Source organism: Hesperophylax consimilis, chromosome 14, assembly GCF_061612785.1.
Source record: "Hesperophylax consimilis isolate HC1 chromosome 14, BYU_Hcon_1.0, whole genome shotgun sequence".
In the NCBI taxonomy this organism is placed as follows: domain Eukaryota; kingdom Metazoa; phylum Arthropoda; class Insecta; order Trichoptera; family Limnephilidae; genus Hesperophylax; species Hesperophylax consimilis.
The window spans coordinates 34,123,502-34,195,590 of record NC_142849.1 but is presented as its reverse complement, the minus strand read 5'-3'; positions in this window follow the sequence as shown (position 1 = coordinate 34,195,590).

The window sequence follows — 72,089 nt, the reverse complement described above, 5'->3', positions numbered from 1 at the left end:
TCCTCTCAGGGTCAGCTGCCAACAGTTTCATCAAAAATATCTTCATTTCATCTAATTCAAAGTTCAAGGCATATATCCCTACTTTCAATGTCACTCGCATGGGCCTGGTCAGAGGTATCTCGACCGATCTGTCCATCGAAGAAATTCTGTCTTCACTTTCAACCCCCCAACACATTGGCAATCCCATAAAAGCCAGGAGGCTAAATTACAAGGACTCCTCTGAGGGTATAATTACCTGGAAGCCCTCCCAATCTGTTGTTATCACCTTTGAAGGTCAATCTCTTCCCTCCCATATATATTTATTCTTCAACTCATTACCAGTTGAAATGTATACATATCCCACCACTCAATGTTTCAATTGCTGCCGTTTTGGTCATACCAAAGCTGCATGCAGATCTCAACCCAGATGTTTTAAATGTGGAGAAAACCACGCAGCTGACCAATGTCCTTCTTCCTCCTCACCTAAATGTTTTAACTGCTCAGGCTCACATACAGCTATCAACACATCTTGCCCAGAACAATCTCGCCAAAAAAATATTAAAATTTCTATGGCCTCTCAGAACTTGTCTTTTCTGCAGGCTTCTAAATTATTCCCGCCTGTCAAAAAATCATTTGCTGAGGCTTTATCCAGCAACTCCTCATCCAACCCTCTTCCCTCCACTGCAACAACTTCTTCTCGTTCAACTAAATTCACATACAAAAACGCTATCTCTAAACCGGCTCCTGGATACGATCAGCAACAACACAACTCACTGCTCTTAAATCCCAATGGTTCACCTCTTTCAAATGCCACAAATGGGTGTGCAAATAATTATAATCCGTCCTCAATGAACTCTCTTAAACTTTCTGAAAAACTCTCCCAAGACAATTCTTCATTTATCCAAACTCTTATTATTCTTCTAATTGACCTTATTTCTTCTCAAACTAATCTACCGTCCAACGCTGCTACTATTATTTCCACATTAAAATCATTTATTCAAAATGGCTCTTCAGGATGTCAGAATACTTCAGTGGAATAGCCGAAGTGCTATTTCTAACAAATCTGATCTCCTTAACCTATTAAATTCCAACTTTATTTCTTTGGCTGCTATCTCGGAGACTTGGTTTACTCCATCCACCCACTTTAATGTGGGAGGGTATTTCTGTCTCCGCGACGATCGCCCGGAAGGTTCGGGCGGCGGTGCTGCCCTTTTTATTAAAAAATCCATATCATTTTCCCCAATAAATAATATCAAACCCCCCAATGCTGACTTCCAAATGGTTGCAGCTAAAATAAAGGACACATCCTTTATTTCAGTCTATCTTCCCCCAACAGCCCACTTCAATAAACAAACTTGGTTGCAAATTGTAAGTCAACTAAGCCCTCCTTTCTTTATATTAGGCGATTTTAATGCCCATTCCCCCGTCTGGGGTTCTGCTTTCTCCGACCGAGATGGTCGAAGTGTGATGGATTTCCTAGATCAATCCAACCTTTTCCTTTTGAATGACGGATCTCCTACTAGGATCTCACGCCCCAGCACAAACCCCAGTGCAGTGGATCTCTCGATATGTTCTACTAGTCTGGCTTCTCTCTCCTCGTGGGTGGTGTCCCCCGACCCTTGCTCCAGTGATCATTTCCCGATCATCATTACTTATCAAACTTCTTTCCAATCGGACAAGTCTCATATTTCGACAAAGATTAAAACGAAACACACCAAATGGGATGAATTTAACTCTCATATGGACAAGTTCCTACTAAATTCACCCGCCACCGATATATTTTCCGTCAAAGATGATTATAATAACTTCAAATCAATGCTCATAACTGCAATAAATAAATCAAATCCTCCCCCTAAAACTAAATCTCTCAAAAAACTCCCTCCAACTCCCTGGTGGGATGAGGAATGTTCCAAAGTAGTAAGAATTCGGAAAGCTAAATCTCTTTCCTATCGTTACAATATGACTATGGAGAACTATCTTATATACAAAAACGCTGAATCCAATGCCAAAAGGGTATTGAGGTCAAAAAAAAGATCCGGGTGGTACAACTTTTGCAGTTCAGTATCTCCGAACACTCCAATTTCGGAAGTTTGGTCTATGATCCGAAGATTTCGATCCTCCTTCAGTTCACCATCTCCTCGAGCGTCCCATTCTAAATGGATAGATGAATTCTTGGACAAAATTGCCCCCCCCTTCTGTTCCTAACTTAGATGAAATAACGCCCATCTATAATACTCCCATGTCTAATCATTGGCTAGACTCTCCATTCACCTTAATTGAGCTAAAAAATGGTTTATCAACAGTCAAGGACTCATCTCCAGGCAGAGATGGTATACCTTACAGCATAATCAAAAATAGTAATGATAATGTTCTAAATCACTTCTTAAGCATCTTAAATAAAATCTTCCAGACTGGTATAATGCCTGATGACTGGAGTTGTCAAATAATCATCCCTATTTTAAAAACAAACAAATCTCCAAATTTTGGATCCAACTACAGGCCAATCGCTCTTTCATCCACCCTCAGTAAACTTTATGAAAAATTAATTAAAAACCGATTAGAATTTTTTGTCGAGAGTAAACAGCTTCTCTCTCCATCTCAATTTGGATTTAGGAAAAAAAAATCCACTCTGAATAACCTTGCCATCATCAGCACTGATATTAATTTATCAATTTCTAAACAGGAAGTTTGTCTTGCCGTCTTTATAGATATAGAAGGCGCCTTTGACAATGTTTCCATCCCAATCCTGAAAAAAAAACTTCTAGGCCTTGGCCTTCCCCCCATGTTTGTCCAATCAATTATTAATCTATTTCTAGATAGAAAAATTTTCATTGAACTTCCAGATATTTCTCCTCAAAGTAGGTCTATTTGGAAGGGTTTAACACAAGGCGATGTATTGTCCCCCTTACTGTATAATATATACACATATGATATGCATGTCACTATTCCCCCACAAATAAAAATTATCGAGTTCGCAGATGACATAGCTTTCTTCTTATCATCCAAAATCATCCCTCTTGCCGTCAAATATCTTAACGAAGCCATGAATGCCCTTTGCACATGGCTCACGTTACATGGTCTTAAACTTTCAATCCAAAAGACTCAGTGTGTCACCTTCTCAAACCGCCATAAAAACCCCCCCGTTCAAATTTTATTTAAAAATTCTCCAATCTCCAACGCTTCTGAAGTAAAATTTTTGGGAGTAACATTTGATAGGAAACTTAAATGGTCTTCCCATATTAATAATTTAGTTACTAAATGCGAAAAAAATTTAAATATCATCAGATCATCATCTGGCGTTTGGTGGGGAGCTCACCCTACTTGCATTAAGTTGCTTTACAATGCACTTATTCGAAGCCATCTCGACTATGCCTGCCCACTTTTTAGTACTGCCTCAAAAAATGTACTTAATAAATTAGACAAAATTCAATCTAAATCTTTGCGAATAATAACTGGAGCGATGCAATCGTCACCCATCAATTCCCTTCAAGTAGAATGTTCTGATCCTCCTCTTTATTTAAGGCGTCAACTATTTGCTGACAAATTTGTTCTTAAATGTTTAAATTCTAAATGTCATCAGGTTATCCCCAGCGTCTCGTTGTTCATTGACTCAAACCATTCATCTACAATCAGAGCTTCAACTAAACCTATTCCTGACATCTGTAAAAATTTTAAGTCTCTCTCAGAGCTCCACATCATCCAAAATGATCTACTTCCCTTATACAAACTAAAATATAGTCACGTCACCCTATCCCCAACAATATTAGAAGGGATTGGAATCTTTAAAAGTCATTCCAATCTCCCGGCCCGAACTGTCAATAATATGTTCAATGACATTATTTTATCTAAATGGCCCAACTTTTCTCTTTTATTTACTGATGGATCCAAATCTCCCGACTCTCCTAACTGTGGTATAGGTATTAACGTTTACCACAATAATTCTAATGATAGAATATTTCATTCAATTTCAAATCAATTTTCAATATTTTCAGCTGAGTGCATTGCAATAATAGAATCTCTCAAATATATAATCAAAAATAATTTTGAACATTCCCTCGTTCTCTCTGACTCTCTCAGTTCCCTCCAAAAACTTAAATCCAGTCCTCTTCTTCATCCTGATGATCATTTTGTATGCCTTATTCGAGTGATGATAGCATCCATTCAAAGCTCTGGTAAATCTGTAACTCTGATTTGGATTCCTGGACATGTTGGTATCATGGGTAATGATATTGCGGATGCCTTGGCAAAACAAGGAGCGTCCAACCTTGTTGTTACCCTCGTCAACCACATTCCCTTATCTGACATTTTTTCCATCATCAAAGAAAGATCCCGCAATGTTTGGTCAGAGTATTGGCACATTGCTAGTCAATCCAAGGGAGCCTGCTATGCCTCAATACAAAGGACTATTCTATCAAAACCGTGGTTTCAGCAATTCCCTCATTTTTCCAAAAAAGAAATTTCTTCACTCATTCGAATGAGGATCGGTCATTGTTCCGTTCCTTCCCATCTTTTTAAAATTCACGTCCTTGACTCCCCAGATTGTACATTCTGTGGTCTAGAAGTGGGAACTTTAGATCACATATTTTTTGGTTGTCCCTCTCTAAACAAATATCCTCTCTTCTATCAAGCCTTAACTAAAATTGCCTCCCCTCCATTCAACATTTCATCTCTTTTAAGTCTGAACTCGACTCCAATTTTCATTATAATTTTGAAATTTGCCTATTTAAATAAAATTAATATTTAAATTCACCTTTCAATACACCTTTCTCAATAATTTTAAATGATGGCCAAGAACACCCTTGAAGGGTGAAAGCCAGAAATAATGGAAAAAAAAAATCTTGGTTATCGGCTATTGAACTTGTTAAATACTTGTTGCACAAGCTTCTAACTAGCAAAGATTTTTCATGTTGTGGCAAAAGTGTTGTCGTAATTTGACATACTCGTAGTTGTTTTGCTGGAAAGAATACAACATTTTTATTAATTGTTACTTTAATCGATACCTTGAAGCTATCTGTAAGGTATATGTATATTTTTTTAATATTCAAATACCTGGTTTAAGTCCACGAAAAAATTGCTAACTGCCTCAAATTCGTGTTTGAAAAATGATCTTCACAAAGCTAATCTTTTAAGCGTTGGGATGAACTTGCTGGAAGATAAATTTTCTCCGTGTACATCAACAAAAGGTAAAAAGCAATACTTCTTCCGATCTTTCGATTACGAGATAATGCCATTTCCTATTAATCAAAAAGTTTTCTTACCAATATTTTTTGTCTCGGTATTAATTTTAAGGTTAATATGCCCTGTCAAGGTAATGCTTGGTCCATGATAATTTTATACTAGTAGTAGCGTCTTCAATTTAGGTACTTAAATAGACTATGGTTGGTTATAAATACGCTTCTCACACTCGTTTCTCCAATTTAAGTTAATCAAGTGATCTAAAACAAATTTTGTTTTAGATCACTTTATTACGAATACGTAATATTTTAACCCATTCCATTGCAAGCGAAGTTTAGATTTTCTTTGATGGTCTTACAAGATTTTCCCCTCTGAAATATGGTGCTAATGCTATATTTAATTATTATTTATTGTGTGTTTTATTATGGAGCCGTAACTAGGAGTGTTTTTCAATGTGTTTTTTTATTGGTCTATTTTTATAACTGTCAATCATCTTTTCAGCTGTATTCGGCCGCTCAAGACGCAGAGGGAATGCTGTAATAAAGCTGGGCACATATTCGTTTTATCAAAAGAGAAGACAAGGAAAGAAGCTTCACTGGGTTTGCTCCTTCCAACGGTCAAAAGGATGCAAAGCTCGTTTGCATACGCTTAAAGACGTCATCGTTTTTAAAAACGACACACATAACCACTGATTGAGTAGCTAACATAATCACTTATATTTTCTCCTTTTAATTTTAAATATGACTTTTTCACTATTATTACGTTTAACAATTATTTTTATAAGCAATAATTATTAGCCTGAAACACTCATCCACATTGAAAAATCTCCTGACAAAAGATACATGACGCCAACGGGTTCATGTCCCGTTGGCGTCATGTATCTTTTATCAGGAGATTTTTCAATGTGGATGATTGTTTCAGGCTAATAATTATTGCTTATAAAAAATAATTGTTACCCTTTGTGCTATGCATAAAAATTCTTGTCTTAAAGATTAGTTTACCAAAAAAATAATAATTATTACGTTTGTTAAATACAAATGTGCCCGAAATCTTATAGACCCTTTAAATGACATATTTTCTAATGTGTCTAAAGAAGCAAATATTTCTCACATTTTAAAGAAGCAATTATAATTTCTATTCATAAAACAGGTTAAAAAGGTAACATTGTCAATTACCGCCCAATCTCAATATTCAATGTATTTATTAAACTATTTGAGCGTATTGTCCATGATCACATTTATGCAACGTACAAAACCAACAACATGGATTTTCATGGACAATTTTGTAAATTTTACGGAATATTTAACGAGCAATATGGACAATAGAAATCAATTATATGTAAACCGTACTGATTGCTCTAAGACTTTCGGTATGGTAAACCATTCCACTCTTTTTTAAAATTAAATCAATTGGGCTTCCATGGTAACTAACACCAACTCCCTTAATACACGACATTTTGATCAAATCTTGCTCTTTCAAATGATGAACAATGGCCTAGAATTGCCTGAGCCTACAAATGTATAACTCAAAATTTAATAATAAAGTCATTCCTAGCAAATAACCTTCAGTAACATCGACCAGAAGTAATGCGTACGGTCATAAATTAATTCATGAGTATGGAATGTATCGGGAGGATCTCCTAGTATTTTCCCATATTCCTTTACCTCTCCCCTTTACCTACTAATTAGTTTCGACACACAATAAAATAAATAAATATAAAATAATAAATCTCCAAGAATCTTTAGCATAAGAAACTATCATGGATTTACATTAATTGACATCATAAAATGTAAGGATCTTTGTATTCTATTAGCTATTTATTACTTACAAATAAATATATTTACTTAATTTGAATTTATTTCTTCCTTTAATATTATTTTTGTTATTATGTAACCATCATATAACCTTGGTTTAAAAAAAAAACAGAAGAAGAAGATTGTAACAAAATATAAAAGTTTTCTGGTACGTAATTAAAACCTAGCATTGTTTCAAATGTGACGCAAGTAGTTATAAAGTTTTATGTAATTGCACCTTATTATAATATTCTGTATTTGAATGTTCTTTATTTAAATATTATTATGTTCTTTATTTCATTTTTATTTTTTATTTTATTTATTTCAATGTTCTATTTTAGTTATTTTCAACTTGTTTTAAAAATGCTTAATTTATTTTGCAGTTTCATTCGGGAAGTCCAAGTTTAATACGCGTTCCATAAAAGTAGGTTCTTACACGTTCGGACGAGAAAAATCCTCCGGTCTCAAGGTATACTGGAGTTGCTTCAAGCACAGTAGAGGGTGCAAAGCTCGCTTGCATACTGTAGGAACTATGATTGTGTACGCTAACAATGTGCATAATCATTGAAATGAAATGTCTTTTTTTACTGAGTGGTGTAATTTAGTTTGTTTTATATTTAAACCCTTCATATAATTCATCGTCAGTTTAGATTAAGTCAACGTATTAGTAATGTTTAGTTCTATTATGTATTTTAATTACGTATGTTTTTTTGTTGTTCTTTCAATTCTACTTTAATATTTAAAAAATGTGTTTAACAATTACCTCACTATTTAATTTTGTATTGTTTGTACATTGCTATAAACTCATTTCAAGTACAATAATAATATCTGTATTATAACACAAAAAAACATAATTTTAATAAAAAAAAATTTTCCGAGTATCTGAACAGGTGATTCCTAGAAGAGCGATCTGTACCGATTTGAAAAAAAAGATATAAGAGCTTTTGATGTCTCGAACCATACATGAAATGAAATTGGTTATCTGTTCAATTGAAATTGGTAAAACATCTTCTTAAAAATTTCCAAAAATCAAAGTTTTTAACAAACGTCGAATTTGCTATTTAACGAGCTTTCAGTATATTCGATTATTTTTGCTATACATTTTTTCTTCCTCTTTTGACTTTTAATAAATTCGTTTTTACATATAGTTTGTTGTTTAAAAATTTAAAACTTTTTTCTCCCTTTTGCTACTATCACTTGTATCAAAAATTACGAACATTACTTTAGGTGTATTTATTTTTATTTTATTCATAAATCGTTTTCCATATTGAAAGTTATTCCTAAAACTTTCCGCACTGTACACTGTCCGAAATGTTGGCTAAAGAAGGAGGAAATTTCGAAGAACATTTAAACAACCCGAAAAACCACATTGTTTTGTAGGTAGGTACTACAATTTTTTTTTTTTAAAAGAAAGACAAACATTCCCGGGTTATGAATAACCTGTCAATATTTGAAAAACTCCTACTACCACCACAGTAAGCTGAAAATGTTGCTCGTGTTGTGATGGAGGACTTAGCCAGCCGAGGAATTGAATACACAACGCCTGTGTGGGACCCAAATATACCAAAATAAATAAGTAAAAAAAATATTACTGTGGTGTACTGTACATTTGATGATCGGGAGATTTTAATAATTATTACTTCGGTTCGTGTGAGATTACGAGTATGTTTATTATAGTAAGATATTTACAATGAACATCTAACTGGACTTACGTCTGTTTTAAAAGAGGCTCTAAGTTATCATGAAGCGGGAGGGAACTCTGGCTGAGATGCTCGCCAGTAAATCGGCTGGCATCGGCTGCACCCTTAACCATTCGGGTATTAGACCCAAACGTCCGAAATGTTGTCTTTGTCATGTGGTATTAATACTGCCATCTATGAAGACATCTTAAAACTACAAAAACTAAATATTCTTACTTGAATCTACAAACTCAAACGATATCTGTTGAGCGGTATTAAAACTACATATATTTTCCAACACTACAAATGTATTTACTTTTTAAATGTTTATTTTTCCATATTATTTTTCAGCTCCAGCTCAATTCTTCAAATCTAAGTACAACACGGACATTATAAAAATCGGTGGTCATACTTTTTACCACGAGAGAGCTAGTGGGGCTAAACACCATTGGACTTGTTCTCTTACCAAGAAAATGGGATGCAAATCTCGTTTACACACTGTTGAAAAATCCGTCGTCTTTTTAAGTCCACATAACCATTGAAATGTTAAAATTATACCTAGATGTACCGTTCCGTAAAAAAATGTTTCATTATCTTTTAACTGAATACAACTTTTCAGCTCTTGCGCTAATCTAAAATTTGCGCGCAGCTATTCTAAGAGCATGAGATTATTATTTTTGTGTGCATCTCACCCTTTCAATTCCGTATAACTGATAATAGACACAATACTAATAATTAATAAATGCATCTTTGAACATATTTGTTTTAATTTTACAAGTCTTCGTTGTTCACGGTCAACCAATACATTTTCAAATATATTTTTTCATTTCTCTTCAAAAAATTATGTTATATCATTGACAGAATATATGTTGAAATGTACTTAGTAATCATTTAACATAATGTTATATATAAGCAGAGATGTGCAAAATGGGTACCCAAAACCATTTTAAATGCGAAATGGAAATGGGTCAAATGTTTTCCATTTGAAAATGCAAAATACCTATTTTCAAAATGCATTGAAAATGCAAAATGGTTTCTCGGGTCAAACAATCAAAATAATTATAGAATTTTTAAACAATTTTGTCATTTAATAATGGACATCAATGTAGAACAAACATATTACATGATGGTAAATCCAAAAACACCACGACTACAGATTATGAAACCACAAAAAATTTGCGCGGGACTAATGTTGCCAACGTAAAAACATAGAAACTGCTATCTAACATTTAAAAATGGAAAATGCATTGAGAAAAGCATTTAAAATGCAAAATGCAAATTTTTTTTTAGAAATGCATTTAAAATGCAAAATGGAAAATACCCATTTCGCAATTCCATTTGAAATGGATTTATTTGAAATAAAGCACATATCTGTATATAAGACCACCACAATAAAGCTAAGCTTGTGTGTATTGGGGATGTTTTATTATTTTCGTTATCTCTTTATTTATATGTTAAGGTATTCAGTGTATTTTTTAAGATGAAATTTAAAATCTTTATTGTTTTTTTCTATTTCTTGTACTTTCTGGTAATGTATTAAAAAACTTTACTATAAGATATTTGAGTTTTGACGTTTTTGAGCCCTATTGGGTTTTAACTTTATGGAGTTGGGAAAAATTATCCATTGTTATTAAATATTATTTTTCTTTTATTTGTCAGGACCAGCTCAATTCGGGAAGTCTAAATACAACAAGGACACCATCAAAATGGGCAGTTTAATTTTTTACCACGAAAAAGATTATGGTGTTAAACGTCATTGGGTTTGTTCTCAAAACAAGAAAAGGGGATGCAAATCTCGCATACACACTGTTGAAAAAGTCATCGTCTACATAAGTGCCCATAACCATTGAATTGATTTAATTTATTTATTTTACATTGACATATACACTATGTTTTCTGTTTACAACACATGTAAAATCATTTTTTTATACATTGAGGTAAATGTAAGTGGAGTTCGCCATTTTGTTTGCCTAGATATTAATTCCTAACTAGACAAATTGTCTTATTAATTATACCAAGATAATTCTGCATGGATTCTTAGTAAATAAATTTGATTCTACTCAATGAAGTGATGTTTTTTCTATATCTGAATTGTGTTCTTTTATAAAAGGTTTTTCTTATTCAGTTACCTTCAGATAAAGCTTTTTATTAGCTTGTTCTTCCGTTTATTTTTTTAACGAAAATTAAAATAAGAATACTGGAGTAGACCCACAGCTTTCCCGCCCTGTTTTATGTTACAGATGGTTAATTCGTCAGAGCTCTCACAATAACTTTATTTATTTTTTATTAAACGTAGCTACGTTACATTCAACTAATTTAGATTCTCGAGTGTCCGTGCACCGTGAATTAGTAACTGTGAATGTATGTAAAGCGTGATTGATGATACCTGAAAATATAAATTTAGTAAGATATAGCATAAATATTTTGCTCCCCAACTCAAACACGAGAATGGATTTCTCAACTGAGTTGACTGTTAAAAAAATATGTATTTTTTTATTTGTTTTATCAAGATAAGTGAGAAATAGATAAAATCAAACAGGATATTTTTATAGTAAACGCAAGTGGTGCAGAGTCGAGGATCTCGGCACCGCATAGTGGGGAAATTACGGCACAACATATATAAGTTTACAGTGAACTGCCGCTTTTTTAACAATGTAACCCCAAAAAATAAATAAATATACAAAAAACCTCTAAAATCAAGAATGAAAATAAATGAAAAAAGCTAGGTTCTAAATGTATTGTGTCTTGGGTACATGTACAGAAGTGAAGATAACACTTTACTGAAGTGATTTACATATGAATAACAAAGAGTGACAATACAGATGATTTCAAACGCATCCGAAGTTTAGAATTTAACAGAGTCGACTATATAATTCTGTCCCATATTTTAGATTCGGAAGTTAAGTTAGTATTTAAGTTCAGAATTTAACAGAGTCGACTTTTTAGTTCTTTCTCATATTTTAGATTCGGAGGTTAAGTTAGTATTTGTTCAAAATTTTACACAATTTATTTTATTTTATTTCAAATTTGACACAGACATATGAATATTAATAGACGAGAAATTAAGGACGAGGGGTTAAAACAAGAGTTGCGGGACGCAGAGAGGAAAGCTAACTGTGATTCGTCAATAAATCAATCTGACAGTAAATAGGTATCTCGCATTATAATATCACCATTTAGTTCTTAAAAGTAAAATCTGCTTTTGAATGAATAGACATTTTTACATGGGAGCGCAAATTACTCGCCACGTTATGAACAAATTTGCGAAGTCCAAATTCGGCAAAATAAATTTCTTCTATTTTCAGAGTCGAATATTTCGTTTATGTATTTAGTTAAGACACTTTTATAAATGTTCATAATTTACTTCCCAGCAACCAATCAGCTTTGTGTTTCGCGTCCAGACGTTTCTCGATGTGATAGTACATATATGTTTCTACAACTGATCCATATTATACGATGTGAATATGCTTAAAATAAAGTAAAATAATGCTTATATATGGAATGTAATACGACAATTGGGTTTATTCTCTTTTTCACATCTATTTTTACAAGTTTTCATAGCACAAGCCACTATTTTGCCGTGTTATTTCGTAAAATGAACCGATGATGCCTCGACGCTAGTTCCTACAAGAATGATGAAGTCACGTTTTCTAAATTCACTTGAGGCCATACGCGAGCACACCCGGCTCCAATGGAACCGGTATGGGGAGTGGGGAATAATACGCTTTTAATCACTTAGGGCAGGTCTACTAATATTCATATGTCTATGAAATTTGATGAATTGTTCAAATTCTATGAAACAACCCATCCTTAGTATTTATGTTCAGAATTTAACTGAGTAAACTTTAAAGTTCTTTCACATATTTTAGATTCGGGAAGTTACGTTAGTATTTAAGTTCAGAATTTAACAGAGTCGACTTTTGATAGTCGACTGTTCTGTCCCATATTTTAGATTAGATATTATTTTTAGAAAGGGTGCTTTACATTTTTTTACTATTTAACTGATAATAGTCATTGGATATGATACATTGTATATTATTTTTTATATATAATGAATAAAATATATTTTAGAACGTTTATTTCCTACTACATACTAATACAATTTATTTTTTAGTTTACATCAACCGTTCATTCTAACCATTTTATTTTGTTAATTTTATTTACACAAAATATATTTTTGTGGTAATTGAATTTCATACCGTATTAATTTTTTTGTTTGTTTATTTTTCAGCTCCAGTTCAATTTTTGAAATCTAAAAACAATAAGGATTTCATAAAAGTTGGTTGTCATTCCTATTACCACGAGAGAGCTAGTGGCGTTAAACATTATTGGACCTGTTATCTAACCAAGAAATTGGGATGCAAATCTCGTTTACACACTTTTGACAAATCCGTCATCTTTCTAAGTCCACATAACCATTGAAATCTTTCAATTATTCCCAGACGTACCTTAATCAGCATTTAAACAAAATATCTTTTAAGCTCCCGTCAACCCATTTTTTACCGATTTACATCAAGTTCCTCGTTAACTCTTTAAGTTTTTAAATTCTAAAAATAATTTATGTTAGTTCTAAAACTAATATCAATACATATTATGTTATGCCGAAACGTTAATTTTTTTTAAATTCCCTCGCAAAATCGCAAAGTAAGCTCCGAAAATTAAAAACACGTTTTGTTCTGTTATTTAATATGTTATAGGCGTGAATAAAATCACAGTGTATCTTTAAATGCAATTAAAGCATTTGTAGAGAGATTTTTGCTCTATTCCAAAGGAGTCGCCTTTTATTAAATGTTTTCACCATTTCACTTAATTATTATCGTTTTTTAACATTAGCGCGCTCTCTCTATCATTATTATTTACATATCTACCTTTCAATCCATCTTTAAACGCTCACTACAGGGGCTTAACTCAATATAAATTTATTTTACTAAACCGTTATGTTTCCTTTTTGACTATGTTCAGACGACGCGTTTTTGCCAATTCATTTCTTGCGCGTATAGTTCTGTTCTGAGATTATTATTTTTATGTACCCACCCTTTCAATATCTTGTATAACTCGTGATAAACACAATACTTAAAATAATAATGATAACAATCAGCTATACATTGCTTGTGTTATACTGATTAGAAAAAGATCAAGAGCAATTTCTTAAAATCCATTGTAAATTATAAATCATTTTGTTCTAAGCAATTCACCTGAAATACCCATACAAAAATGTCTCCCTAGATAAAATAAATGCGGCTAGCGGGAATCGAACCTGCACCATTCTTATTTCCGGTCAGGTGCTCTAGACCACTAAGTTACTTCGGCTTATTCCCAACCCGCCAATTTAATAATATAAAAATAATTTGTTTTCCTTTGTGCTATACATAAAAAATCTTGTCTTATAAAAATTTGTTTGTCATTAAATATTATATAAATCATTTCACGTGTACAACTCTTACTACGAATTCGGTAAACCTTTTAGAATCATGAAACCTTTTGACAATTCCATTAAAAATAAATTTATGAACAATAAACTTACAAATAAAGAAGTACACGCACACATTCACAGCTAGTTAACATCGTTACAGAAATTCATGGTACCATATTCTACCTGCGAATAACACAATTTCATGGCGATTTAATTAACGTTATTTTATTTGTTTATTTTCGTTTCATTTAAGTTGCAGCATCATCCTCCATCCTTCTGCTCCCTTTATCCGTTCCAACCCCAATAAATAATAAGAGTTCATTCCAGTATGTATGCAGCGGTAGTGCAATGCAATACCGCTGCATACTTAAAAATAACAGACAAATAATAGTAATAATAAGAATACACAGATAAAGAATGCGGAATAGAAGTGAAAAATGTGTGCAAGCAGTCGTTTATGGAGGATATTTGAACATCTCCCGTCTCCAGAGGGCCATCAGGGGGGACTCCATGCAGGCAACCATGGCAGTGATGATTGTGTAATTTGATTGGCGTAGTCTGCGCCATAAGCTTCCTATGTAATGGCGGAGAAGCGCTCTAAAAGAGTGCACTCGTCCCTCCAGAAACATTTCCGTAGCGCTGCAGTACCTCCGTAGGCCGAATAGTTAGCGATAAGCATTATTGTAAGCGACTTTTAACTTATGCCATTGAGATGCAGTATAATCTACCCACAGTTCTGACGTGTACAGCGAGTGCAGAATGTGTTGAATAGTATCCTTGTAATACACATTTAATTTAAGTTTTTTAGTACACGTTTCCAGTTATATCTAGGGATAGTTGTAATCACATGTATTGTTATATATAATATACGAGTTTATTATATTTATAATAATTAAAATAAAATAACTTAGTTTGAATACCACTTTATTGTATATATTTATAACCAACCAGTTTCAGTTCCACCCGAACCTTCATCAGGGTTAATAAAAACATTTATTACTTAACCTTTTATTAACCCTGATGAAGGTTCGGGTTGAACTGAAACCGGTTGGTTATAAATATATACAATAAAGTGGTATTCAAATTAAGTTATTTTATTTTAATTATTATAATTATGTATACCCACAAAGTGTTTGCTTCAAGTGAAAAAAATTTATTATATTTGGTACCCTTAATTTTTTTTAATATTAATTTGTTACTATTTTAGTTCACACTCATTAAGAATTTAGTTTTATATTTCTAAATCTACCTATCTGTGAACATTGAAAATTATTGGTCTGTATTTTGTCACCCTCTGCTGTACATTATATGTATTACAACTTTTGAGTTATATAAATAAAATGCATTTTAAATAATTTTCATTTTGCAAGTCTTCGTTGTTTGCGCTCTATAATACTTTCGATAGAAGTATTGCGGTGACCGGATAACTCGTCAAAATGCCAATTCAACACACCTATAAAAAATGCTATAAAGTTATGAAAAGTGATGAAACAAAAACTAGGTTAAATAGGTTACATATATATCATATGTAACGATGAAACAAAAACAAGGTTAAATTTTTATATATATATATTTTTTTTTTTTAATATTTATTTATTACTTGTAAATTATTTAACATTATAAATGATAACAATATGCAGACTTATAAATTTTTTTTCCTTATTATTCTACTACTCCATTAGTTGAGCTCAGGAGTTCGTGTTTCTGGGAGGAGTATTTACCTTTAATAATCAAAAACTTATGATATAAATACAAACATAATATTAACATAGGTACACAAATTAGAAAAGTGTGTTTTTAAAGATAATTAAAATAATATATCTTCTTACAGATAAAGTAAGCGTGAGGAAATTAAGGGTACAATATATCAGGTAAACAAATTAGAAAAATAGTTTTTTAAAGACAATTAAAATAATATACATATTTTTTACAGATTGAGTAAGTGTAATAAAATTAGGGGTACAATATATCATTATCCAATTTTAGGGACTAAACTTTTTGAATTGTTCATAATTCACAGTTTCGGTTACACTAATTTTATTTTTGGACAATTAATATATTGTACCATCTCACACCTAACTTTTCAATATTTACCTCTTTCTGTTAGTGCAGTTGTGGCATTTGGCAGGCTCTTGTTTTTTAGTGCAGTGTTGTATTTTGTGCTCTTTTGCACAGTGGAGGCCTCTGGGATTCTTCAAGTTTTCGAGGCATCTCATTGAGGTGTAATATAATAGGTTACATATGTAACTATTTATTTGTTTCATCACTTTTCATAATTTTATAGCACTTTTTATAGGTGTGTTGAATTGTCATTTTGAGGAGTTATCATGGAACCAAGTATTACGATTACGATTATGTATTTATTATCTATACGTCTATCAAAGCAATGCGCAATATAAAAATACAAAAAAGAAAAGTATTTAATCACGACCGCTAGTCAATGCTTTGTGTTTTTTGAAATTCTAATAGTTTCCACGATTAAAACAAACGTATGTCAAAATATGTTTTGATTTTAAATTTTAATAGTTCCATAAACGTGGGTAGGTACTTCTTTTGTTTACTTTGACACATTTTTTGTGAAAAATTAAATTTTGTTAATCTACTTAATATTAATATTTTAGATAACGCATTTTATTGATTTTTTGGTAATTAATTTATGGCACCTTATTAATTATATATTTTTCGTTATTTTTCAGCTCCTGCCCAATTCTTGAAGTCTAGATACAATAAGGACATAATAAGAATGGGTAGTTATACGTTTCACCACGAAAGATTTAGTGGCCCTAAGAGCCTTTGGAATTGTTCTCAAAAAGGAAAATTGGGATGCAAAGCTCGTGTACATACTCTTACTCATGATAATTCTATCTTGTTTCAAAGTTCACATAATCATTAAAGCCATCGAAATGTATACGTACTTCAAGATACTTCAATTAGTATTTTGATTCTAATAAAATTTATTTATTCCCCAGATGTGGTCTATTGTAAAACATTTTTTCCCTTTTCGTTAACGTAGCATTTTTGTCCGCTCGTTTCTCGAGCGAATTGCTCTAAAGTAGCGATGTGTCATTTTATAGAGCGGAAGCCACGCTACCAGCTTAATATTTTCGTACTGCTGAAAGAGACGACTCAATTGAACGACGGCTCAATTGAACGACAGCTCAATTGAACGGGTGCCGTAAGCTGAGAACGTCTGAGAAATGATAATAGTGTGCTCGCCTGATGCGACTCGCCCAATACGGCTCCCCCGGTACGGCTCCTAGCTCCCAGCGTAGCAATGATCGTACGGCTCTTGAAACTGGTACGCCGCATCGTAATACGAGATAAAATAAAATGCTAGGTAGTTAATAAGTGTAGCTACTATACAATAATATTCCTCTAACAGGTAAAACTTTCAGAGACCTAAGTATATTAATTTAATGTTACTTCTGTGTGCATTGGTATATTTATGGATGAACCGTTCTGTAAAATTTTAATGTAACATATATTAGTTTTCCAAGAATGTCCCTAAGCAGTAATTCCATATCGGATAGTGGATTAAGCCAAAGATAAGTAGATTTATTATAAAATACTTACAGGCGCGAAATAATTTCATGTTTGATACTAAAATTTTATTATATAGAAACGTCGATGCGTATTTCAAATAGGAACATCTAAAAGATGAATTTATCTTATTTCCAAAATGGTATTTTTTACACATGTAAATGAACTCCGAAATCCCATGAGAAATTACACCGTTGCGTCACTGGGACCTGCAGGTAAAATTATTTAAAAACATGAAGGGATAATATTTTTGTTTAAAAAAAGATGAGAAAAAAACCATGAGTAAAAAAAACGAAAAATGCGAGTCATAATCCTTGAAAATATACATGATTAAAAGCATATAAAAAAAAATAAAAATGTTCATGACCAAATACATTTTTGGCATTTTTTATTTTCCTTTAACTTAGAATGCATAAAAAAATTACCACATCACATAACTCACTCGCAAAACACGAGAGCAATCACACACAAACAATTACAAGTACCGTATATCAAATCAAATTTTGCTAAAAGACATGAATCTTACCTGGCTCCTCACATATTCAACATATTCCTAACCCAAACTAAAACTAACGTCTTACCAAATAATTTGAATTGGGTGTTCAAAAGATTTGTTAACTGGTTGATGGTAAAAGAAAGAATTTATTTTTATTTATTTATTGGATGATTTGTATAGCGCCGCTTTTGTGAGATATCACCTCAGGGGCGCTTTACAGTTAATGCATATATTACAAAAAAATATAAATATTACAAATTGAAATTAAGTTAAATAAAATGAAGTACAGAAACAGGTGACACGAAGATGGAGAATCTACTGCAAGAATCCTAGGTACCAGCTGCTGCAGCGAGAGACTGCACCGCGTCCACCAACAGTGCCAGCAGGAGGTTCGTCATCCGTCCAGGTATGTGTCTGCTGCTAATAGAGCGCTGACACAATGTCCTCTCATGGATTCCAGACCTTGGCAGCACTGCTGTGACATTCGATGAAGATAGAGGATGGAGACTCTGCTGCAAGAATTCTAGGTGGTGAGGAAACTGGACCAGCTGCTGCAGCGAAAGAGTGCACCGCGGCCACCAACAGTGCCAGCACGGGGTTCGTCATCCGTGCAGGTATGTGTCTGCTGCTAATTAAGCGCTGACACAGTATCCTCACATAGATAACAAACCTTGGCAGCACCGCTGTGACGTTCGGCAAGTCCATCTCCTTGTACTCTTGTTCCTGGTGATTATGTTAGTGGTGCATTGTTCCGCAATAAAAGGCGACGGACGGAATAATAAAATACCCTGGGCTCTTGTTAGGGCTTTCAGAGTTTCCAAAAATTCCATTGAAAACATCTGGCGTACCTACAGTTACCGATTCTCCTCCCAAATCAATTACCAATTCAGCGAATTTAGAATATTTTTTGCACAATTTTCGATTATTCATTTTTAAAACACTGCACTCTAATCACATTACTATAAAGTTCTGATTACTAATTGGTCAGTTAATTTAAAATGTTGATTCACTGATTTTTTAAATAATTTCAAAGGGATGTTGCCTCGTTTCCCTTGAAAATACTAAAAAACACAAAGCGGTTGAAGACGGCATGACGCGTCCAGCTGCCACAAAGGGCGCTAACTAACTCTAAGAACAGATATTAGAAATATTCTAAACATCTAATGCATTTTACAAACCATACTGCACACAAATTCTAACAAAATTTTACAATTAATTATAATACGAAATACTCATTTCATATTTTTATACATAATTTTTCAACACATATAGTACTACACTTATTTTTCTATTTTTATATTACTCATTTTTTTACTACTATTTTTTCTTATTATTTTTATTTTACTATTTTTTACTAAACATTTGGTTTATATATAAATTGTTAATTACCAGCCTCAGAACAGACTTTGTCTAGTGAGGAGGGTAATGAAAAAAAAAACATCTGTACAGAACCAACCTTAAATAAACGCCCGGGTTGCCGGCACTGAAACTGAACTGAGAATACCTCATTTACGATCATTCAATCAACCATTAATGTAATTGCTTGTTTTTATTTATGACTCAATAACCATTAGAACATTGGGAATTCTTTAAGATACGATACGCATTCGAAGTTTGTGTTTTTGTAATGCTCATTGTATCGAAAATATTTAATACCGAAAAAGCAGATTTTATAATAATTTGATGAATTTCGGTGCCTATTACGTTTTTGCTTAAAATGTTTTCATCATTGCGAGAAACCAGATGTAATTTTTTTAATTTTCGCTCACCCTCTCTCTCTCTCTACCATCTCCCAAAAGTAAGCATTCACATAATCAAGAATGGTACCGACCTAGATATGATTGAGATTTTCTTGGCCAAAATTATTATAGTGATTTATTTTTGGGGAATTACGCCTTGTCGCGATACTTCCTTTAGCTAACGTTAATCATCTGCCCTGATGATGGACACTCATGCTTTCCGAAAAGTTGAAGAAAGAAGAAGGTAGCGCAACACGGCATAGTACCTCAAAAATAAATTACTATGGTACCTACCCAATTTAGCGTAACCCACTACTTATCTCTTCATAACAATTTATTTATGAATCATAATATATAAGCCAGCAGGTTGCCACAGTTCTGGTGACCCATGGCCTCAAAAGCGACAGTATCTCCTTTGATTTCCGCTTTTTTTAAAAGAATTTATATTTTGGTTGGTCGATTTGATACCGTATTCATATATTTAGTAATTTTTCAGCTGTAGCTCAATTTTTGAAATCTAAAAACAACAAGGATTTCATTAGAGTTGGTTCCCATACTTATTACCACGAGAAAGCTAGTGGAGTTAAACATTACTGGATTTGTTCTCAAACCAGGAGAATGGCATGCAGATCTCGAGTTCATACTGTTGAAAAAACCATCATACATTCAACTCCACATAACCATTGAAATCATATTTTTCGTCAATGTTTGAACTTTAATAAAATATATTTGATTGAATAGATTTTTATTTTTATTTTTATAACCACTCCTAGACACGGATAAAAACACTAATCGTCTTAGTAATTAAATTCTTACACTCCCGTTCAACGCTGGTGTGGTAAAGCCGTCTTTGAGCCTGGTTTTGACCAAACAAACACCATGTTTTTTTAAAAATATTTATTCACAAAAAATAATTTTACATAATTTGCAGAATATATAGTAGGTATTTTATAAAATTTTACTAACACCTTCCTAATTTAGAATAACTCGTGTTTAGGGAGGAAGCGTCATTTTAAGTCTTTAACATTAATTCATTTTGGGAAAACTACCATACATTTAAACTTATGTGTACAATTAAATTATGAACATATATGTACGGAATAACAGATTTATACGCAAGATACGAGGCGTATCCAGAATGTAAGTGTACTGAATTTTTGTAGGTTACAAATCTTTTTATTGAAACAATAAAATTACATGGTTACCGTAGTACATATGTAAGCTATTTTTCGACATAGTCGCCATTCCTCTCAATGCAGGTGGTGAAGCGGGGGATCAACTTTTTGATGCCTTCCTCGAAGTAGTTTCCCGCCAACACCTTCGTCCACTTTTCCACCTCCTCCTTTACCTCCTCGTCGGTTAAAAACCTTTTTCCACCCATGTACAGCTTCAGGGAGGTAAAGAGATAATAATCTGAAGGTACTAGGTTAAAGGAATGCGCGGAGTGGTTCAGGATATCCCATTTAAACGAAGCAAGCAGTTCCTTCGTGGCGTTGGCCGTGTGTGGTCTGGTATTGTCGTGCAGCAGGCTGACTCCCTTTGTCAGCATGCCTTGACAGTCCCAAAACACGGATGCCACGATTTTCTTGGCTGAAATTGTGGTTTTGAACTTTTTGGTGGAGGGTGAAGACGTGAGAACCGTTTTTAAACTCGCGATACCACTTGTACACACTCGTACAATTCATAGCTTTATCACCATATGCAGTTTTAACCTCATTATAAACCTCAAACGGAGGTTTTTCCTTCCAAACGAGATAACGGATGACGCCGCGTATGTCGCATTTGGCGGGAGATTGGATTTACATTTTTCACGAAACGTGTTGTCGCGTTGACACTTCTCAACGTACTGACCTTGAACAGGTATCGTTGCGGAGGGGAAGAGTCAGGCTACACGTAAGTGTAGCCAACATATCGAAAATAAAATTCATTCGGTCGTGAGAGCCTCAGTACACTTACTTTCTGGATATGCCTCGTATATACAAAAATAAATAATATATTTTAGATATTTTTTTTTAAATTACCCTTTATATGTATACAAATATTTATAAAACTGATTTTTTATAAATAATATACCAAACAACCAAATTAGTCTGAGAAAAAGTGTATTTTAAGTTTATTCTTAAAATTTGTATATTTTTTATTTCATATTTTGGTAAGCCAAGTTTATTACTGTTCTGACCTTAGGCGCCGCGTAATATTTACACCGCGATTATAAGTAAGGCGGTTCAGATGTACAATGTACCTACTATTGGAAAACCATCCCGGACTCGTCTATAAATAGACAAGGGCATTCGCGACAATCGAATCAGACGGGCTACTTATCTTCACGTTGCTTGCTTACACGTGAATCGTTCATACATACCTACCATGTATTATACACGTATACGTGGACATAAAACAGCTTATTGCAAGATCCATCTTGATTAATTTACACTAAAACAGCAACACACTATACTAAACAACTCAAACGATACACAATACCCGAGCCAAAAACAAAGAACTTCTCCAAACTTCTTTTGCTAAAACCACCTTTGGGCAAAGACATTTTAAATACATAGCCCACAAACTATACAATACACCGCCAGCCACGATTAGACAAACAGAGTCAATGACCAAATTTAAACATGAAATAAAGAAATGGATAACAAGTATTGGGCGTCCCACTATCGCAAACACCTTCAAACCATATTACACGTAAACAATAACAACAATTCACATACAAAACAAAATAATAGAATCAATAATTTTATAATAGCCCCTTTGTAAGTAATCTTTAAGTACCTGAATACGTCTGTCTCGACACAGGTGTACCCTAGTGAGACAGATGTCGAAAAATGTATGTAAAAAAACTGTATATTGATAAATAAATAAACTGTATATTGATACATTATGTATTTTTTGTTTGTTGTTTTATAAACATTTAGAACTTTTATTGTTCTCTGTGTGCACTAAATCATGTAATCTGTAAACATCCAAAAGAGCGTTAATGATTGATAAATAAATAAAAAAATAAGTATTATTGTGACATAGCTAGAATTAACCACCCTCTGAGTTAAGATCGGTGAGTCTTATTTTGTGCACATTTATCAGACGCTATAATATATGTTCTTCACCCATACTTTATTGCAATGGTATCTAGTCATTGCAGAGTATTACTTTGTATATAAGGCCAAATATCACCCGTAGGATGCAACGGCATTATGATGACGTTGGACCTAATGACATACAATTTGTTTAGTAATAATAATAATCGAATGACTTGTACAGCGCCGTTTTTGTGCAAAATCACCTCAAGGGCGCTGTACAAACTTACAAACATTTCTACAGTGATCTATGTTATTACTTAACTATTAAATAAAATAAAATAAAAAATTGTTTGTCTAATACTTTTATGTTTGCAGGTGCGTTTACGGAGTTTTTGGAGAACCGTCGTATGATCAAGAGGCCTTGTAAGTTTAATCAAGGGACAGATCAGGAAAACCAGATATATTGGACAATTAAAGGATTGAAAGCCAAGCTCCATGATACACTCTCAAAGGCGCAATCGTCCTTAGATAAGGTTTAACGTAACACTATTTATAATCTTAGCTTTCGTATATGGCACTAATTAAATTATTTTAGAAGAATACACCATTGCCACACTATCCTTTAATATATTGTTTTTTTGTGAATAAATAGTTTTTATGCGGACAAAACTATAACATATTCCGTATACCCGCCAACGAACAATTCATTTAATATTTTAAAGCATATCATGCAAAAAAAAGAAATATTTGAATTAGCGCCATCTACGAAATCGAAGAAAATAATTTCTTTTTTCCTTTAACCCTTATCACAAGCATTAAAATAATAAATCATTATAGGCAATAATTATTAGCCAGAAATACAAATATTAATTGAAAAAATCTTACCAGAAAAATAAATGCCGTCGACGGGAATTGAACCAGATTTTTGACGAAGATTTTTTCAATTTATATTTGAATTTCTGGCTAATAATTATTGCCTTTGCGCTTTGCATAAAACAATTGTCTTGTAAACATATGTTTACCTTTTAATAAAAAAAATAAAGTAATACATTATATTTCAAATCTCCAAATTAAGGTTTTTTTATTTCAAAATATTACTATCATAAATTCCAAATAAAGTCCCTGTTGATGACCGTTGGGTCCGTCAACGATTTTTTTCTTCTGTTCGTATTGGCATTCTTCTGTATTATCATTCTCATTGTAACATTATTATTTACATGGGCAATTTCGACCTTTGACACTTGTATCGTGTATTGTCCCGAAACTTGATGATCAGATATATCAGACGAAATTTTTTTTTTTGGGGTATAAATATTCTTCTGTTCGTATTGGCATTCTTCTGTATTATCATTCTCTTTGTAACATTATTATTTACATGGGCAATTTCGACCTTTGACACTTGTATCGTGTATTGTCCCGAAACTTGATGATCAGAAATATCAGATGAAATTATTTTTTTTTATCGGGGTATAAATATTAATTAACCATAATTCTTTATCTAAATATTTTTAACCGTAAAAGTAAAATTCTATATTTTAACATTAAAAGTGCTAAATTCGACATGTATGGAAAAAAGATTTTCCGCAGACCGAAATAGTGAATTTTGTCTTAAATTTAGAAAGTAAATTTAAAAACGGGTATATTATGTTTGTGTAATATATAATTATGTGGGTATTGCATTGTACTAGCCCTACCCACCCTCTGAAATATATATTTTTTTAAAACTATGTTTCCCTGTTTACAACCAACCATTCAAATTTCGATATTATAATGATTACATGATATGATTTTGTTACCAATAAAATATATTTTTATGTCTTATTTTTCAGCTCCAGCCCAATTTATGAAATCTAAATATAACACGGACATTATACAAATGGGTTGTTATGTTTTTTACCACGAGAGAGATCGGGGGATTAAACGTCATTGGACTTGTTCTCAAAAGCCGAAAATAGGATGCAAATCTCGTTTGCACACTATTGACAAAATCATCGTCTTTTCAAGTCCGCATAATCATTGAAACGATTTATTTACTTTTCTAATGTTATTGATAGTTATAGTATAATATATAAAAAGGAAAGAAAAGAAATTATATAAGTAAACAAGTAAAAGATAAAAGAATATACACTAGTACAAAGTTAGTTAAATTAATGAAATAACAAACGTTAAAATATGCAGTGCTAAATGTTTAAGTATTGCAGTTTTATACTTCAATAGACGCATATCAAAAAGGTGTTCTCGATGGTGTGTAATCTATTCATAGCCTGAAACCATTGATTTATTATACTAGATTAGCCCTGTCTGTTAAATTCATTAAAAAAATAACAAATATGGAGATGAACTTAACAACCCAACTCTGTTTAAACTCCTTTTACAAGCGTTCAAACTCTTAAGCGAAACCACGGAGAATTTGTTGTCAGAGGTGTTGTAATATGGTCATAATTCAAATTAAAAAATTTGGAATTGGGTTATTTATGTGATCGAAAAAATGAACTTGCCCAGCATAGCTGAGAAGCAAAATAGCTTACTCTAAAGTCTAGACCAACAAAAGGTAAAACGCAATGCACAATGCCCATTTCGCATTGCGACACAATGCGTGGCCCTTTTCATAAATGTGCACGTGAACCAAACCAAAATTGTGTTGGGGTTATTTTTAAATGAATATGCCGTGTCTAGTCTAATTTAGTCTATGCCTGAAACCGATGTATATTTTTCACAATAATAAATACTATGGAACCTTGATCTGATGGCAGGAACATGAAAGTGAATCAATATTAATATGTCAGGGCTATCCAGACTATAATTTACATTTTTTTGTAAAAACCAGCTGTTCCCCGCCACGCGTTGCTGTGGCTCAGTCTCTTTGTGCAGACAAAGAAACAATAGTGCGTGTTGCTTATACATCCAACAGAGGGCTTGTTTTTTTTTAAAGCATATATTTACCTGCCACATGTGACATCTATATAATATAGGTATATAAAAACACACGTGTATTTGAATCCAACGTTGTGTCAAAATTTCAAAGAAACCGGTGAAGAACTTTCACCTATTTTACTTTTACAATATATTTTATGCAGATAGATATAAGATAATTTTTTTCTTCTATCACTTAATAGGATTTCAATTAATGAAATAAAAAATCATAATCTATTGATTCCAAATGATATTTTACTTCATCTTCCGACTTAATAAAATAAATTTGATTGAAAATGTTTTTTATTGCGTTTTTCACCTTAGACTATGTTCAGAGGTGGTGGATTCACCAACAGTCCACGAGCAATATTAGTTGTTAATTGCGGAGTAAACCAATACTATGGAAATCGAAGAAAAATGTTTGTCAAAGAGAATATTTGGTGAATTGTCAATCCGTAAGCCCACCATCTTTTCTTCGCTTTTTGTTCGCCAAAAAGTATCGGCGGACGAATAATGGAAGTCATACCTACTGAACATTTCTTCACGCGTTCATACTTGAAGGAATATGTATCGGCTGACGGATAATGGAAGTCATACCTACTGAACATTTCGTCACGCGTTCATACGTTGAGGAATATGTTTCTGAGGCTTTTGACACAATTTATTTTTAGTGATAAAATATAATACATTCAATGACCTTTGCCTCCTATGCCTAAGGATTAATACACTCAGTGTGGGATCATATGCCGTATATACCCAATTGACATTTATTAAGACATACATCACTTGTACTTTATATACTTGGACAGAGACACCGCACAGCATTAATGCTTAAGGCTGGAAATAGTATCTTGCGTACCGTTTGTCCACCGACGACGTTGCGCTGACGAGCTGGACCGACGGTCCTCGTACGAAGGGCGTAACAAAATGTTTGCCTTACATTATTCTACGACTTCCGTGCTCGAGGGGTAAGGCTCTGGAATAGGATTCCGAAGGTCACGGGTTCAAATCCCAGTGTTGTGGAAGTAAATGTTATTTGATAAATTTGGGTTATTTCACAATTTATTAGTTTTAAATAATGTATTGTATACTTGCGGCACGTTACAGAGTGGAAGATACTCTGAGTATCACCCTGGTGTAAAACACCATTCGGGATTGAAACGTAACTTGAAATGGCTTTAGTGTTGTTTGGCGACGATACCTGAATATCCATATACACCTCCACCTTTCTCTTCCCCATCTCATTCTCCTCCCCATAATCTTCAGCCCTACAAAATACCCCAATTAGTAATGCCATAGGCTCACTGGCTCCAGACGGTTGGGAGCAGTTGCTACTTTTGTGCGGTATTCACATAAAAAGCTTTTCATTCATTGGCACTGAACTTGTGAAAAGAATTATTATAATTTTATTATATAATTTCTTAGCTAATCTAAGGCAGCCCGCACACGAGAGACTTTAATTGCAGCAGTTGGAAACTATGCCAAAATCCACGCTAATTCCGAAAAAGTCTAGTGTCTTAGTGTAGTGTCGCACGCTCGCTCCATAAACCGTAATGGGTTTTTATGCAAGCAAAAGTCGCAGCATTGCCGCAACTACATTCCCTCGTCGGCTATCTGTCTTAGTCGTCTTTGAACTGATTTATTTGTTTGTAGGTTTGTAGTTTATAGGAATATTTCAACAGTTTGTACCATTATTTTTCTTGTTCTTGTATAATATTTTCTATCTAGTAAAATTATTTCTCTTGTTACTACCTACCGTTTTCAAGTACGTTGAATTTTCTGGGTACAGATTCTAGAACCTTTCTTAAACATGTTTTTATTATTTTCAGTGAAGGCCGTGTTCATGAAATCTTCAAAGAATCGGATTATAATAAAAATGGGCGAATATAAATTCTATCAGGAGCGGACTTTCGGAAACAAAGTTCACTGGACTTGCGCAACGGCGCGCTCTGTGGCCAGCAAGGGGAAAGGAATCTGCAAGGCGAGGCTACATACAATAGATGGAGCTATTGTCTACATGAACGACACACACAATCATAATTAAACTTAATACAAAGACAAACGTCATTTTAAAAAAATGTATAAAATCATTGAAAGGAAAAGTCATAGGTAAATCGGAGCGCTTTCGTCGCAAGTCACGAAATTACCGAACTACGCTGCGAGGTCGGTACTGCAAGTCTCGAATGTTCGGAACAAACATCAATAATAAATACAATTATTTCAACGAGATGTGTATTACATAAATTTTATGCAAAAATGATCATAAATATGTACAAATTATTCAAAGATACCTACATAACATTATCTAACATAAAAAATCAATTTTGAACGATTAGATCTTCTTTAATGACACAGATAATATAAATCTCTCAAGGAGGAGAATGGAATCTGCTTGCGTACTATAACAACTAACATAGTATTGAAACATTGTTTTAATTTTGTAATAAGGAATTTCTTTTAACTTAAGAAACAGTTGTCAAATCCAGCAAAAAAACAATAGAAATCTGTCAGGGTTCACGTGACGTCATACGTACTTCGGTTGTGTCGGTTAACAATAAGTGTTATTCTGCTGTTACATGGTTGTAAGCTGTAACACTATTAGTATAAGGTTCGGAAGTATTCATACAATTATACTCCGCGATTGATTAGAATGTTTATTGCTAACCGAGTGCAAAGATTACGGGTACGTGATTACTATTTGCGAGAAGGAGATCTATCTTAAACATGGGCTTTTATACAACTATTATACGTACAACTGTCTCGCTCTACACTGACAGAGTCAAACACCTAACTTTATTGTCCCATGTCCTTCCCTACTTAAATTAGAGGTACTAACCTACGCTACATTACAATTATGTACTTAAATATTTTAGAGTAAGGCCATTCCCACACGGGTCGTGTGAAATAAATAAATCCCAAAATAAATAATTAGCTGAACTTTGCTCGTAAATGCACGCAGTCAAGCGATCCATGAGGCAGCGGTCTATCTGAAAACACTAACCAATCACAGTGCATTACGGTTTTTATCGTTTTTAAAAGACGACTTATTAGTTCTAGGTATAATTATATTCGTAATAAAACTTTTCTTTTAGAATCAGCGTTTGGTGATATGTATGAATTTATATTTTCAAGCCATAATATTATTCACTCAAGTTCCTAATTATGTTTAGTTAGCTGATCTCAATAACAAATTTTTGCTCTTTTCACCTCTCCTCCTACAAATGATATCTTCTCCTCGAAACTTATTCTTTTTCCGATTATTAAGTGATTATCACAATACATAGACAGGTACTCGTTTATTCCCTTTGCCCTTTGTGATAACACTTAATTCAAATTCAGGTAAAGCTAAATAAACTTTACATGACATGAATAAATATTATTATTAAATATTATTATGTAGACACTTTGGCAAATGTGCATTCTTGTCAAACTTGATTAAATTATATTTTAATCATATATATTAACCCTTAATGTGCCGAGAAATCCACCACGGATTTCTGACTTTTGTGTGTGCCGACGAATCCACCATGGATTCTCTAGTAGTTAACCACCCTTTCTTTGTTTTCGTTGTATTTTACAGCGTAATGGCATACTAAAATATTTTTTATTCAACTGGAAAGGAAATAATATTTCTTACTGTTTATCAAGACTCTCCTTTCATCGAGTATATTAAATGTATTAATTTTAACTTTTTATATTTGTGAAAAATATTTCCATTTTAAAAGCCATATTAATGTACTCATTTACTGTAAAATCTCATATAAGAAAAGTTTTAAAATGCTTATGAAAAGTTAATAAAACCCAAGAACATATCGTATTTATTCATAATATATAATCATGGAGAAAAAACATTTCTCTGAAAACATGTAATATAAGTAGGTGTCGTTGGGAAAATTCATAAGACAGATATATATATACATTTTTTTAAATAAGTATATTTAAAAAATATCTGGTTAGACGGTACAAGTACCAAACATACGATTTTGTTAAAAAACGTTATTATAGTAAGTTATTAAAAAAATATTGTCAGCCGGCGTACTGTGTGTAATTGACATTTTACACCCTGGCACAATAAGGAGTACAAAGTCGAGGGAGATCGGCATTCCGAGGGTTAAATCATTACCTCGGTAAACGATTTGATTGTAGTTTTGTAAGTTAGGTTAGGTTAATTATTGCTTACTACCAGCCGAAATGAGAGTTATTGATAATGTATTTGTACCGAATACAAAAATAATTACTTTCGTTGCACGAAGGATCTATGATTAATAAATCACCGAAATTACCTCGTGGCAGTTCCAGATTATCGAGCACGTGTCTTTTCGCCGTAAACTTACTATTTTATCTCCGGGTGTTCTGAAAAACTTTAAATAAAACTTCGGGTCAACAAAAAACTTGGACTTTAAAAATGATAGATTGTCAATGCGTTCCGATATACTTATTGGAAGGCGTTTGGAATAATGTGAACCCAGGTTCCCACCAAATACTCTAGTGCCATCTATGGGTGAGCTCTAACATTAATATCAAGGATATTACACTTACATATTTTGTAACTATGCATTTCTTAGACAAAATAATATGTATTTTAGTTCAAATAGTACAAATGCAAATTTATAAAGATGTTCTCTAATTTCGGCGACGGTCGCAAGATTATTAAATAATTTATATTTCTTAGAAATTTTTACAAGGCACTCTGTAGTAAATTAATTAGTGAAGTTAATTATGGCATTAAATTTGTATTCAAAGACTTGATGATCACATAATAACATATATTTTTAATGATGGGCTGGGCGGCCTGCATACAAAACTTAAACTTTGTATTTGAAGCCAAAATACTTAACCACTTGAATATTTTTTTTTAAATCAAAAGCGTATGGCAAATATCCAGTACGGATATATGCTGTTATATAAATTTGTGTTTTAAATTAGAAAATATAGGGCACTAAAGAATTCAATTATTCACAATTCTAGAGGCAACTTTGATGACTTTTTATGAGTGTTTTGGCCTCAATTCCAAATTTAAGTTTTATCAGAAAAAGGCAGCATCATGTTTTTAAAAAATATTTTTCGTTGCCAAAGGTCATTAATTCGCACTTAGATGATAAGTAATTATCCCTAACCTAGTAAATTCGTTAATTCGCTGTCGTAAGACGTTAATTTTCAAGGTTAAGGACATTTCCGTATTAAGTAAAACCAGAGTCGCCCCTCTGCTCCGATTTATAATAAATGTTTATATCAGAATACCCTACACAATATTATTGACTTATTTTTACCACACACACCCAGCCTCTCGCTCGTAACCCAAAATAGCAATGATGCATTGCGCCGTGTATTAAAACCACGCGCCCTCACATTCGCTCTATATCTTTCGTCTTTTATTTCACGCTTTTGATCTCACATACACTACATTTAACAATATCACTTAAAAAATATTTTGTATATATGAAATGCAATTTTATTGAACCATATTTTTAGTTATCAGCCTGCTTATCTGCTTGATAATTATTTTTACTAATGTTTTGTGAATATTATTGTACATCAATAAATTAATATTTAAAATCAAATGTTTTTGATTTTTCTTTTCCAATCAATCACAATCACAAATTGTTAATTTAACAATTATTTTATGTGCCACCTAGATTACTCGATAAAGGTTAATTATTAATCTATTCCATTCATTTTATTTTACTAGATTATCTATGTACGAGTACACCTTTCGCCACTCGGGCGATTGGTGTTCGGTTTTGGATTTGTTCGTTTGATTTATTTAATATCATTCTTCAAAATATTAATTTTATAAAAAAAAACATATGAACTGCTTACTGCGATTTAGCGCTAATGAATCCACCTAGATTTCATTATTTATCCCATATTTTTAAGTTCTGTATAAATTTGGCAAATAATGGCAAACGATCGCTCAAGGCGTTTTGCAAACTTATGAAACTAATATGCAAAAAATCATTCGAGTGGTTATTTTTCAGGGAATATTTCACAAGAAATCTTTTCAAATATAACACCTTTAATAATATTTAACAATTGTTGCTATGTGAAATCCCACCGCATGAGGAGATCAATATTTTTTTACGATTTCCAATTAATGTTTGCGGAGATTTTTAGTTGTTATTTTATATTAGCTCCACACAGGAGGCCCTGACGAAAATAATTCCTCTCAGGGCCTATGTCATCTTTCAAGATCCTGTGTGGAGGGAAGGAAGAAAAGGAAGATCTGGGAAGAAAAAAGGCATGAGGGCTGGGTAGGAATCTGCGGGTCAGTGCGTCCAGGAGTGACGCGTGTATAAATCCATCTTACCCACGGACGGGTTCCCAATACCTAGACAAACCTAACGTCCTTCTCCTAGTTTTAATACTTACTACGTACATATTTTTTATACTTTTCTTTATAAATGTTAATCTAGGTTAATTTTTAATTTACTGGGAACTAAGCGGTACATCTGGAATCCTTTATAAACTAAACAAGTCTGTGTTTTTGATTTTTCTAATATTTTAAATTGAATGCTTTCTTTCTGTCTTGTATAGTTTATGTGAAAGTCATTATTGTAATGTGTTATTACCATAAAGACTCCCTATGCGCATTATTATAATTAGTATTTCATAAAATATTAAATCAAAGTGAAAACCACATATTCCGTGTTTTCTTACATGTTTAACGTATTCATACTGTAATATCTAATGTAATCTGCATTTTTAGCTATATTTTGCAAATCCCAGCGGGATAAGCTCATAATAAAACTGGGGGACTACTCTTTCACCCACGTGAAGTCCTCCGGAGCCTGGAAGGATGACCTGGGCAACCTGAGGATGGTGCACTGGTCCTGCTCTACCCACAACTCCAAAGGATGCAGGGCTCGCCTTCACACCATCGGAGCGAAACTTGTCTACATTAATAATGTCCATAATCACTCGGCTATCAAGAGGAAACTATAAGTCATATGAAAATGAAATGAAACTGTAAAATTATTTCTGTGGTAAAACAATGTATTTGGTAAAACCATCTATGATCGTGTGAGAAATGTGGAGAACGGCAAAGAGTAACTCACCTCAGGGGGAATGCCGGCTATCTCTTAAAGAATTGAGGAGCGTTTTCACTTTTTTTTCGTTGACAGGTTTCAGTGAATAATCACTAGGGGTCAATATTTTATGAGATTCTTTAAATGCACATGCAATTAATTGTTGGACATGAAGAATAGTAAAAACCTTTTTTTCTTTGGTATATAACTGGGGGCCTTTAGTGATCAGATCTGAATAGCCAGGGACTATCTAACCTTCATCTTCGCCATTTCCTCCCCGCCATTGCTGTTACCCTCACTGGCTCCAGATAGTTGGGACTTGGTTGCGGTATTCACATGAAAAATGAAAATTACTGTGAAAAACAATGAAAACTGAATACATATAAATATATATTTATATGTAGATATTCGATTTTACTAATCACCAGATTATCTCGTGATGATTTCTTATGATGTTACTTCTACTTTGTTTTATTTTTATGGTGAATAAATTGTATTTTAATAAAAATACATTTTTTTATTTTCTTGTACTGCTTACTGCGGTTTAGAGCCAATGAATCCATCTGGATTTAACTAGTTATCCCATATTTTTATGTTCTGTATAAATTTGGCATATTATGGCCAGCGATCGCTCAGGCATTTTGCAAACTTGTCATAATATGCCAAAGATCATTGAGTGGTTATTTTTCAGGGAGTATTTCAAAAGAAGTCTTTTCAAATAAAACACCTTTAATTCATATGTGAAATCCCACCGCATGAGGAGATCAATATTTTTTGTTGTTGTTTTACATTAGCTCCACACAGGAGGCCCTGACAAAAATAATTTCTCTCAGGGCCTATGTCATCTTTCAAGATCCTGTGTGCGGGGAAGGAAGAAGAGGAAAATCTGGGAAGAAAAAAGGCATGAGGGCTGGGTAGGAATCTGGGGGTCAGTGCGTCCAGGAGTGACACTTGTATAAATCCATCCTACCCACGGCCGGGTTCCCAATACCTCGACAAACCTAACGTCCTCATCCTAGTGTTAATACTTACTACGTACATATTTTTTATACTTTTGTTTATAAATGCTTAATCTAGGTTAATTTTTAATTTCACTGGGAACTAAGCTGTACATCTGGAAGCCTTTATACAGTCAACAAGTCTGTGTTTTTGATTTTTCTAATATTTAAATTGAATGCTTTTTTTCTGTCTTGTATAGTTTATGTGAAAGTCATTATTGTAATGTGTTATTACATGAGCATTATTATAATTATTATTTCTTAAAATATTCAAGCAAAGTGAAAACCACATTTCCCGTGTTTTCTTACATCTTTAAGGCATTCATACTGTAATATCTAATGTAATCTGCATTTTTAGCTATATTCTGCAAATCCCAGCGGGATAAGCTCATAATAAAACTGGGGGACTACTCTTTCACTCATGTGAAGTCCTCCGGAGCCTGGAAGGATGACCTGGGCAACCTGAGGAAGGTGCACTGGTCCTGCTCCACGCACAACTCCAAGGGATGCAGGGCTCGCCTTCACACCATCGGAGCGAAACTTGTCTACATTAATAATGTCCATAATCACTCGGCTATCAAGAGGAAACTACAAGTCATATGAAAATGAAAAGAAACTGTAAAATTAACTAACTAACTAACTAAGTAACCATCACGCCGTTTCCCCGCAGGGGTAGAAAGGGAGGACGTAACGCCAAACAACTCTGTCTTGGCACACACTCCTTGCCTCATTCACATTCATACATCGTCTCATACATATTCTTCTATTGTTCTGACTCTTGACATAGCCCGACTCAAGTATCTGATTCACTTGATCGTGCCATGTCTTCCTCGGGCGTCCCCAACTTCTGCTACCATTCAAATTTACATCGTACATTCTCCTTACACTCCTATCTTCGCTCATTTGCTCTACATGCCCAAACCATCTAAGCGTCCCTTTCTTGATCTTACTCATTACGCTTACATCAGCCTTGCACTCTTTGCGGATCTCCACATTCCTCATACGATCATACATGGTTTTACCACACACAATAAAAATTATTATGTAATTATTTCTGTGGCAAAACCTTCTATGATCGTGTGAGAAATGTGGAGAACGGAAAAGAGTGTAAGGCTGATAAGTAAGATCAAGAAAGGGACGCTTAGACGGTTTAGGCATGTAGAGCGACAACGAAGAAAGGAGTGTAAGGAGAATATATTATGCAAATGTGAATGGTAACAGAAATCGGGGACCCCCGAGGAAGACATGTCACGAAGTATATCAGATACTTGAGTCGAGCCATGTCAAGAGTCAGAACAATAGAAAAGTATGTATAAGACGATGTATGAATGTGAATGAGGCAAGGAGTGTGCGCCAAGGCCGAGTTGTTTGGCGATGCGTCCTCTGTGTACCCCTGCGGGGAAACGGCCAGATGGTTAGTTAGTTAGTCAGTTAAAAATAATGTTATATAAATTTCCATCATCACGCAGTTGGTATTCTTCGAATCTGGCACCAAGATATTTAAAAACCTTTTGACACAACACTTGGAATGGTGATTGGATTATTTGTATAGCGCCTTTTTCGTGAGAAAATCACCTCAAGGGGAATGTCGGCTATCTCTTGAAGATTGAGGAGCGTTTTCAATTAGACGTTTCTATTAGCATGGACAGGTTTGAGTGAATAATCACTAGGGGTGAATATTTTATGATAATCTTTAAATGTACATTTAATTAATTATTAGACATGAAGATTAGTAGAAAACTTTTTTCTTTGGTATATAACTGGGGGCCTACTCAGATAAATTGAAACCGGCTTGCTCGCTTGGAATGGCTTTAAATATGTCTAGTGATCCGATATGAATAGCCAGGGACTATCTAACCTTCATCTTCGCCATTTCCTCCCCGCCATTGCTGTTACCCTCACTGGCTCCAGACAGTTGGGACGTGGTTGCGGTATTCACATGAAAAATGAAAATAACTATGAAAAACAATGAAAACTGAAAATATAATTTTTATGTACATATTCGATTTTACTAATAATCACATTATCTCCTGATAATTTCTTATGATGTTACTTCTACTTTGTTTTATTTTTATGGTGAATAAATTGTATTTTAATAAACACGTGTCCCGTAAATCCATTAACAAATCGATAATTAAATATTTATTGTGAAAATTAATTTTATTTCAGAATTCACCACAGTGAAATAACCAATTTGTAGATTTAAAAATAATTTAAAATACTTAAAAACGTACAGAATTAGATGTTAGTAAAGATACAGCATCCCCAAAGACGACACAGGCCTCAAGGGACGTTATTTTCTTCATGGACGTTATGGTATGGAGTTTATTAAAATATGTGTACATTTATATACACAGGGTGTCCTGGGGTAAAGTGCACTAACTCCGGGAAGGTGACTATCGAAATATTTTTCCTATACAAACAATTCAACCTTTTCACCTAAACACTACCTTAAAACGTTAGAATTTCGGAAAAAATGTGACTTCTACCATCATGTAAAATCACCTCCCGAAGATACTTTTAGTATCGCCCCGGTGTAAGACCCGGTGTACCTACTCAAAATTGAAACGTTATTCCAAATTATTTAGTTATGTCCATCGGGAGTATCCACCTAAATTTATTGAACTTTTATGTGATGCGAAAAATTTGTATATTTCAGATGCTGTTTTTCTCAGGTCTAAATTCAACACAGACATAATCAAAATTGGCCCATACCGGTTTCGCAAAACGAAAACCTGTGGTAGTAAGGATCACTGGGGCTGCTCCACGCATGCTCATAGAGGATGCCACGCCCGGTTACACACTGTTTCTAGAATGATCGTCTTTTCAAATAATCACCACAACCATTGAACATTTTTTAACAATAAAATATTCATAATTATTAAGATTTATTTATTCTTTACAATAACCTAATGAGCAAAACCTCAAATTGTAAACTATATAACAGAAAAACCAGAAAAAGGTACTGTCACATCTAGGACTTGCCGGGGCACCGCTATACCAACTGAGCTAATGGGACCCTATCTCCTTCGGTCATATTTAATTGTATCATACTTCAAATATTAACTACCAACATTATCTTCATTTTTTCACAGCATATTTATTTCTAGATTGCATTTAGTTCGAGTTGAATCTTGCGATCATACATAAAGATAGCAGCCAATCGGCGCTCCGATCTCGTATTTCGGCTTAAAAATGTCGCGAAAATGAAACACTGTAATACATCTTGGTATAAAAGACAGATAGAAAGATAATGGTACGTATACATTTGCGAACTTAAACGCGAACCGAGCCACGAATTACGGGAAAGGAACAAAGCAACTGCAAGCGGCGTTTCGAGCCATTTGCGGTTGCTTCGTTCCTTTCCCTGTTAAGGTTCAAAATGTACTAGTACTTCAATCAACAATAAGTGCTTATTATATTTTTTCATCTGTAAACAACCAACTTTATTTTGTAGGAAAGGCTAGTTCGGCCGTTCGGCTCGCGTATGTGTACGTAGCATATTTCTCGCGAACTCGCTCGTAAGCGCGTCGTCATGTATCACATTTTGAAAACTTTCCACGTTTAAGGCGATGCACTACGTCGTGTAATATTTTAAATTGAGCCGCTATCAATAACAACCCTTACGTAGATGGCGATAAGGTTTAAATTCCGCACAACTTTTGATTTATGCAAGAAAAAAAAATGGTCGAAAAGTGCCTTTTATTTTATTTTGTGGATGTTCAGGCATAAATTTTTTTTTTTCGATCATTTTATAAATAACTTAATTTGCCACATTATACAATAAAATCATAACCGAAAATGTGTTCATAAGTAGGAGATTTTGAACATTAAAGCAGTTTTCATATGCCTTATACATTATTTGTTTATGGGTTCATAAAAAGACTTCTAAAAATACTCGATTATTTCAAAGGCCAAGATGTATTCTACTCGCAGTATTTAATTAAAGCATCTGAAACATTTCTAGGCGACCAAATTTTCAAACCAAAAACACATGATTTTGCATTACTACGTATGGCATCGCCTTAAACTACGGTAGAATTGTTGTATTGTCCATTGTCCTCCACGGCGCGGTCGAGGCTATTCACGGAGCAGGGACAGTGCACTATTGTATTGCCTTCTGTATTGTCAACGTATGATCCCGACACAAAAGTTGGTATTTATTATACAATTAAAAATGAATTTTTGTTTTTTTTAAATAATACGTATTTGAGAAAAAAGCACAATGCAATATTTTTAGAAAAGTCTTTTATGATAATTTTATATTATTGTAACTTTTGGAGAGGCGCAAAAATAATTTGTGAGCAAAAACAGAACATGTGCAGTTTCTTTTCATTCGTTATAACAAACAAATCATTTTCACAAGTATTTTAGCTTTCCGAAAATGATAAGTAGAATAAAGGGAGATAGCGAACGTTACAACTATAAGTATAAGAAGGACTTCCTACTGGTAGTAGGTCGTATCATATAGTGTTCCGCATTCGGCTTAGTGTAAGCGAGTAAGTGTGCCTTGTGATTTCAGATGATTTAATTATACCTTGACGTAGATACCTACATTTATTTGGATATGTTTTACTGAATAATTTAAATTTTAATAAATTTAAAATTTGGGAGGCGGGCTTGGGTACCGCCGCCTTGGGAACTATTTTTTGGATAAACACCCCTGCCGTAGGTCACCCCAAGTGATTCACTACATTTTGTGATTTAGCAGGGGTGCCCGTGTTCATTGGGTGAGGTGTGTTCAGGTCTTTGACCTCTCAAACTGGTCTCTCTCTCTTATTTTTCTTTTGAAATTCTTTTTTGTCACTTTTCTCCTTAGACTACGTTTTGATGAGATGATTTTGCAAATAGTCCACGAGCAAGTTCTTTTACTGTCAAATGATTTTAATATGTGCATTATTTAATCTTATATTCATATTTCAGTGTCACGCAGTAATTTAGGAAGGGAGACGAAAAATCATTTTGATTACAGTTTATTGAAAGACGCTGTCAAAGCAGTTTTAAAAGGTGGGAATAATATATTTAATATATTTGTGTTTGATCATCACCTAACATATTTACTATATTGTGATTACGAATCTTTATACTAGAGATAACATCAATGTCAGGACATTAAGGTGTTCAGAATTCAGATAATATTTTTAACCTTTCTGAAGGTTATCAAAAAAACATTCGTTTACCGTGAAATAACATTGTTGACAATTTCTTACTTTTTTCAGGAATGAGTGTTAGAAAAGCGTCAAAGATTTATAAATTCTCCAAATCATGCATCGCGTATCAAGCGAAACTTAACAAAGGAAAAAATCCAGACTCCGTGGAGATAAGGCGAAAAACATCACCGAAAAAAGTTTTCTCCCACGAAGAAGAAATATCGCTTTTTGAGTGTTTAGAAAGGAGTGCGATTCTTCAGATGGGTCTCACCCAAAAAGATGTTCGCAGCCTAGCATACGATTTCGCAGTGGCAAGAGATAAAACTTTGCCACCTCTCTGGAAAACGAACAAAATGGCTGGTCAGACGTGGCTCTCGGGATACCAAAAAAGATTTACATCGCTATCGCTTCGGAAGTCATAAACAAGATTTAAGAACATTATTAATTGTTACAAAAACAATTATGCTTAAAGAGTGACTACTATTGCCCTCTATGATTTGAATTTCAAGATACTGGGTTTGAAACTTAGCTGAATCCTGCCTTTCAATTATGTTTCACTGATTAAATGATAAAGCAGTTTCTATATTGATTAGGTAGATATTACTTAAGGGATTACTTGTTGATTTAAGTATCTCACTTAAAATTCACTTTTTCTACTTCGTAAGCTCAAGGCAGTTCTTTCAAAACTAGCAGGGGGCCGAGCCGTCCTTTATCTGGGTAGAGATTTAAATTGTTTTAAATGTAAATTGTTCCATTGTAAATAAACTCATACGAATTATTAAACTGGGAGTGTGTTTTTCTTTACTGAAGTGACCTGAAACCATAATTAACATTAACCGCCAAAAGTTTTCTAGCTTGATTAATCCGAAAATATAACATAATTTAGGAGGGGTGTTTTGATCTCCAAAGACAAAAATATTAAATGAAAATTATTTATTTTATTTTCTCATGCTTCGTGAACTGTGGCGTGCAATTATTGTTTATGGTATAATTACATCATTGATAAAATGAATAAACATAATGTAAATATCTTTTTTTTTCTATTGTTAGATATCATTATTGTTTATCTATTTCTTGGTTGATATTCAAAATGTTTTATTTCTGTTTTATTATTATTATTATTTTATTATGTATATATGTCTATATGTGCTTTTGTGTATTTGTTTTTGAATGTTAGCATAATATTTGCATGTACAATTAAGTTATGTGTACATATTTTAATCTACCCTAAACTAACTAAAAATCACCCATTGACAAACAACTAAATAGTAGTTTGGGATTCTTCTCCTTCATTATTTTATTTATTTTTTGTTTGTTGCAATTTTTTTATTTAAAAGGTTAAATAAAAAAATAATAAAAAAAAAACAAAAAAAAAATTTAAAAAACCAACCAAATTTATAATTCACATTTTTTTATTCTAGTTATCAAGTCTCGAAAGAACAGAGATATGATAAAAATTGGTGCTTATACGTTCAGAATGAAGAGAGCTTGTGAGGGAAAAGAGTATTGGTGCTGCTCTACTCACCAAACCAAGGGATGTAAAGCTCGCTTACACACTTGTGGAAATACTATTGTTTATGAGAAACTTGCCCACAACCATTAGTAACAAAATTTTTAAAAATTGATTGTTATAAAGACGCAAATCAAATAAAAAACACAACCCGAACACAATTGCAAACCTATCCTAACCTTATCTAAACTAATTTGATCCGCTGAAGAGATTTTTTTTATTGTGTTATGATATAATTTATAATTTAAAAATATTTATCTGGGGTAATCCATGATGATAGATGTTAAAAATACAAATTACTTTTTTTTCATAAACCAAAATATTTTTTTTCATATACCAAAATATTTTCCCGCATAAGAATATCATTAACACTTCACCTCTTTTACCTGAAAACTTCCTTAAAACGTTGAAATTTCGTTAAAATTATTTATCTTTTTTACTTTTATTATCATGTAGAATCATTTCCCTTAGTTTGCACTGTACCCCAGGACACCTTCTATATGAATCAATTATTTATTTATTTTTGCAAAGCAGTAATAATTCAGAAAGAACACAAATAGATAAAAAATATTAATCAATAGTACAATATAATACATACAGTAAAATTCATAAATTTAAAATGACGAAACTTATTTCACACAGACCTAACAGAAATATGATCTTTATCAATTTGAAAGAAAAACGATGTCGGCGATTTACACAAGACCTCTACGTGTCTTAGGCCAATGAAAATGATCAGTTGAAAGAATTTTAATATTTGAAATCGTTAGATTCATTTTACCAAAAGTAAGTCAGAATTGAGCTTACTTATGGCACAAAGATACGCTCACATAATTTCTATCGGTTTACCTCTTCAGTGACCTATCCCAAAAGCGTCCATCTTCTTTTTTATTTCACCATTTGACCGAACCCACACACTATGTTTCATTTTTTTTGGCAAGGTTAGGTGAGGTTAATAGCCATCATTTTGTCTATGTGTGTACGCGCATGTTTTTTTGTGAACATAATTTATTTTTTGGTGATGCACACAAAGTATTTGGTTTTCAATTATTGTTATGTTTCATGGACAGTCTGATGGTATCACGTTCGAAATTTTACGATGAGAAATTTCAGTAAATTCAAAAACAAATACATAATTTCACCTGCCAAAATTATCGAAATCTCGGAGGGTACGCGTGACGTCATGCGTACCTCGGTTTTGTGGGTAAAGTCAATCCCACTAGGGCCGGTGCGTAATCAATAAATCCAAATGTAAGTATTTAGCAAGATTACCCAAAAACATAAATTCTTTTCAAATAATTTGTATACCGCAGTGATGAACTGTGTGCGAGTCTGCGCAGCCCAACTTGGCACAAAATTGTACGAATTCTAATGCAGTAGCGGTGTAAGGTGCGTCAAAACCCGTCGACCAATCACACGGCGTTTAATTCTCTCACGGTTTTAATATCTCTTAAACGACGATTTACTAACTCTGTGTACAATTATATGTTATAAAATTTATATATTCAGAATCAGCGTTTTTTGATCTACATGAATAAATATTAAATTTTACTGAAGTTCCATTTATTATTATTATAATTTTTTAATATTTTATTAATTTCCTTAATGTATCCAAACGTTTCCAATTTTAATTGCTTTTGTAGATAAAACCTTTTGTTATTTTATACCTTTTAGTTTATAAAACTAATAAGTTTCATTCGATCCTTCAGTTTTTGTTTTATTTAACCTCCACTTCCTTGCACACAAGTCGTCTGTTGTTGTTGTTTTATTTTGTTTTGTTTTTGTAGTTGTTTTGTCGTTGTTATCGACGTCGACACGCTCCATCAAAGCCAATACCCGAAAGGGAGCAACAAAGACAATAAAAAGTGCTAAACCGCCAACGATTTTTAAATTTTTATTTGATTTTGTTATGTTACAATTTCGCTTGAACGTACAACATAATGAAACTACCTCTTCTCATCGCAATGTTACTAAGATATAATAATGTGATTAACAAAATGTTAACATAAATTAATTTATACTATTAAAAGGAAAGTAAGTGTTAACGAATTTATCAAAATAACTTTGATTATTAAAACTTGATTGAAGAAAATACAAAAGAATGTAGGTGTTCGAATAAAACCATTTAAATCATTTTAACCGAGTGAAAGAAGTTCAAATTATATGCAATTTGAGAATTTTTTAACTTTTAAAATTTAGAACGGAAAATTTTCTAACGTTTTAAAAAGGATAAATCATTGTTGAGAATTTGAAAATCAATAATTTTACGTTATACTGGCCACACTGGTCATACTGATCATTTAAAACTAGAGACGCGTGTTTGGTAAATTGAATCAACACAGATACAAGAGAGAAATGTTTATCATAAAAGGGTGATATCTTTGAACCTCCATAGTTTAGCCAAACTTAATTTTTAAATAAATTATTATTATTTTATGAATCATTTTATTTTATCTTTCTCCTACTTTAGTAAAGTACAGTAGCGGGAAATATTGTTTGTGTTGTGATGGAGGACTTAGCCAGCAGAGGAATCGAACACACCACGCCTGGTTGGGACCCAAACGTGATGTCAACTCAGCCACCGACCGGTACAAAATATGTATTAAATTTGTTTAAATTTTGCCTCTCCTAAAACGGGATTTTCTCCTAGTTGTATAAAATAACGTGTAGTAATTAAAATAAATTGGAAATGTGATATGAATTCTTGTGGTTATTTTCAGTGATATTCTGCAATTCGAAGAGAAATAGAGTTCTGATTAAAATGGGAACTTACATGTTTAGGAAAAAGAAATCGCACCGAGGCAAAGATCATTGGTATTGCTCCACACACGAAGTGAAAGGCTGTTATGCTCGCTTACACACTGTTCATAATATTATAATATATCAAAAGAATATACATAATCATTACACAAATGTATTTTTATATTTTAAAAAATCGGTAAATATTATGAGGTACACATGTTAATATATAAATGTTTTATTATTTTACCATATAAATTTTTTGTAAAATTTAATTTTTGTTTTTAATCAATTTTGTATCTGAAATGTTTTTTGTTTCCCTCATTTTTTGTATCGATTGAATGCTTTTATTGCCCGGTTTTTGTGGTGTCTTTGTCCAAATCTTGTCTTTTCCGTCGGAGTTTTTTTGTTTGTTTGTTTTTCTACCCTTGTCCAACTGGTTCAGTAATTATAGTTTGTGTTTGTTAAAATTTTGTATTTTTTGTGAAAAGTGTAGTTAAGTAGTGTTTTTATGTATAGTTAGCATATATATATGACGCGTCAAACATGTTGAATATTTGGTCTGTGTCAGTCATTCCACGTTTTTTAAGTAGGTATTTCCCTTTAAGATGGTTTTCTTTGCGATTTCCATTGGACCGATAGCTGAGTTTGTTAACTTTTAACGTTTTTATTATTCACAAATAATTCTAATATTAAATCATTAACAATTAATTGTTAACATTTAATTATTAACATTGAATTGTTAACATTTAATTGGTAACATTTCATTGGTAACATTTAATTCTTTAATTTTTTCTATAAAAAAAATTCTTATGGCTTAATTCATAAATTTAACTATTAAAATTTATTTCGTGGCATATAAATTTTAACACATAATTTTTTCATGGATATTTTTTTTTATTTCAGCTGTTTTCTGCAAGTCGAGAAGGAATAAGGATATGATTAGAATGGGTGTTTACACATTTAGGAAGAAGAAAATTGGTGGGAGTAAAGTTTATTGGGTCTGCTCCACACACTATAACAGGGGATGTATTGCACGACTGCACACTGCGGGACATGTTATTGTTGTAATAAGAAATAATCACAATCATTAGAGAAAAATTTTGTGATGCTTAAATAATTTTTAGAATCAGGAATTTTTGTGAGAAATTGGCATTTCGATAATTTGATAACCATCCAAGGAGCACCCCCAAAGTTGTGTTTAGTTGTATATTAAAATTACAAACTCTTTATACCTTGAACTTTGAGACAATAAATTAATCAACAACTTCCTTAAAAATAATATTATTATTTATTTATTTATTAATTAACGCGCTTTTTCGGGGCTTTTACATATGAATATTGAGAAATATACATTATTTATTGTACATAGCTGAATTGCTTCATTAACAACATTTTATATTTGTTTAAAGATAAATTGAAGATGTCCACTGACTTGGTATAATTATTTACCTCCATTAGTATTCTGGGCAAAGAGGAAAACATATGGTAGTTAGTCCCAGAATTTCTGCACTAAAATAAAACCTGACTTCTAGTATTACGTTGTGGAATCCGGAAGCTGTGGAATCAATTCTAGCGATATCGGACCATCAATATGAACTTATATATGTATATATAGGTATATATATATATATATATATATAGCCCGAACGTGATCCGACACATCCCGAACGCGGGTTTTGGCTGAGCCTAACTTTCGTCAAAACTTCGGTCGGTCATTAATTCTCATTGCTAGCTTACAACATATTTTTATAATATATATTTTTAAAGTACTATGTGCTCACATATGGTCATTTCAAAATGCAGTTCTTTCTCAGATGTTCATTATTATGATATGATTATCAGATTAGTGTTATAAAATACATCTCACGTTTTCATTGCAAAATACGGTGCGTTTTCAATGTTTTGTAAAATATAGTTTTTCAATAACACAATTAATAATTTTGAAGAAACAAATGAGATCAAATTTTTTCCGACGGTCTTCTAAAGGAGAAAAGTTTAAAGATAGCTCAATTTAACCATATGAGTAATTTCCTCTTTCTAATCCGAGCCTCCTAGCAAGCCTTCTTAAGTAACGATGCTGAATGGATTCAATTTGACTGCTCTTGTGGGTAGAATTTATAATGTTATTATTTACACTGTGACACAAGTTACTATCAGGAAGGCAAATTACATTACAAAGACGAGATACAAAGCAGACACGCCCGAGATACAATGCAGATACGACGGCATTATCATTATCTCATTCATACACTAATGTCTTTATAATCATATTTTTATTACACTATCATACGTTTAGACACACGTTCATCACAATATTGAAGAGACAATAATTGTCCATTGTTCGCGATGTCAAAACAACAAACCAACTGATCGCGTCGATGTAGTCACTGGTCATGTGTTATTTGTCATGTAGGACACTTCCAAGTGGCGTAGAACATTTGATAAGATCCCGTCGTTGCATTTGCACCAACACAGCGTTTAGAATTAGCCAAACTCTTCTTTGTTGTTGTTCAGATTTTAATTCTTTCTTTTTTCAGCACATTTTTGCAAGTCACGACAAAATAAAGACATGATCAAGATGGGTCCTTACACATTTACAAAGCAGCGCGTACAAGGTATCAAGGCATATTGGATGTGCTCTACACATTGTAATAAGGGGTGTACGGTTCGACTGCATACTGTTGGAAAAGTAATTGTCTTTGCGAAAAATAACCACTCTCATTTTTTAAGCAAGGCTCTTTGAAATAAATAAAATGTATGTGATTTATTTCACGAGATATTTTAGCCATCTATAAGAGAGACGATTGATATATGTATATAATTACACAGGGTTGTTCAGTGTAAATTCACCAACATCTGTCATCTGAGATTATGCATTGTGTTATTTACAGCCTATTGACAATTCAAATTAAAAAAAAATTATTGTATAAAGTAAACAGAAAATACAAATTGTACCTATAGCTTATAGATACATCCTATTTATTACAGCTTATCCAATTAGCAAGAGTACATATAATATTACAGTGTGAAAATATACCTACCGAAGAGTAGAGGAAAAGATATTTAATTCATATATGAACAAGTGACGATTTAATTTATAGTAAATCATGTATTTGTTTAATGCTATGTCGAAGGCTGTTATATACGTTAATAGCCAAATAGTAATGTCCTTTTCGAAATACCTACTGTTTTGTGTGCTTGTGGTGTTAATAAGATTTCTGCAAATCTTATCATGTTTTGAGTGTTTTAGTGGAAACTTGTCTTCGTCAGAAGTTTAGGTTCTTTTAAAGGAGTCCATATAACCGGAATTTGTAATTTTTCTTTTTTTTAATTGGACACACAATAAATTTTATCATAATTTTTAAGGTACTAAATTTTAAATTATTCATAGTTAAAGTAGCTATTACGCGTTTCCTTAAAATATCTTTTGTAATTTCGAATGGGATGAAAATTATTGTCCTTTATCCTTACAAACGATGTTAGTATGAGTAATAATAACAAGAAATAATTGTTTGATTAATTTAATAATATAATATGTAGGTAAATAAATAAATAAATTTAGTAGGTAGGCTAGTTGTTGTTGGTTATTAGTAATAGGGCTAGAATTTGATATCTGATCTTTATAATATCACATTAACACCATTATTGTGTGGTGGAGACACACGGCAGCTTTAGGGGTTTACGCGATAGCTCAGTGGTTAGAGCAGACGCCTAACGGGTGGATAGTTTAATTTTTTTATTATTATTTGATGCATGCTGCTAATTTTATAACCAATAAACTGTAAAAGCGAAAATTACAGCAAGGAATATAGTTTACGTAGGTACCTACCTGCCTACATCTTATCAGTGAGATAACGTTTAAATTTCCACGCATTTTTCCGATGCGATTATAACCTTTATGCTTTGAAAATGTGTAGAGGACAAAATCAGAATCGCTTGCGCTAATGCCACTGTTTCTTTGTCTTTCGTGGTGGATATATATTCAGGTGTATCTAGAAATAATAAAATCTGTTTATATTTTAAATTCATTTTTTTACAATTGTCTCTCAATTAGGAGTTTTTATTTTTATTTTGATAAAGTTAGCTTTTCATGTTATGAGTCCCAACTGCTCCCAATTGTCTGGCATTCCCATTCGGGTTATGTTGTGAGACTGGAGCTAATGTGGAGGGAAAGGATATGGGAAAGAGGAAGATGGGAAAGTCCTTGGCGATTCAGATCTGGTCACCAAACACGACCAAAGAAATTTCAAGAAACCTCTCAATTCTGAATGGTGGTCTTACACCAGAGCGATGCTGAGTGCCGCAAATATACTATATACATTTATTTAAATAAGTAAATTGTGAAATACCAGAAACTAATCATAAAATTTATTTGCGTATACCGGGATTCGAACCTGCGACCTCTGACTTGATAGTGAGAGCCTTACTCCGCAATCACTGAATTAAATATACCTATATGAATAGTAAGATACATTATCTGGTAAACATAAAACAATTGCATCGGTATCATCAAGGTAAATTTCATTGACATCATCAAGGTGAATTTCATTGGCATCATCAAGGTAAATTTCATTGGCATAATCATGGTGAATTTCATTGGCATCATCAAGGTAAATTTCATTGGCATAATCAAGGTGAATTTCATTGGCATCATCAAGGTAAATTTCATTGGCATAACCAAGGTGAATTTCATTGGCATCATCAAGGTAAATTTTATTGGCATCATCAAGGTAAACCTTGGACGACATTCAAAAGGTTAACTCACACATTTTGTTTGATTTTTCAGTTGTATTTTGCAAGTCACAAAGAAACAAAGATTTGATTGGAGTGGGTTCCTACACATTTACAAAGCGGAAAACATACTCGGGTAAATCTCATTGGGCCTGCTCTACACACCACAACAAAGGGTGCACTGCCCGTCTACATACTGTTGACAATATTATTATATTCATTAAAAATCAGCATTCTCATTAAGCCAAATCCAGACGTGTGCAATACTACCTGCATGCAACATGTAACGCAACGCAAATTGTTCGGACACACGGTACATTTATCGACGCGAATCCTGTTGCTGTTTGTGTTGATCAATGAATGAGACGGGAAACCTGTTCGATTTTTAGCATATTGTGCCAAGTTTGCAGAAATGTTTTGAGCGATCGCTTATCATACTGTGTCAACTTTATAGAACCTAGAAATACGGAATAAACGGCGAAATCTAGGTGGATTCATTGGCTTTAACTCGCAGTAAGCAGTTCATATTTTATTTATTTATTTATTTAATTCAAAAAACAGTTTTTACATAAAAAGCATACTCTGCACATCTCACTAGGGCATTCCTGTATCAAGATGTGCAGCTTTACAATAATATCATTTAAAAAATACATATATGTAAATTTAAAATAATAACAACATTAAATTAAATTTAAACAAAAAAAGAAAAGTTTATGACACGGACGTTTCGAGACCGGTAGACAAAAATAAACAAAATTTTAGTAAGAAATGTATGAAAAAAATAAAAACAAAAAACAAAAAAGTCAACAAAAGAAAAGAAAAGAAAAGAAGCATTATTAAGTAAGTTGGCAACAATAATATTCTTCTGTTAACTAAAGTACAAGGTACCTGTGCTGGCTTATCAGACACAGGCATAGGAAACCATACTGATAAGATAAAGAAATAAGAAAAAATAAAAAATAACTAGATAAAAAAAGGTAAATAATAACCGATAGGTAAGTAGATAATATTATAATAAAAAGTAAGTAAGTAAATATTTTAGCTAGACAATAATTAAAGTAAATATTAATACGATAATTAAGTAGATAATAATAATAATAAGTAAACATAATAATAAATAACCAAAAGTTATTTTAGAAGTAAATAAGTGCATGCGCAGTAAGTAAATAAGGATTGTATCGAAACAGAGCTTCCACAAGGAATTATGATATAAGCGACAACATGGGTGATCCAAAATCATCATTCTCAGCTAGTACGGAGATTTTGACCATTTTCTTGAATGAATTTAACGTACCTATAGTTTTTATATTTTCTCCAAGCATATTATATAGCAACGGAGCTTTATATGAAAAACTCCTTTGTCCGAAGGATGTTCTGGTATACACCGGCTGATACATTAAAGAAGAACCCATTCTAGTGATGCGCACTTGTTGAGATCTTTTGGCAGTAATAGTGTTGTTGAAAAATTTACAGAGAGCCTGTATTATGTACAACTGCCTTATTGTCATAATTTTGCTTTCACTATATAATAACTTTGATGGATACATAAAATTTCTCTTATACATTATTTTTAAAATTAATTTTTGCGCAACATTCAAAGGCTCTAAGGTAGTCTTGTTACAAGAACCCCAACAGACAACATTATATGAAAGCATTGATTGAACTAGAGCATAATATACAGTTTTTAATGTAACTTTGTCCAATATGTTTCTTAGATTTTTGAAAATGTAGGCTAGCCTTCTTATTTTGTTTCTTAATGTAGTAATGTGATTGTTCCATTTTAAATTTTTATCAATAATTAAACCCAGGTATTTGATGTTGTCTACTCTTTCCAAAGATTGACAGTTACACTCCTGCACACAACAATGTATTTTTAATGAACGTTCCAAAGATGGTTGATTTACAGAGGAAATGCTAAAAGTAATATATTTAGTTTTGTTCATGTTTAAGGTTAACAAGTTTTGATCAAGCCAATTTTTGACTGCCCTTAATCCTGCCTCGCACTTAGCATACGTTTCGTTGCACGTGTCAGCAGCAAACACCAAGACAGTGTCATCTGCAAATACAATTGAAGATCCAGAAAATTTCAGTTTACAGAGGTCGTTAATATATAACAAAAATAGAATTGGACCCAGAACACTACCTTGAGGAACACCATATACAATTGATTTATTTGAGCTAATGTGATCATTAATTATTACTCTCTGTGTTCTATTTTCAAGATATGATCTGAACCAATCTAAAGATTTATTAACAATACCCATTGAACTGAGTTTTTTTAAGAGTAAACCGTAAGTATATGTTTCCATTATTTTCAGGAATGATATTAACTAAATGATATGGTTAATGTATTTTTATATTTATGCAACTAATCGCTAGAGTGGGTAGCATATTTAATTGCATTATTATTTAGTTATTTACTAAAATGTTAGAAATTATTTAAAATGTTAGAAAGTAATTGACCAAACGAACAAAGCATATTATATTGAATTATTGAAGGAAGCAAACACTTTGTGGCTTGACATTATTACACAAATGAAAAAATATCTTTGTTTTAAACCACTTTATACCACTTTAAACCACTTTAATAAAGTGGTTTAAAACAAAGATATTTTTTCATTTGTGTAATATTATATTGATATATTGTGAACAAAGCGCTCTGAATTAAACCATAGATTTCAAAGCACATTCTCTAAAACATTGTAAGTAAAAGTGTTTTACAATCTAAATTCTAAGTCCTGAATAATTAGTGTTATTGTATGTAGAAGTGTTTAATGACGTTAAATAAATAAATAATGTAGACAAATAGAATGTCTTTTCCGGTACCTTGATGTTTTTTTTTTACTTTTGCCTTTTTCCTTCGATTTGAAGAAAGTAAACTAGTCAACTTTTGCAATCTTCGCCCCAAGTGTCGGTGTTCGACGTAATTTAATTATATTTCTTGTGCTGGCCGTCGAGTGCGGATCAGTGGACCCACTTGCATGACTAACTATGCAAACAAATTCTAAAATTCGTTTGATACCGCTCGATGATTGCGTTGCCGATGCGTCTACAGACGGCTGGCTGGCCCAGATACATACAGCCATACGGCCATTCGACCATCTCAAGTGACTTCCCGTGTAAGTACGATCCAGTATCTATATTATCTGCCTGTACAGAATGTAAATACATTGTAATACATGTCCATTAGCAGCATCACTTTTTTTGATCAAATGCATTGTACATCTAGTTTTGTATTAGTGATTACTGACGAACCGGTGGATGCAATCGATTAGCCATAAGTTGATAATTGTGTTTCTAGTCTATGGTTAGTAATAGGATAGATCATGGTAGAAAATTTGTATAATATATTTAATATAGTATGCATTTGTACAGCGCCCTTGAGGTGATTTTTCAAAAAAACGGCGCCATGCAAATCTTCTTATTTAATTAATTATTTATTTTATAAATATCTATAAATTACAAACAATACAAAACATAATGAACCTTTGTCTATCCAACTGGGAAGGATTCCCGTTTTAGGACAGCCAAATTGTGTATATTTAATACATAATATTCTTACAATGGAATGGCGATGCTGTCAAAACAAATTGAGAGAACATTGTTGATTGCATTCGAAGCGACAGGATGGTTTCATTATCCTTGAAAGAATCGCAAAGATGTAATTTATTACCAGGGTCAATTTGGATAACATTAGTAATTGCATTCAGAACAGATGAATGGTTTGCTTCGGGAAATCACAATTCTGAGATTCTTTCCAGGGCATTTTGGAGAACATTTACAATTGTAAAGTTAGAATTTCCACATTTATAAATCAGTATAAGACATATGAATCCTATAGTACTAATTTTTTAGAATTTCTTAGGTGATAGAAATTACGCATTACTAGACCAAAATATATGCCAAATATTTTTATTATTATTCCTTAAGTTAAGCCTATGGTTTGATCCTTCCCAGATTTGTCTTAAAAACTACCGGGCAATCCTCTCGTCTGTAACGGTCTTTAACCAAGGCCAGCCGCCACTAAATAATTTTTCATACTGGCGCAATGTTTTTTTTATTAACATTTTTTTAAATATTTTCTAGTTATATTCTGCAAGTCACGAAGAAACAAAACTATGATCCGAGTGGGTGATTACACATTTTCGAAACGGAAAACACATTCGGGTAAAGATCATTGGGCTTGTTCTTCACATCATAACAAAGGTTGCATCGCTCGTATACACACGATTGACAGTATTATAATATTTATTAAAAATGTGCATAATCATTAGTGGCCAGGTTCGTGCAAATGCGGTATTAATGTAACTTGGTAAAATCATTGAAAATTTAATTTAATAAATAATATTATCTAATTTTATTTTTTATTAAATTTGTAGTTTGTTTCAACCACTACTTAAATTTTTTAAATACATAAACCAACCAAAGGTTTCTTCATTAGGATATGGTATTTGGAGTCGGTAGAGGATTGTGAACAGAGTGCTCTTTGTAAATAAGGAGCAACCCAAGTATCGGACTTTTATTTAGATTGACTTAGTTGTTGATGACTTTGCTATAAATGTTTTTTGCTTTCCTAACTCTAGTGCATCCAAATATACACAAAGACAATTATTTACATTTAATGACAACAGTGATTTTACTTTTTTTGCTTAATTGACGATAAGTGTTATTGTTTTATTTCAAAATAATTATTTTCAATTTTCGACCTCTTTAGAATGTTGACAACATTTATGACATTGCGATAAATCCCTAGGATCTATGTTTGTAGGTGGGTAAAAATGAATATAAAAGTTAAATGTATACCTAATACTAAAACAATATTTATTTAATCAACTGTTACAAAACATATGTCTTTTTATCTGTTCATTTCAGAAAACAAATACTATCTTCAGTATGTGTAGTATGGTATTGATTTAAGCTTAAAATCCAGATTTTTTGATCATTGAAATAAGTTTTCACGATGCATAGTTGTGTAACATTATTTTCATGCAAATGGAAATTTTATCAACTGAACGACTGCAAGTAGCGTGTCAGCATCAGAAAGTGTTAATTATTTAGCTTGGACCTTTGCTTACAGATTGTTTATAGGTACACTTAATTAATTTGGGAGGCGTTAAGGGTACCGCCGCCCCGAAAACCATTTATTGGATAACTAACAGCTCTGCCATAGGGGTGCCCGGCTCATGGGGTGAGGTTTGTCCGGATCTTGGCGGCAGATGTGTCTGTCCACCAACTGCATGGACTGAACTGGATCGGGAGAGACTGGTTGAGGGAGACATTTTGACCTCTCCAACAGGAATCTCTTGGAATACCGCCTTGCACCGTAGTGGGAGGGGTGGATTCATACATTCGCCACTCCTGGACTCACTAACCCCCAGATTCCTACCCACCCATGTACCTTTTTGCTTCCCAGACCTTCCCAACATTCCTTTTCTAAAAAGATCCTCCACGCAGCATCCCCAAAGATAACTTAGGCCCTTAGGGGAATTATTTTCGTTTCTGTGTGGAACTAACGTAAAACATAAATAAAAACACGGTGTCCGGAAACTAGTGGTACAAGCGTGAAACTGGCGAATCTACATCACATAGAGACCCAGCAAAAAAAATCGATCTTTATATTTAGTTTTTTTTTCCCTTTTTCGGCAACTAAAGAGCTTAAAGAAATCTTTGATGTTTTGAAAGTCATCAAACAGCTGATATTAACAAGCGATCGATTGTTTTTAAAGTAGACCAAAAAAATCCAACTTCGGGTTCGCTTTACTCGCAAACGAAAGCTCGAATTATAAAAAGTTTTATCATCGACTCCAAATGTGATGAAAAAGTTTCCCGCTTGTACCACTAGTTTCCGGACACCGTGTATTCATGGACGCCTCTATGAAAAAAAGATACATTATTGACAATTACAAGAGACGATAGCAGATAATTTACTTAACAGTGTGCAAACAAATAGTGTGCCTCTTGGAAGGTAACTACCTATGCTGACTATTTAATTACACCAGCAACTCTTGCAAGAACGGCGACATAAATTATATGTACCTACTGAAAATAATATGAATTATGTATTTGGATATGATTTGAGATTTTCACGGACAAAGGTACTATCTTGAATTATTTTTGGGGTGTTGTGCCATGTTGCGCTACTCGCTACTTCTTTACGCAACGTTTCAGACAGCGTGTAATTTCCTGATAATGGACACTGTAACGCTATCCAACACGTTGTATGAAGAAGGAGGTAGCGTAACACGGCATAACACCCCGAAATATATTTTTTTTTATTATTTTAGAATGTTACGTACTCACATCACATCACAACCGAAATTATATATTTTATTATGTAATCATTTTATTTTTACAGCTGTATTCTGCAAGTCACAAAGAAACAAAGACATGATTAAACTGGATGGTTATACGTTCACGGCTGTGAGGAAATACTCCGGTAAAGTTCATTGGGTCTGCTCCACTCATCAAAGAAGAGGATGTTTGGCTCGTCTACACACTGTTGATAATGTTATTGTGTACCGTAAACATGACCATACTCATTAGCTCCAAGATTCGTGCAAATATACAATTGTAATTTTCTAAGATCAACATATTTTTACTAAAAAATAAATACTGAACCAACATTGTGTACAAGAAAGACTTGTTGTATTTACCATCAACCATAGACAATCAAGATAAAGAAAACAAACCAAGTCCCACTTTCGGTGATTCGTCAATAAAATCTGACAGTACACAGGCAACTCGCATTGTACTATCTCTATTCGGTCCTCGAAAATAAAATATGCTTTAACCGAGAAGAATTAGTATTGCTAATTTAGTAAGAACCTATTCAAATTATTCGTAATCTGTTAAAAATGGAATCGCAGCCCCTTAACGAATCAATTGATAAGTTTTCGATAAATTTTTACTAAAATACGTATCTATTATCACGATGCCGGAACACGTGGTCATAAAAATCCTAATATTTTCGTCATTGTATATTGTCAAGGCAAATTCAGATGCATGAACACGTGTTCCAACATTTTATAAATTTATTAAAAGTTTATCGGAAAAATGCCAGCAATACCTTTTTAACCGGATTAAAAAACTTAACGACGTATCCCAAATCGGGTAAACAAAAGATCAGGGTTGTTTCCAAAATTTTATATTTGTGCGCTCTTGGCGCCAAATATATCACGTGGTTGGCCTCCAGCATATCGACCACAATGGAAAGCACTACAAACCTTTACCTTACTTTAGTGGACTTTACTTTTCTGCGGGTGGTCTGGTTTTTTTAATGTGTGCTCTTCGGTGGTCAATGTATAACTGGTTTATTAGTTTATTCAAAGCATTCTCGAACACTCCTGGTGCCAAAAATATGGTCACGTGGTTTGCCTCCTGCTCATCAAAATGATTCGGAATACTTAAGTTTAAGTTATTTAAGATGGTTAGTTAGTCAGTTAAACATACTTTGTATCTCAGAAAAGGGACGAAATATACCAAATATGGGTTTATGATATTATCAAGCCAATAAAAACAAAAATTTATTGAAGACTTTTGATTTACCATAGGATCAGTAGCGTCTAGCGCTGAGGAGCATTGGAGCTACGCACTTCTAAATTTCGGTCAAATTATAAATAGTAGTTACCAACCAATAATAATACCAAAACGAAGTTAATAAACCAAAAATATTTAGTTAAATTCTCATTATTTGTATAACATGTCATAAGTCACGTGGTATGAACTGATTCCATATCGATCACAGAGAAATGTCGCCTGGGAACATCATATCATCTATACGCGTAGAGCGTGGATGTTGACCACTGTATCGAAATTTTTCCGAAACCTCACCGGCGCTTATCGATGCCTCGGAACACTTCAGCGAGGCATTAATACCCAAAAATACAGTAAATTTATTTGTCGCGCCGAGATGGAACCACTTTAGTTCAGAGTTCATACGGATAATTCAAATCTATATGCGCAGTGCGTGGATGTTGACCATTGCATTGAAATTTCCCCGAAACATGAGTAGCGCTCATCAATACCTCGAAACACTTCGAACCACGATTCTATATTTATTTTCGAATGTCGATTAATAGTTTTAATGAATTGTATAACATCATACAACCCGATATCGAAAAATAAAATACTAACTGGATGAACTGTGTTTCATCAAAACAAAGGCTGGCTGTATTTTTAAGGTATTTATTTATTTATTAAGGATAAGAAAAGACATTAGAATATTTAGAAATAATAACAAAATATACGAATAAATAATTTACATCACTTAAATCGTATAATAAACTCCTTTCCCTAACCAATTCAATTAACTTTTCCGTGTTTGTAACCTCAGACATCGCAGCGTTCTGGCGTTCTCTGCCTCGGCGGGAAAAGAACTCTTAGAACGCGACGTTCCGTTTTGACCGCCGCGGTCTGACTGTCCGCTGCGTGCGTTGTTGTTATAGTATCAGTACATTCTAATGAACGCCGAACGCGGAACTCGGAACTCCTGACCGCTCTCTGTGTGCTCCCGCTCTTAGGATACACATCGAAGACATCTAGGGACCATCTCGAATACTTACTACCGTTCAAAATGATTTCATTTTTTGAAATAGCTGTATAAATAAGTGTATGTATTGCAATGTTATGTAATTCAACTCCTTAATTCATGTGTTATTCTTACTTTCCAGCTATATTCTGCAAGTCGCAAAAGAACAAAGATATGATTAAACTGGGTGGTTATACGTTCACGGCGGTGGGCAAATATTCGGGGAAAGTTCATTGGTCCTGTTCCACCCATCACAGAAAAGGATGTAGCGCTCGCCTACACACTGTTAATAACATTATTGTATATCGTAAAAACGATCACACTCATTAGCTCAAAAAACCTTGCTACGACAGGTTTTTTGTAAACTACATGTAGCAGAAATTTTTTTGTTGCATTACATATATATGTTAAAATATGTATGATTAAAATTAATAAAGGAATTCTACAAATAACAGCTTGAAACATTAAAAATGTACATATTATTTATTTACATGAACTCTGTATATTGGAGCGACCCCACCACTTTCCCAACGACGGTATAAGATAACTGATTTTTTACCTCCTTCTTCGTATACGTCAAGACTCTATTTTTTTTGTAATAAAACGAAGCTACATTTAATTATTAAGAACGACTCTACACCCGCCAGTGTCCCTGCATACAGCGTTTTTAGTACACATCTTTACACTCAATAACAATAATTCAGTACTCGTACATACAAAATAAAAATAATTTGCTATAAATTCTCCCCGTTATTGCCGGATCTAAAGAAAACAAAAAGTAAAAAAAAATATAAATCAATTTTAATGCACTTTTTGAAAAAAATAATAAGATAGCTAGGACAGTTTAACTCACTATCACAGTGTTATCCCATCATGAATCTTCGTTATAATTATTAGCCTGGTAGCAAACAAATCAAACATGTGTACAAGAAGATAATGTAATATATGCCTGTTTTTCCTCCTTCATTTGATCCTGGTCACTTTAAGATATTAATAAATTCCTCCCTACAGCCGGTACCTTTACCCGTCTCACAACGCTGCCCAACCGGGTGGGGATATAGTCCCCATGTCTTTGTACTGTGCGGACAGTGGCGCTCTTGTGAGGTGTCACATAAAAATAAAAATAATACGTATAAGCACGTATAGTCCGGTCACTTTGCACAGAAGCTACTGAATTCACCAGATTCATCGAAATCAGGAAACATTGACAAACACAACAATCTACTAACAACTAATCTACTGAGATTAGCGTAAAAGGAATCTAATAATCGCTGCGGATGCGTATGCGTTTAACTATATCAGCGCTGCGGCGGCGTAGTGGGGATTCTTTAAAAGTAAGACTGTTAGGACGGGTTGTTTCGGAGAATTTGAACAATTCATCAAATTTCAACGTTCATTTTCGGGTTCTGTGAAAGTCCTATTCACGTTCTGTTATTATATAATTGTAGGCTAGTTGCTTGACAAAACTGAAATAAAAACAGAACTTGAAAAAATCTTTCACAACTTGAAAATGAATGTTGAAATTTGATGAATTGTTCAAATTCTCCGAAACAACCCGTCCTTACTGTACTTAATTCAACGCCTTTTCCTTATTCTCCTAATGTTCTTATTTTTACAGCTATATTCTGCAAGTCACAAAGGAACAAAGATATGGTAAAACTGGGTGATTATACGTTCACGGCGGTGAGGAAATGCTCCGGTAAAGTTCATTGGACCTGTTCCGCTCGCAATGGATGTTGTGCTCGCCTGCATACTGTTGGTAATGTTATTGTGTACCTTAAAAACGTGCATACTCATTAGCAGTAAGAAGTTGTAAGACCTTAGACACTTTTAATAAAAAATATTTTTGTATTTTGTATTTATTTTTGTATCATCCACATTTTATTGTTTTGGTAAAGATCAATTCCGTTTGTTTTATACGAACGTTGTTTTTTAAAAAAATAATTTAAATAAATGAAAAAATAGTTTTTTGTTATTGTAGTCAAAAACTTTATTTATTTATTTACGCCCTTATGTCGTTTTACATAAAACAAGTCTTAGTAAATTAAATCAGTACATTAAAATTATGAAACTTTTTTTTTATTCTTCATTACAAACAAACATCCACTAAACTGCCAAAGTAGTTTGATGGCAGGTCAATTTCACAATATTAATTATGACAATAAAGCACACGTATAACACGCGAAGCCACAATATAGAAAATAGATGAAGAAGAATATTTCCAGTTACTGCAATACAAATGCAAATAATACATAAACAGATAACAGTCAACGTACGCATCTAGCACACAGTAGAATATAAAACAAATAAGATCGGAACAAAATGAATCAACGCAATACGTACAGAGTAGAAATAAGTCAAAAAAGTTTTGAAGCTTACAGAGTAAATAGTAAAATGAAAGGTAAGCGAATCAATCGTTAAAGGAAAAAGTAAGGTATATAGTAAATATTAATAAATGAAGTAAGTTACAGATTACATATAATAATATTAACGGAATAAAATGTTAGTATTTTCCGATTTAAATTTTAGTATGAAATATATGAAAATATCAATTGGGTTTTTATGCCGTTCTGCGTTTCTTTCTTCTTCAGCCAACGGTTCAGTGACCATAATCACATCTGCCCTGATGATGGACACTGTAAAGCTATCCAAAACGTCGATTTAAGAAAGAGGAAGATCAAATCATAACCCATAAATTAATAGCGACATTTTTAATGAGGCTTTCCGTGAATCTGGTTCGGTTCTCCAAATACTTAAATTAAATTATAAATTATACCACATTTTTTTAATAACGTTACTTCTAGAGTTAGTACACATTTAATGCCAAAAAAGGATGAAAAATACCAGACATCCATCACAGCCATTGAAAGTTCTACGAAATATTTTTGATTTACTATGCGATACACATCGAAGACATCTAAGGAAAATCTCAAATACTTCTCTTAAAAATTAATCTATCCTTTGAAATAACAAATATAATATTAACACATGTAAAGTAATTTATTTCAACACTTCATCTGTATTAATTTTTTATTCTTATTTTTACAGTTGTATTCTGCAAGTCAAGAAGAAACAAAGATTTGATTAAACTGGGTGGTTATACTTTCAAAACGGAGAGAATTCACGCTGGCAAAATTCATTGGGTCTGCTCCTCTCACCATTCTAAAGGATGTTGTGCTCGCCTACACACCGTTGATAACGTTATTGTACGTCTTAAAAACGTGCACAATCATAGTGAGACTAGTGCAAACAAGACATTATATGCAACAGTCTAGAATCATCTTTTACACGTTCGAATCGGAGAGAAAATACTGGGGTAAAGTTCATTGGGTCAGCTCATCACATCATTCTAACGGATGTCGCGCTCGCCTACAAGCCATTGACAACGTTATTGTATATGTTAACAACGTGCACAATCATCGAAAGACTAGTGCAAATAAGAAATTATGTGTCACATTCTAGAATCATCTTTTACACGTTCGAATTGGAGAGAAAATACTGGGGTAAAGTTCATTGGGTCAGCTCCTCTCATCATACTAAAGGATGCCGCGCTCGGCTACACACCGTTGACAACGTTATTGCATATCTTAATTACATCCACAATCATCGTACGACTAGTGTAATAACTGCAAATAAGACATTATATGTAGCATTCTAGAATTATCATAATTTTAATAAAAGTTTGTTCTAAAAAAAGTACCTAGGGGAGGGCGGGGCTGGTACTAACAAATTTTGTAATATTGTTTATATTTTCAATGATAATGAACTTTTTTTTTTTTATTCATAGCATGCTTTGGTTATTCAGCTATGATATTAGTAACAAAAATCATCAGTTAGGTAAGTCCTTTCAGAGACAGAGTCATCAAAACCAATAAAATCATTTGTTAATACATACCCCGTACCTGGGGTAAATATTAACGGAGCTGGGGTAAGTATTAACGCAAGGGGCAATTATTAACAGAAGCTAAAATTCTATGAAAGAATTAAATAAAAGTCATTCATATTTAAGATATATTTATTTGAAATGAAACAGTAATTTTTATTATAGGAACTACCTATGATAGGAACTATGTTAGGAACTTTGATAGTATATTTTTATGGTAGGCAATAGTTATTCGGAATACGATCCCTCATCATCCGAGAAACAATTGAGGCATATGTATTTTCTGGTGTCACCTCTAACACAGGTGATATGAGCCCATCTTTTGCATAAAATACATTGTATCCAGTCAAGTCCAGATGTGTCTTCGTTATAAGACTCAGCGCAAACTAAGCAGAAGCAGGCTTCTTCGTAACTGTCATCCTGCAGAATATGTTTCTTTACCTTTTTCTCTTCTGCTCTCCGGGTTTCTTTGCCTTTACCTTTCTCCTTTCCTTTGCCTTTGACTTTGTTTTTTCGCTTCCATCTTTTTTTTAATTTTATTTTTTTTTTATTTTTATTTTTTTATTTGTTTTTTTTTATTTTTTTATGTGACACCTCACAAGAGTGTCCCTGCCTGTGCAGTGCACAGACAGGGGAACTATGTCACCACCCGGTTGGGCGGCGTTGTGAGGCGGAGTAAGGTAGGGGCTGTAGGAAGGGATTTGTTAATGCGGGCCTTGAAGAGGCTCGGATTATAGGAGGGAGGAAAAACAGATGCCGGTAGCTCGTTCCACATACGAGCCGACTTACACAAAAACGAGTCGTAAAAACGGCCCGTTCTCATGAAGCCAACGTCAACCGTGAACGGGTGTTCAGTTCGTGTCCGTCGAGTTTCGCGCACGTGCACCGGTGCATCAGGAATCAATGCTGCTAGCTCCTTGGAGCAGGCTCCATTGAAATACCTGTAGAACAGACACAGCATGCCTACATTGCGTCTATGCATCAGAGAAGGCAATCGGTCTGTTAACAACGGATTGTCAATCAGACGGATCGCTCTCCTTTGCACAGACTCAAGCAGGTTTATCAAGTATTTTGGGGCACCAGCCCAAAGGTGGCTCCCAAATTCAATAGTTGGGCGGACTTGAGACTTGTACAGGGTCAGCAGCTGGTCACTGTTGAAGAATCTCCTAGCCCTGTACAAGACGCCCAACTTTTTGGAGGCCTGATTTACTCGGGCTTCTATGGATCCCCGATACTTGAGCTGGTCTGATATAGTAACTCCAAGCATTTCAATGGAGTCTTTATTGGGGAGAGTGCTCCCATCAAATTGCACCAGACAGTCATTGATCTCCCTCTTTGCCGAAATCAGACACGCTTGGGTTTTTGAGACGTTGAAACTGACCAAGTTGGCCTTACCCCAGGCACGAACCATCTCTAGGTGGTGGTCAATTTTTCGCTTCAAAACTTCCCGAGCTGTTCGGACATCATAGGTGGAAGGGGGCCTGTCAAAAAGGTAACCCTCGTGAACGGTGCTGTCATCAGCGTAGCAGTGAATTGGTGCACATTCAACGAGATCGTTGATGTGCAATAAAAACAGCGTCGGAGACAGCACAGATCCTTGTGGCACCCCCGCATTGATTTGGTGCGGTGAGGAAGAAGAGCCGTCAACCACGGTTTGAATTGTTCTTCCCCTCAGAAAGTCCGCAATCCAACTACGCAGGGTTGGGTGGATCCCATACGATGGTAATTTCCCGATAAGCGCCCGGTGCCAGACTCTGTCAAAGGCTTTGGAGATATCCAACCCAACGGTTTGGGTTTCACCAAAACGTTCCATGTACCGCCCCCAAATATGCGTTACATATCCGAGTAGATCGCCACACGATCGGTTTTGACGAAATCCATATTGCCGATCGCTTAGGATATTGTTATTCTCGAGATATGTGAGCAATTTGTTGTTAACCACCCTTTCTAATACCTTCGAGAGTATGGAAGTGATGGCTATGGGGCGGTAGTTAGAAGGGTCGGAACGGTCCCCCTTTTTTGGGATTGGGTGGACGATTGCCTTTTTCCAAAGATCTGGCACCTTTCCACCTTTGAGAGAGAGCCTAAATAATTTCGCGAGCACTGGAGTCATTTCTGCAGAACACCTCTTGAGGACCGAAGCAGGTATTCCGTCCGGCCCACTGGCTTTGTCGACTTTCAGCTCGTTCAAGACTCGGAGAACCTCTCTGTTCCGGATCTTCGGTTCCTCCATTTGAAAACCGCAGTGCGGAATGGAAGGGGGAGTCTCTCCGTTATCTTGAAGAGTTGAGTTTTCCGCGAAAATTTTGCCTAATAATTCAGCTTTCTCGCGGGCCGAGTTAGCCAGCCGACCATCAGGCTTGGTCAGAGGTGGGAAAGTGGTTCTGCAGAAATTTCTTCCGATCGAGCTAGCGAGTGACCAGAAAGCACGGCTACCAGTGGGGCAGTCAGCCAGCTTTTTCGCAATTTTCTGGTCGTGATCGCTCTTAGCTCTATTTAGAACTCTCTTACAATCCCTTGCCCGTTTTCGGTATTCCGAAAGGTTATTCATGGAGTTAATCTTCCGGAGTGCATTAAAAGCCGTATTTTTGAGTCTGACAGCTTCAGCACAGCGATGGTCAAACCACGGTTTTGTGCCCGCTCCAGAGGATTTGACGGAGAAGGGAATGTAGCAATTCATTGCTGATGTGATTGCTTCTTCTACCTCGCGTGCACAAATTGATGGGTCCTCGGAGCTAAAGCATACAGTACTCCAAGGAAAGGCGCCGAAGAAAGACCGCATGCCGTCCCATTTTGCTGCCCTATAGTGCCATACCTTCCTCTTTACATGTTTGTCGGGTTGACGGTTCATGGAGGATGGGACAGAGGTGGTAATCAGGCAGTGGTCAGAGGATCCTAAGGGCGCTGTCACCTCCACTCTGTACCCGAGTGGCTCACTAGTGAGAAACAAATCGAGTAGGTTGGCTCGATGTGATGGGATGTCTGGTATTCTGGTCGGAGATTCTACGAGTTGGCTTAGTCCATGGATAAGGGCAAAGGATTCCGCAGATCTACCGGCAGAGTTTGTTGGGCCCGAGAACTTCAGCCATTGTTCATTATGAACATTGAAGTCCCCCAGGATTACAAACTCGGCCGATGGGTAACGGGGCAAGAGAATATCTACAGTGTCACTCAAGTATTTAAACAACTCAACAGTGTCTGATTCGGCAAGGTTTGGTGAGCGATATAGGCACGCATAGATTCTCATCATACCGGTGAGATCCACACGTACCCATAACACTTCGTATTTTGCGCTCTCGATATTTGCGAGATGAGCGCAGCTGATGTTAGCACGGCTGTAAAGGCAGACACCTCCTTTGGGCCTGAAAAGGCTTTCCAGATGATATCCTGGGCAGTTCAGATAGGAGTTATCTGGGGGCTCGGCAATCTGTGTTTCTTGTAAGGAAGAGGAGATGGGGATTTTGTGAGAGAAGGTGGTGGTGGATGGGAGTTGGTGTGCAGACCGCGAATGTTAGCGAAATTCACCTTCATCCTCGGTCCACACTGAGGACTCCTACTGTTCGCTGTCGCTGAGTTTATATTAATTTGTTGTGAGTTCATAGTTTTCAAGTTTGTTTTATTTGTTTGTGGGATTTAGGATGGGTTGGGAAGGATTAGGTTAAAAAGGTTGGGTGGGGAGTTGGAGAGTGGAGCAACTGGATACACCAAATGTAAGGTATGTTCTTCTGACTGCGGTTCTAGGCAATGGGCAGGAGAGTCCGGCTGTGGAGGTCGCCCAGTGCGCCCCAAACGCTAGATGCTGGGTCCTCACCGGTCACGAACCGGCACAACATCAGCGGCAGGGTTTTTTCGCTGGCTGATGGGGCAGCCCACCCTTGGTCGTGAGCCCAAGGGTCGGGCCCCTGTACTATCCAGCGGCCCGGACAGCGATAACCGGTTTACTGGATCTCCCTCAACCGGCCTCTCCCAGCCCGGCCCGCCCCGCAGTGAGTAGGCCGACCCATTCATCAGTGTGATCCAGAACGCACAACCCTCCATGAGCCCGGGCACCCCTGCTAAGTCACCAAACGTAGCGAACCACTTCAGGTGACCTGTGGCAGAGGTGTTGGTAACCCAGAGTATGGTTCCCGGGGCGGCGGTACCCATTGACCACCTCCCAAATTGAAAATCTGACTATTTTTTATCTTTTTGGTTAACTTTAATTTGACATCATCCTCTAAGGCCAATTTTTCTGGAGTATCGGTGAGGATCGTTGATTTTCTTGAACGTTTGCGTTTGGAATCAAGACGTGGTGATGCTTTTGGAAGCTGTCGTATGCTTTCAATATTAAACTTTTTTGTAGGCTTTGTATTTGATGGTCCTGGCAAATTTGAAGGTCCGGGCTTGTTATTAGTAGATGGTCTTGATTCGTTTGAAAATTCCGCTCATTTGATGTACGCGTGATATTTGACCAATAACCTCCGAAATACTAATGTAAATATCAGGCATGTTAATAATAATTTCATGAACGGGGTAAGTATTAACACGTTAATACTTACCCCGTGTTACTACTTACTAAGTGTTACTCTCAATAAAATAGAGCTCGATTCATGATAAAACTATAATTTGATTCATCGAATGAATAAATCTTAAATCAATTTATTGTAAAGAACAAAAAGTTCGCTTACCTGTCAATCTGAGGTCACTGCGCACAACCACTACAAGCGATGGCCGGTTGGCATCTGACAAGTCAGGACACGCTCGGCTGTGTATATACTGTTTCTAAACCGAGTATCATATTTTTGACACTTCACGTTTGGCGGGAATTAGCTTGTTAATTCTTACCTCTGTTAAAACCAACCCCGCCCTCCACTAAAAATTAAACAACGTTCGGTATAAGAAAGACCGATTGTATTAATCAACAGCCTGTTTCGTTTTTGAAAATATTGTTTCTATTTTTTGTGCACCAATAATTTTATTATAACCATCTTTTGTACATAATATTTTGTTGTTTTATAATATGATTTAAGATTTTCACGGCCAAAAGTATTTTTGTTATTTGTTTTGCCAAATAACACATCTGCCCTGATGATGGACACTGCAATGCTGTCCGAAACGTTGGCTAAAGAAGGAGTTTTTTGTTGTTTTATTTAATTTTTATATTTATTATGTTTTTAATAAGTATTTAATTTTTTGTAATTATTTTTATTTTGTTTATGAGGATCTCCGGTGAAAAATATTATGGGCTAAAATATATTCATTACTAGATGTTCCGCCATGCGTTTCTGTGGCTCAGTCTTTCTTTGCAGACAGAGAAACAATAGCGCGTGTTGCTTTTACATCCAACAGATGGCGCTGTTTTTTTGTTTTGTTTTTTAGTAATTTTTGTCAAACCGATGTCGCTGTTTTAAAAATGATACTTTTACCTGTCATTTTTATAGTATAGGTATGTAAAATGTAGTATAGGAATGCAACGTTATGTCGAAATTTTTAAGCTTTTTAAGAATTTTTTAAGCGATTCAAGATTTTTAACAAACATTTACATATATTTGAATATATTCATTATCTACATAGAATTAATAAATAGTTATTCGAAAATGCTCTGGGGACTGTCGCCAAATATATCAATTTTCTTTTTTTACATTTACTCCACACAAGAGGCGTGAGAAAAATTATTTCCTTCATTGCCTATGTCATATATGGGGGTGCTGTGTGGAGGGTATTTTTGAGGAGAAGAAGTGCAAATGGGTCTAGAAGAGACCAATGTTGTAGGAAGGAGGAAACCACCTTCTTACTGCCACATTAGATGTTATGGTCGACACATTGTTGAAAGAAGCTTAAATTTTTTCTTTGGAAAGGATAAGAAAAATTTCGCAGTTTCTTTTTATGACTATATATTATTTTATATAATTTTGAAAATAAAATTGATATAAGACGACGTTCATTTGATATGTCGAATTTGAAGTATTCTAGGCGTTTATTTTAGTATGTACCTAAGCAGTGTGGACAATCGGTTCTATAAGATCGATAAGGCCCGGTATATCAGTTGGTTTTAAGCTCGGATTGGTTATGTGTGTCGAGCTTTGTCGAGCTTTACGTGGCTTGGAACATAATCCGTATGTAGGTTGTAAACCTAGATATCACCAATATTATACGTGGTCCATGATTTGTATAAAATAAGGTATTTCTTTTTTCTTTGTAAAACCAAACTCATGTCTACGTGAGTGCTATATCCATGATATCTACTGTCATCGCATCGCGATCTTATAAAATGCTAATGACAACCATTTATTTTTAGGCGGGTTTAATTTACGATACAATTTTTGATAAAGTTATCTTCTTCAATCAGCACGGTACTATATGCGAGGATACTGCTAATAAATAGTATTTGTTGTGCAAGAGTCACTGTAATGAAATTATATTTACACTGAAAATTAAATTATGTTTAACTCTTGACTCACTCATGTTGAAAATTTTCAAAATTCCTCTTGTAATAAATAATACCTTACCATTTTAGATTGATTATCAATTTATAACATCAACATTCCTCACCGCTCGATGAATATAGTAGTAGTCCACACTGATAAATTTAGACAATTTACGTAAATTTCCTTGAGATGGAACTATGCAATTATTTACGTACATGTCAAATTTGACACGTGTTACAGCTAACACCTCAGCGTTTAAAAAATGAAATATTCTGCGGCTTATCAAGGAATGGGCGGCTATTTAGCCCACTTCAATTTGAGCGAGGAATGTCGTCCATAACGAGAATATGGACTGACTGATATACCCGGCATTTATTCGGCTATTATTTGTTGTATGTTATTATAAGTATATTATTGAAGTCACTGTTATTATTATTTTACTAAAAAGAAGTATTATAAAATACAAAGTTGTCTCTAATATAATATTCATTATTTAACATAATATTTATAACTACTTGTGGTATTAATTAAATAAATCATTCAAAACTTTTTAAAAGAGTTTATATATTTTTTCTTCTTGATCTAACTTCAGTTTTATAAGGAAGGACATTACTTTATGCTGAATCCCATAATTTTCATTTTGTTTTGGACGGTGGCTGGGTGAGTTCTTCGTGCATAAAGAAAATGATTGTGTGTGTAAAGTTTGCAAGAATCTGGAATTCTTGCAGTATTCTGGTATCTTAGACGCTCCATATACTTCAAAATCTTCAGTTTAAATTTAAATTATCTTCACATTTTACAATTTAATTTAATTAATATATTATAATTTATACATTCTTAGAAGATAAATAAATGAATTATAAATATAAATGAGATATAGAATATTTTCTTAGTCCCCCTCACTAGAAAATCCGGTGCTGAGGGGGCTAGATTTTGGACAGAGGGTTTTTATAGACTTAAACCCAAAACCAAAGGCAATACCCAAAACATGTATTTTTAATGTATTTTAGTTTTAAGTCTCTAACTTTAAAGCAGTTGTAATCAGTAGTTTTAGTCAGTAGTTATAGGCCTTAGTCGTAAGTTACTAGATATAAACGTTAGACGTGTCACTAGTTTTAAATCAGTGCTTATGAGCCTTAGTCGTAAGTTACTTAGAAATAAGACTTAGATTACGTCACTTTTTATTATGAATTCTAGTCGTAAGTCACCTATATTTATTATTCAATACTTACATTTTACTGCGCCCTTTAAGTGATTTTTCACGAAAACGGCGCTATAAATCAGCCAAATATTATTTTTATTATTATTCATGGTTTGGGTGGGTTTTCTCGGTAACTTCTAAGACCATGTTTTTAATAATGCTAGTAGGTTCTCTTTACGATAATTCCTTAAACCAAGATTGATGGGCTTCATGTAATTATTTTTTATTTTAATTTGTTTGATACTGGGTGGGAGTTTGTTGTATAACTTTACAGCTAAAAATTACTCTTGTGGCGTTACTTACGCCATGGCACAGTTTTGTGGCGTTCCATGCTCTCTGTCTGCACAGCGTGATAATTAAATGGGTTAATTGGGACGAACATGGAAGTCAATAAAAATAAAAGTCCTGTAAATGACAGTGGGATGTGGGATACACCATACGCAAGTCGAAAACATCTACAGACTTAATTAATATTCCATTAAAATGATTCTACACGGAGAAGAATCTCTCTTCAAATTATTCGAATTCCGGTTAAAAATGAGATTGCAAACCTTTAACAAATGAATTGTTAGATATCCTGATAAGCGTTTAAGTAAAACACAAATATCACGATGTCGGAACACGTGGTCATAAAAATCTTAAAATTTTCACATTTCGTTATTATATATTATTAAGATAAACGCAGGTGCATGAACATATGTTTCCGATATTATTACGCTTATCGGACATTTGTAGAGAATGTAATTTAATATATGTATATAAAGGTGCGTATAAATACAACTGAATTTCGTTATGTTTATACGTGGCATAACGTTTTATTAATGAATTTAACACTTTTCTTTATGTTAATATATTTTTTTTTATAGCGGTATTCTGCAAGTCACAAAGGAACAAAGATATGATTAAACTGGATGGTTATACTTTTAAAATGGAGAGAAAACATGCTGGTAAAGTTTATTGGGTCTGTTCAACACATCAAACCAAAGGATGTTTCGCTCGGCTACACACTGTAGATTATGTTATTGTTTACCTTAAAAACGAGCACTCTCATTAGCTGCAAGATTCGTGCAAATAATTAATTGTACTTATCTTTCGAGAATCATATTTGTTTGAATTAAATTATGTATTTGAACAATATTACATAATGAATAAATATATACTATATATTTTTACTGATAAAAAAAAGTGTTTTTATCCCCTGAATCTTCCAGAATGCGACTTTTATATATTGCTCAATAAAATTTAGCCTTCAGGCTAGTTCCCACAGTTCGTATTTTCAAAGTTAGCGTAGTTTCACACATTTGCACATTCGACCCTACAATAAAACAATTCTTTGGCCTGGTATTTTTATAAAGATATTGTCTTGTTTGTGTATAATTTATGATTTAAGAATTCGTGACATTTTACTTCAAGCGGCGACAGCTTTCAAATAGAGTTGTTCGCTCTCTATTTTATGATGACCCTAGTTAAACCATTATGCCTAAAAATATTTTCCAATACCTTTCCCACTCCTGTCATATAAAAACAGTACCTATAAATACTATAAAAACCCCAAATAAAGTTTAATCTCCCTTAAAATAATTCCTTTAAAATATTTGTATTGTTTAAGTCACGTTTGTATCATTTAGGATAGTTAAGTGCATTATTTTTTTATGTTTAAGAATGTTGTTTTCCGACGAGCGGGTGGAACATCTTTATTTTTGTAATATGTCCTTCAAGAATTTTGTTTAAATACAGATACCTCCCAGAAAAAGGACAGTATTCATATAACTGGTAGGTACAGGCGTACCTACGCAGGAGCTAGTATTGATATAACTGGTAGGTACATGCGTACCTACGCAGTCAGTCGTGAGATAATTACTAGGTTTATGTAAACCTAGGGAAAACTGAAGAATAAAGGAAACTAGACCTTTATTTCTTTCAGTTTAAGTTTGAGCAGAGGAAAATAAGATCCTCTGCAATTATATTGTGATTTAATAAATTTATATGTCAAGAAGAAGAAGTGTTTTCCTGCATTCCATCTGACGGCGTGTTCTCGTACCACGATAGCAGAAACATCCACTTTATTATAATGTATACTTTTTGTAAACAAATTTCGTTTGTATCCCGACCTTCTCCGTGACAGTATTATATTGGGAACTAACTTGAGTGCGACATTACACGATTAAGAAAATAAAAAGAGATAAATTTGGTAGACAGGAAAATAATTCATCTAAGATTCTGTCAAACATTTAAACAAATGAAATACAAGTTTCAAAAATAGAATTTTTAATTAAAGAAATTTTTATCGAGATTGTTCACGTTCCGTCCTCCTCATTGCGCCACCGAAGAGCTGGTGATGTGACGGATACCTCAACACCTGTGTCGGCCATTCCCATCCACGGACTACACACATTCAGAATTACCTAATTTATAAAATGTTGGTATTACTTACATACAAATGAAAATAACATTTAACCCGATGCACTACGTAGTAATGTAAAATTATGTTGTTTTTTTTTTTAAATTTAATAAAAATCAAATTTAATAACATTATTATTATTCTGCAAGTATTTTTTGTTTTTTGGTGTTAATTATTGTTACAGCTGTTTTGGCTTTAAAGGCCATTTCGAAAATGATCGCTTAGAAATGTTTTAGAGCCTTTAATTAAATACTTCGAGAAGAACACATCTTGTCCTTTAAAACAAAGTCCTTTGAAATAAGTCTTTTCATAACCCCAGTAAAAAATAATGTATCAATAAAAACTGCTTTAAAGTTCAAATCTCCTACTTACGAACTCATTTTCGGTTATGGTTTTATTGTATAATGTGGCAAAATAAGTTTTTAATAAAATGATCGTAAAATATTGAAAAATTTCACCTATATAAATATTTTCCGCAAAATTAAATAAAATGTTGGCGATGGTGTTAAATGGGAATATAAAATTTATCGCCATCTATTTAAGGGGTTTTATTGTTAGCGGCTCGATTCAAAATGTTAAGGACGTAGTGCATGGCCTTAATCCTAATGCCACCAATGCTGTTCCACAGGAAGTCCAAACGAACAAACTTAACAATAAACAAGAATTATCTCATCACTATAAAGTATCTCATTACTGTATAATTGTTTAAAATCACTCTGATGATTCTCTTTTTGTACGGGCGAAGCGTGTTGGTGTGTTTCTGAGCGATTCAGTGACCGGAGGCACGGATACTGGATAGGTCATATTACCCAAATATGGCTTACAGTCATCTATAACGGCATCGAGGAAGACTGGCATGGCGGCGGCAAGGGTTGCAGTATAGGTTCGGGGTGGGTGAGGGCAGAGATGTACAAAATGGGTAACCAAAACCATTTGAAATGCAAAATGGAAATGGGTCAAAACTTTTCCATTTGAAAATGCAAAATGCAAAATGGTTTTTAGAAAAGCATTTCAAATACAAAATGCAAAATACCTATTTTCAAAATGCATTGAAAATGCAAAATGGTTTCTCAGGTCAAACAATCAAAATAATTATAGAAATTTTAAACAATTTTGTCATTTAATAATGGACATCAATGTAGAACAAACATGATGGTAAATCCAAAAACACCACGACTACAGATTATGAAACCACAAAAAATTTGCGCGGGACTAATGTTGCCAACGTAAAAACATAGAAACTGCTATCTAACATTTAATATTACAGCGTCATGGCCCCATGTTCAGTATTTTTTGTAATGGTATCACTCAATTGCCAGGGCTCCTACCAGGGAGCAACTTGACAAATGTAAATTATCTCTCATAGCGAGATTGAGGACCGACTGATATTTGGGGCTTATGAAAAAAAGATGAGTGGAGATAGTAGGAAGAATGTTGCAAAAAAGCATTTAAAATGGAAAATGCATTGAGAAAAGCATTTAAAATGCAAAATGCAAAATGGTTTTTAGAAAAGCATTTAAAATGCAAAATGGAAAATACCCATTTTGCATTTTGCATTTCCATTTGAAATGGATTTATTTGAAATAAAGCCCATCTCTGGGTGAGGGGTACGGTCGACGATGTCCACATCTGGTAAATTGTCAATATATTGGAATCTGGCTTTGGACACTGCATTTAAACTATCCTTAGGATAAACAATATTCGTAATTATTCTAAATTCGTCATACTTCCACACTTGTCATAGTAACATTATTTTGAGTG